Source organism: Hylobates moloch, unplaced genomic scaffold (assembly GCF_009828535.3).
Source record: "Hylobates moloch isolate HMO894 unplaced genomic scaffold, HMol_V3 SCAFFOLD_12, whole genome shotgun sequence".
NCBI lineage: Eukaryota > Metazoa > Chordata > Mammalia > Primates > Hylobatidae > Hylobates > Hylobates moloch.
In genome coordinates this window covers 98369809-98434435 of record NW_026652287.1, presented here as the reverse complement: position 1 = coordinate 98434435, position 64627 = coordinate 98369809, and the positions used below count along the sequence as shown (strand labels likewise).

Below are 64627 nucleotides of genomic sequence, written 5' to 3'. Positions count from 1 at the left end.
GTGAACTCCGGGGGGCGGAGCCTGCAGTGAGCCGAGATCGCGCCACTGCACTCCAGCCTGGGTGAAAGAGCGAGACTCCGTCTCAAAAAAAAAAAAAAAAAAAAAAAAAAAAAAAAAAAAAAAAAAAAAAAAGACACAGGTCATAAAGACCTTGCTGGTGAAACAGGTTGCAGTGGCCTGCCAAAACCCACCAAAACCAAGATGGCGATGAGAGTGACCTCTGGTTGTCCTCACTGCTACACTCCCACTAGCACCATGACAGTTCACAAATGCCATGGCAATGTCAGGAATTTACCCTATATGGTCTAAAAAGGGGAGGCATGAATAATCCACCCGTTGTTTAGCATATGCTGAAGAAATAACCACAAAAATGGGCAATCAGCAGCCCTCTGGGCTGCTCTGCCTATGGAGTAGCCATTCTTTATTCCTTTACCTAATAAACTTGCTTTCATTTTATGGACTCTCCTTGAATTCTTTCTTGTGTGAGGTTCAAGAACCCTCTCTTGTGGTCTGGATTGGGACCCTGCTAACACCGAGATTTTTCTTTCTTTCACAGGACTTAAGTAACTAAAATAATCTCAGAAAAGAAAGCTAGGCTATTAAACAGGTGAAATAAATGCTCAGAGCATTCTATAGTAGTGGATAAGTCCTCTTGGAAGAATACATGAATAGACATTTCTTAGTGAAATAGAACAAATCCACAGAGCTGTCTTTTCTAGACAGGTCCATGTTTCAGTTCAAATCTTGACACTTCATAGCTCTTGATAGCTCTGTTTCCACCTTTCCTATAAAACTCTTTCCGTATATCATCCCTATATCATGAGTATAGAAGATTAAGTTAAAAAGTGTCGGATTTGCAGTCATTTCAAAGTTATAGAAAGTCATCAGATGGAGCATTCTAAAAAACTACAGATGTCCAGCCTTGGGAAAGAATCTGGGACCTCGGAAGTGACAGTTTTAGAGCCATAACAGTATTAATAACGACATGTATAACAGCTTCAAAAACATTTTGATGTATTTTATCTTATTTGGTCCTTTTAACCTGTGGGGTAAGTAGGACCTCCAGTCTTGCCTTGCTTTATAGGCCGGAGGTCCTCAAACTTTAGCTTGCATCGAAATGGCCTGGAAGGTTTGTTGCTGTGCCCCACACCCAATTTTCTGAGACTGTAGTTCTGAGGTGAGGCCTGAAAATTTGCATTTCTAACTTATTCCCAGGATGGTGGTCCAGGAACAGTTCTTGGCCATTTTTTAGTCTTTGTGAAGCTGGTTGGATTGTCTTAATCATGAATTATAGTTCTGCATTGCCCTCAGAATAAAATCTAAATTAGTTGGAATGGCACACCGATCCTGTATGCTGACGCCTATTTACCTCTCCAGCCATTCTGCAGAACTAGTAGTTCTTGACGGAAGCTGTATTCGTTTGCTAGGGCTACCATAATAAAAGTAAACAGATATTTATTTTCTCAGAGATCTTGAGGCTAGAAGTGTAAGATCAAGAGGCCAGCAGGGTTGGCTTCTTCCTAGACCTTGGCTTGTAGATAGCTACTCTCTTGCTGTGTCCTCACGTGGCCTTTCCCCTGTGTGCACACATCCTTGGTGTCTGTTTGTCCAAATTTCCTCTTATGACACCAGTCAGACTGGATTAGGACCCACCCTAATGGCCTCATTTTTACTTAATGTCTTTTTTTTTTTTCTTTAAACGGAGTCTTGCTCTGTCACCCAGGCTAGAGTGCAGTGGCGCAATCCTGGCTCACTGCAACCTCTGCCTCCTGGGTTCAAGCAATTCTCCTGCCTCGGCCTCCGGAGTAGCTGGAATTATAGGCACCCGTCACCATGCCCGGCTAATTTTTGTATTTTTAGTAGAGACGGGGTTTCACCATGTTGGCAAGGCTGGGCTCCAACTCCTGATCTCGTGATCCACCTGCCTTGGCCTCCCAAAGTGCTGGGATTACAGGTGTGAGCCACTGCACCTAGCGTACTTAATGAGGTCTTACGATCATTCTGAGGTACTAGGAGTGAGGGCTTCAACATATGAATGTTGGCAAGATGAAATTCAGCCCATAAACTGGGTGCGGTGGCTCACACCTGTAATCCCAGCACTTTGGGAGGCCAACGCAGGTGGATCATGAGGTCAGGAGTTCGAGACCAGCCTGGCCAACATGGTGAAACCTTTATAATAAAGGTGGAAACAGTTGAAAGAATGTGTGACCACCAGGCTCAGTGGCTCACACCTGTAATCCCAGCACTTTGGAAGGCCTATTTATAAAGATACCAAAAAAAAAAAAAAAATTAGCTGGGTGCTACTTGGAGGCTGAATTGCTTGAACCGGAGGCAGAGTTCCATTGCACTCACTTGGCACAGGTGAGACAACTTCAAAAAAAAAAAAAACAGAAGCCATTTCTTCCGTCTGGCATCATTTGCATATACTACATATATCTTAGCCTGGACCAATCATGTTAACTCATTTGGACAAAACCATATTTTTGTGATGTAGATGGAGAGGTTGTATCACCTTGTTATAGCCTTATACAACCCAATGTGGAGTTAATGTCCACTGTTTTAGCACCCCCATACCACTCTGTTCATGCTACTTTCATGGTTCTTAACAAGTAAGATGAACTTACCCCAACACATTATGGCATTTGATGGCTTAACATATCTGTCTCCTGATGCTCAAAAAAACCCATTTTTACTCAGTGTGTCCTCATCCTTAGTGCTTAGCACAGTATCAGGCTCATCAGAGTTGGCAGTCCATAAATACCTGTTAAAATGGATGATCTAATTTTAATCCAAACAGGAGAGGGAAGAACAAACCACACCATGTGCAAATATAATTTCCAGGTATACTGCTACGTTAGGTTGAATCAAAAGAAATTAGTGTTTGGTATTTTCAAAATACTAAGAAGAAAACCTCAGGAATTTTACAAAACATATCATCAAAATCTAAAACTATTAATTTCTCATAGTCTTGCTATTCATTTTTTGTTCAACAAATATTTGACACTTACGTGTAGGGCACTATTTAGTACTAAGAGTCCTGGAGCTTACAAACATGAACGAGCAAGCTTTGCTCCCTGCTATTAAAGAGATTAATAGTCAAAAGTGGTGACTAGTCATCACTCACATAATCGGTGAAAACATAAAAGGTGCCCAGTCCAACAGCTTTTCCCACATTCTTCCCCCCGACCCACCTCCAGAAGGAGTCTTGCTTGGTCACCCAGGCTCACTGCAACTTCTGCCCCCCGGGTTCAATCAATTCTTCTGCCTCAGCCTCCGGAGTAGCTGGGATTACAGGTGCACCCCACCACGCCCAGCTAATTTTTGTATTTTCAGTAGAAACGGGGTTTCACCATGTTGGCCAGGCTGGTCTTGAACTCCTGACCTCGTGATCCACCCACTTTGGCCTTCCAAAGTGCTGGGATTACAGGTGTGAGCCACTGAGCCTGGCGGTCACACATTCTTTCAACTGTTTCCACCTTTATTATAAAGTATTTATAAAGAAGGATCCAGAGTCACTCACCTGGTTCAGAATCTTGGGTGACCCTTGGTAGGTCACTAACCCTGTGAGCCACAGCCACATTTGTAAAAGTGGGATAATAGTCACACATTGTGAGGTTGTTCACAGTGTTGGCACACGGTAAGGGCTAAGACACTTGATTAGCATAATATTCAAAATTAGAAATTACACACTATTGTACTCTCTTTCAAAAGGCAAACAGCCTAAAACTGTTTGGAAAAAACAGCTTGTACAGTATATTGTACACTTCCTGTGATAGACTAGTGGACTGATACACCCACTAATGCACAGCAGTAATAGTCCACCTCTTTACACATTATGCATGTTAAGTGACAACAAGACTCACTTTAAAAGGCCAAATGATAAAAACATCAGCCTTGAGGCTCTTCGATATAGAGTAAATCGTATCTTCCTGCAAACCAAGGATTAGTATCATAATACCTTAAAGAGGAAAACTTAATTCTAACATTCAAGAAAATTGGCGGCAGGAATACACCTCAGCTTCTAGGAGTCGGTAGTTTAAAATACGAGAGGAAAAAAAAAAACCTTGACCCCGACGTGATTCGAACACGCAGCCTTCTGATCTGGAGTCAGACGCGCTACCGTTGCGCCACGAGGTCCTGCTGAGCTGTGGCTCGCGCAATTTCTTAGGACACCAGTAAATGGCGTTTTTTTCCAGGGGTACCCGTCTTTCTCTTCCATTTACTCTCCCCCTCCACCCAGTATCTGTCGGACCAGGAGACCGATTCCTTCAGCTTCCTCCAAACTTTCCTGACTGCTAGTCCTCTAATCAAGGCTGGGACGTAACCAGCGGAAGCGGGAGAACGGGGCTTCCCGTTTAGTCGGGTCTCCAGGATCAAAGGAAATTGGCCCTTCCTTTTCTTTACTAAATGATTTCCGTTCTTACCCGCCCTGCCCCCGCCCCGTTAGGCGCGAGACTCGCCCTCTCTCCCCTCCCGCCACGGGTTCCGAGCGCTGAGTTCGCGACCTCGAGTTGTAATCTGGACGGGCGCCACTAAGCCGGCGCAGGCCTTCGCAAGATGGCGGCTGGAGGCAAGGGCAGAGGTCTTCAGAGCGTTTTCTTTTTCCCTTTCCTCCCTTCCTGCAAAAAAAAATGCAAGGCATTTTCTCTCAGGGGAGGCTTTCACTTCATGGTGGGCATTAAGCTTAAAAGTCACCATTTTGAAGACATGGTTGTGCACTTAAGGGAGCTGGTTTAGCACATTATGTTTAACAGGAGTGTCCTGTCATTGAATGATACAGAAAATAGTAACTGTCGCCAAAATTATAGACACACACCTCCCCGTCGGGGAATTGAACCCCGGTCTCCCGCGTGACAGGCGGGGATACTAACCACTATACTAACGAGGAGTCATTGGACTACTTTTTTTCTCAGATAGCCCTTCAAGGAGCAGTAAGATCCTTCCAGCGCTCCGTCACCTTCCGCCTGCCCCCGGGAAGTACGAAAGTCCGGTCTCTTGCAGCCGCTGCTTAGGCTTATTGTCCTCTCTGGGCGCTTTGTCCTCTCTGGGCGCCTTGTATTCTTGATGTTGGTGGGAAGAATAAAAGGTGTGGAATACGTGAAGCAAACGCGCTTCCCATGTTAGTGCTAGAGAAGTGTGTGACGCTTTCTAAATGACTTAGGTTGCCGGCTTGAGGTTTTTTTGTTTTTTTTTTAACTGACCACTGGTATGTGACCTGCGGCAGAGCCTTCCCCTTACAAATTTATACTTTCACCCTGAAGTTCAAGTTCAAGGATAGCATATGGCTGCCAGATGTCTGGGACAGTTAGGGTTGCCATGGTCTCGTGCCTCTTCAAACAATTCAGAAGTCTTTTTTTTTTTTTTTTTTTTTTTTTTTTGAGAGGGAGTCTCCCTCTGTCCCCTAGGCTGGAGTGCAGTGGTGCGATCTCGGCTCACTACAACCTCCACCTCCAAGGCTCAAGTGATTCTCCCGCCTCAGCCTCTTGAGTAGCTGGGATTACAGGCGCGCACCACCATGCCTGGCTAATTTTTGTATTTTACTAGAGACGGGGGGTGGGCGTGGGGGGGGGTTCCCCATGTTGGCCAGGCTGGTCTCGAACTCTTGACCTCTAGTGATCCACCTGCCTTGGCCTCCCAAAGTGTTGGGATTTACAGGCGTGAGCCACCGCGCCCGGCCATTCACACACTTTTGTAACACAAAAGCGCCCAATGAAATGATCAGGTGCGGGCAAATGAAATTTTATCAAAATTTTATCAGCCAACTTCTGTTTCGCTCTCTGTAGGCGGCTACAGTTTACCTGGAAGTGACAAACATAAGTATGTAAGTGGCTAAATAATAATACGTTTAAATAATTCAAAACCAGAATGTGCCACTGATTAAACATAGGGTTAGGAAAGTGCACTAATCGGATAATTTGATAATTTGTGTCATCCTAAACCTGTTCATAGGGTACAGGATCAACCCTCTTCCCAGGGATAACTAAGAGAGCCTTATATGTAAACTTTTTTTTTGAGACGGAGTTTTGCTCTTGTTGCCTAGGCTGGAGTGCAGTGGTGCGATCTTGGCTCACTGCAACCTCCGGCCCCCGGGTTCAAGCGATTCTCCTGTCTCAGCCTCCCGAGTAGCTGGGATTACAGGCGCCCGCCAACACGCTCGGCCAATTTGTATTTCTAGTAGAGATGGTAATTCACCATGTTGGTCAGGCTGGTCTCGAACTCCTGACCTAAGGTGATCCACCCACCTCGGCCTCCCAAAGTGCTGGGATTACAGGCATGAGCCACCGCGCCTGGCTGTAAACTTTTGACTTTTCTCTAAAGGAGTGTGTTTACAGGCACAGATAAACTGACATGATTGAAAGCGTTTCATTATAGAACTTACGTGTCGTCTCCGACCCAACCAATCAGGACTCCCAACTCACTGACCCCTACCCAACAAATTATCCTTAAAGATAATAAAAACAACAACAACAACAACAACAAAACCCCACATATATGTCTTAAGGAATCCCTTGTTTCTAGTGTGCTACGAATTAATGTATTATCCATCATAAATTATAAGGTATTTTTCATCTGATGGAAGGGATAATTTTTTTAATGCAGATATTAAACAAATGGCAGTTTCTAAGGCTTGTTTTGGCTTTTCTTTCTTTCTTTTTTGCTCTCATTATTATTTGAGATGGAGTCTTGCTCTGTCGCCCAGGCAGGAGTGCAGTGGCATGCTCTCGGCTCACTGCAACCTCCGCCTTCTGGGTTCGAGCGATTCCTCTGCCTCAGCCTCTTGAGTAGCTGGAACTACAGGCGCACGCCACCACTCCCTTTTGTATTTTTAGTAGAGACGGGGGCTTCACCATGTTAGGCTGGTCTCAAACTCCTGACCTCAAGTAATCCACCCGCCTCGGCCTCAAGCGGCCGTGCTCAGCCCTTTTTCACTCTCTCTCTCTTTTCTTTTTTTGAGACGCAGTTTTGCTCTTGTTGCCCAGGTTGGAGTGCAATGGCGCAATCTTGGCTCACTGCAACCTCCGCCTCCCGAGTTCAAGCGATTCTCCTGCCTCAGTCTCCCAAGTAGTTGGATTACAGGCATGCGCCACCACACCCAGCTAATTTTGTATTTCTAGTAGAGACAGGGTTTCACCATGTTGGTCAGGCTGGTCTAGAACTCCTGACCTCAGGTGATTCACCCGCCTCGGCCTCCCAAAGTGCTGGGATTACAGGCGTGAGCCACTGCGTCCAGCCCCTGTTTCACTCTTAACTACACCGAAAGCCTCAATACAAACTCTCAGTGTGCGGGAGCCTCCTTCCACTTTGACCCTCCAAAAACTTTTGCGAGGGCCAAAGGGCACTGTGATAGCTATGAGGACGTCCTTTTCCTGGTGAAATCGAAGGGACTTCCCCAAGTCTCTCAGTTCGTAGAGCTATGGGGCAGTGAACCCAGTTCTCCGGAATCAACTGTTTGCCCCGTGTTCTGCACTCTTGGGAGAAGAAGCTTCGTCTCTTCCTTTAGAAGAGACATCCTTTCCACTGAAGCTCTCGTAAAGCTATGCCAGTGCTCATACACGTGTTGTTACTGCTCCTTTTTCATCCCTGGTGAAAGTAAGAGGCAGCCTGAGTCAGCGAGATCAGGGAGCAGGGAACGCAGCACCTGCTGTCCATCTTCCGAAAATGGAAAGGAAAAGAGGGCAATTAACCTGAACAGGGTGAGGGAGCTCAGAGATTCCTCCCTGTCAGCACTGGGCAAAAATAAAGGTTAAAATCTGACTGGCAGTACAGAGGGCATGGAACTGTCTTCGGGAAAAAATGGCATGATGGCAATGAGTGTTATTCAAAGTTTCAAACCCTGCTCTTCCTAAAGACCTATGCTGCATATCTCAGCTTGCTAAATGATTCACATTCATTTTATTTTCTCAGCCTGTCAGGCCAATGGGACAAGTGTTTTTATCCCTGTTTGGGAATCTTCTACAAGATCACACAGATAGGAGGTGGTGAAAGGCCAGGAATCACCCAAGCTCCGACTGCAAAAACTGCAATTTTCACCCTGCCTGCACAGTTCCATATACATGTATATTAACAAATAAGTACATGCTATGGAGAGAAAAACTTTATAACTAGTATCAACGTATGTGTCACCCTTGTTCCTATATTAATATTTGCTAATCTTTAATTACTTGGCAGACACTGTAGTTATTCATTAACTTATTGAACCTGCAATGTGCCAGACATTGTTTCAGATGCATGGGGAGGTTCTAATAAATACATCTTGTTCTTCTAGATCTTTTATCCTACAGAAGAAATACAGATAAACAATGAATACAATAAATGGATACATACATCATACATAAGTATGTTTGAAGTATGTACATACATACATCATACAGAAGTAAGAGCAGAAATAAAAATAGCAGAATAAGGGGGTTTGGACAGTAGCAAGTTAAATAGGTCAAGGTAAGCCTCATGAGAGGGAGTTTCGCTCTGTCACCCAGGCTGGAGTGCAGTGGTGAGAACTTGGCTTACTGCAAACTTGGCCTCCTGGGTTCAAGTGATCTTGTGCCACAGCCTCCTGAGTAGCTGTGCCACCACACCCGGCTAATTTTTTGTAGAGATGGGGTTTCACCATGTTGGTCAGGATAGTGTCGAACTCCTGGCCTCAAGTAATCCACTCGCCTTGGTCTCTCAAAGTGCTGGGATAACAGGTATGAGCCACCGCGCCTGGCCAAAGGTATAATTTGAACATAGTTGAAGGAAGTAAGAGATGTAGTCATGTAGCTGTCTGGGAGGCCTGAGGGCCTTAGAGGTCATTGGAAAGACTTTGGCTTTTATAATTAGGGAAATGGGGACCCATTTCAGGGTTGTTGGATTTTTTTAACATTAACAAAAATTGATACATAATAATTATACATATTTATGGAGTGCATGTGATATTTTAATACATGCATACAATGTGTAATGATTAAATCAGGATATTCAGCATACCCATCACCTGCAACATTTATTATTTCTCTGTACTGGGAATATTTCAAATTCTCTCTTGTAGCTATTTTGAAATATACAATAAAGTATTATTAACTGTAGTCACCCTACTGTGCTATTCAACACTAGAACTTATTTTCTCTCTCTCTCTCTCTTTTTTTTTTTGAGACGGAGTCTCGCTGTTGCCCAGGCTGCAGTGCAGTGGCTTGATCTCGGCTCACTGCAACCTCCACCTCCCAGATTCAAGCAATTTTTCTGCCTCAGCCCCCGCTAGTACCTGGGATTACAGGCATGCACCACTACGCTTGGCTAATTTTTGTATTTTTAGTAGAGACGGGGTTTCACCATGTTGGCCAGACTGGTCTCGAACTCCTGACCTCAGGTGATCCACTCGCCTCCACCTCCCAAAGTATTGAGATTGTAGGCATGAGCCGCCGTGCCTGGCCTAGAATTTATTCTTTCTATCCGATTGTATGTTTATACCCATTAACTAACCTGTCTTCATCTCCTTCACCTTGCCCTTTCCCAGACTCGAGTAAGTATCATTCCACTCTAACTTCGTGAGAACTGCAGGGTTTTGAACAGAGTAGTGATACAGTCAGATTTACGTTTTAAAGGGTCTTTGGCTGGGCAACATAGCAAGACCCCATCTCTACTAAAAATTAAAAAAATGAACTGAGTGTTGTGGTTCACACCTGTAGTCACAGCTACTTGGGGAGCTGAGGTGGGAGGATCACTTGAACTCAGGAGTTCGAGGCTGCAGTGAGTTATGATCATACCTCTGCACTTAAGCCTGGGGAACAGAGTGAGACTGTCTCAAGACAAAAAAAGGATCTTTGGCTACTGGATTGAGAGTAGATTGTAGGAGGGCAGTAGCAGAAGCAAGAACTATGAAGTCTATTGCAATAATCCACATGGGAGATGTTGGTGGGTGGTTCAGGCTACAGTGAAAGTGATGGAGAAGGTGAGAGTGCTGATGTACTTTGTTTATTTTTTTGAGGCAGGATCTCACTCTGTCACCTTGGCTGGAGTGTAGTGGCGCAATCAGGGCTCACTGCAGCCTCAACCTCCTGGGCTCAAGAGATCCTCCCACCTCAGCCTCCTGAGTAGCTGAGACCACAGGCGCCTGCCACCACGCCCAGCTAATTTTTGTGTTTTTTTGTAGAGACTGTTTCGTAATGTTGCCCAGGCTGGTCTCGAACTTCTGGGCTCAAGGGGTCCTCCTACCTTGGCCTCCCAAAGTGCTAGAATTACAGGCCTGAGCCACTGTGCCTGGCCCCAAGTGCTATGTATTTTGAAGTTTGAATCAATAGAATTTCTTGGTAGAGTAAATGTGAGATATGAGTTAAAAAGAGGAGTCAAGGATGCCTCCAGAATTTTTGGCCTGAGCAACTGGAAGGATGGAGTTGCCATCACTGAGGTTGAGAAGAGTAATGCACAACTCCAGAGGGCGCCATTCATATTGGCAGTCATGTGAAGGGCATAACTGGGAAGAAGTTGTTAAAATAAAAACTTCAGCTGAATTAAATGTAAAGGAGTTTGGCCAGGCGCAGTGGCTCATGCCTGTAATTCCAGCACTTTGGGAGGCCGAGGTGGGAGGATCACTTGAGGTCAGGAGTTTGAGACCAGCCTGGCCAACATGGTGAAACCCCATTTCTACTAAAAATACAAAAATTAGTCAGGCTTGGTGGCGTGTGCCGGTAATCCCAGCTACTTGAGAGGCCGAGGCAGGAGAATCGCTTGAACCTGGGAGGTGGAGGTTGCAGTGAGCAGAGATCAAGCCACTGCACTCCAGCCTGGGCGACAGAGCAAGACTCCATCTTAATAAATAAATAAATAAATGTAAATTAGTTTATCTGAGCAATAAACTTTTCGCGAATCAGGCAGCCTCCAGAATCACAGCAAATTCAGAGAGACTCCAGGGATGCCTGGTAATCAGAACAAATTTACAGGCAAAAAAAGGGAAGTGAGATACAGAAATCGGAAGTGAAGTACAGAAACAGCTGGATTGGTTACAGGTTGGCGTTTGCCTTATTTGAACACAGTTTGAACACTCAGCAGTGTATGAGTGGTTGAAGTATGGCTACTGTGATTGGCCAAGACTCAGATATTGTTAGAGTCGCATACTCCTAAATTAGGTTTTCCATCTTGTCTACCCATTAAGTTAGGTTACGGTTGTCCACAAGGACTCAAATATGGAAGTACAGAGTCCTTCTCTGGCCATATTTAGTTCACTTTAACAGAGGCAAGATGCCATCCATAGACTGTGCTGTGGATGGCACTCCTTGGAATTGTGCACTATGGCAGCCCTGCATGTGGAGTAATGAACCTGGTGGGAGCAGGGGGATGATCAACATTTCAGTTTTCTCACGAGGTCAGGAGATCGAGACCCTGCTGGCTAACACGGCGAAACCCCGTCTCCACTAAAAATACAAAAAAATTAGCCGGGTGTGCGCCTGTAGTCCCAGCTACTCGGGAGGCTGAGGCAGGAGAATGGTGTGAACCCGGGAGGCAGAGCTTACAGTGAGCCTAGATCGCACCACTGCACTCCAGCCTGGGCGACAGAGCAACACTCCATCTCAAAAAAAAAAAAAAAAAATTCAGTTTTGGATGTGTTAAGGTTAAGACATGAAGTAGTCAGTTGAATATAATGGTTGAACACTCATTGTGTAGGTAAAACACAATACTAGGTTCTGGAGATACAGTGATGAACAAAGACCCTGGTCTCAAGGAGCTTTTATTTCAGTGGAGGAGACATATATCACTAGTAAAAGAATAACAAAAACAAAAAAGTAAAATTACAGGCCGGGCGCGGTGGCTCACACCTCTAATCCTAGCACTTTAGGAGGCTGAGGTGGGCGGATTGCCTGAGCTCAGGAGTTCGAGACCAGCCTGGGCAACACGGTGAAACCCGGTCTTTACCAAAATACAAAAAATTAGCTGGGTATGGTGGTGGACACCTGTACTCCCAGCTACTCGGGAGGCTGAGGCAGGAGAACTGCTTGAACCCGGGAGGGGGAGGTTGCAGTGAGCAGAGATCGCACCACTGCATTCCAGCCTGGGCGACAGAGCGAGACTACGTCTCCAAAACACACAAACAAACCAAAAAAAGTAAAATTACAACTGTGACAGTTACTAAGATGATGGGGAAGAACAAAGGAAAGAGCTTCTTAGGTAGATGGAACTGGATGTGCTAAGGTTGTGGGAACAGAGGAAATGTGGTGAGTTGAGGGTGTGAAAGAAGGCAGAAGTGACTAGAGAGGAGCAGAAAGGGTGAGCAGCATCATGGGGAGATGAAGCTGAAACGGCTGGTGGGAGTAGGACGACGCAGGGCCTTCCAGGCTGTGTTGAGAACTTTTGCGGGGGGCCTCTTATTTCTATCTATCTGTCTGTCTATCTGTATCTATCTATCTATCTATCTATCTATCTATCTATCTATCTATCTATCTATCTATACTTACCTATTTACTATTTTTAGGGTTTATTGAGGTATAATTTATTAGGGTAAAATTTATTCTTTTTAAGGGTACTAGTCTATGAATTTTGACCATAATTAAGATGTAGGCTGGGCACAGTGGCTCGAATCTGCAATCCCAGCACATTGGGAAGCTGAGGCGGGAGGATCATTTGAGTCTAGGAGTTCGAGACCAGCCTGGGCAATATGGTAAGACCCCCCTCATCTTTACAAAAAATACAAAAATTACCCAGGTGTGGTGGCGTGTGCCTGTGGTCTGAGCTACTGAAGAGGCTGAGGTGGGAGAATTGCTTAAGCCTGGGAGGCAGAGATTGCAGTGAGCTGAGATTGAGCCATTGCACTCTAGCCTAGGTGACAGAGCCAGACACTGTCTCCAAACAAACAAACAAACAAACAAACATACATTTATCCTAAGATCCAGCAACACTACTCATGGATATTGACCTGAGAGAAATGAAGACATACGTCAACAAAAAAACCTGCACATTTATTTTATAATGGTTATATTTATAATAGTCAAAAACTGGAAACTACCCACATTTTGGAAATTTGGGTTTAATAGATTATGGGAAATTACAAGAACTTGCTGTCCATAAACATTAAAATTGAAAGGTGAATGTTTATGATTTGGGCCTGGAGGGCAAATTAGATGGATACATGTTTAGATTATTAAAGTGAGGGGTGGGGGAGATATTGGGGATGCTCATACTTCACTATTCCCCAGTCTTATTTATTTATTTATTTATTAATTATTTTTTTGAGACGGAGTCTTACTCTGTTGCCCAGACTGGAGTGCCCTGGCACCATATTGGCCCTGCATCCTCCACCTCCTGGGTTCAAGTGATTTTCCTGCCTCAGTCTCCTGAGTAGTTGGGATTACAGATATGCACTACCACGACCGGCTAAGTTTTTTGTATTTTTAGTAGAGATGGGGTTTCACCATGTTGGTCAGGCTGGTCTCAAACTCCTGACCTCAAATCATCCACCTGCCTTGGCCTCCCAAAGTGCTGGAATTACAGGCGTGAACCACTGGGCCCAGCCTCTAATTTATTTATATAATAATTTAAAGTTAAAACTGAGAGGAGGCGGGCAGACCTCGAGGTCAGGAATTCAAGACCAGGTTGGCCAACATGGTGAAACCCCGTCTCTACTAAAAACACAAAAATCATCTGGGCATGGTGGCACGTGCCTGTAATCCCAGCTACTGGAGAATTGCTTGAACTGGGACCCTGGAGGCGTAGGTTACAGTAAGCCAAGATCACGCCACTGCACTCCAGCCTGGGTGACAGAGCGAGACTCTGTCTCAAAAAAAAAAAAAAAAAAAAATACTGAGAGGCAAAAGTCTGTCTCCCTTCAGCTCGACCAACACTTAGTCTTTTCTTTCCCTCCTTATTTAAAAAAATAAATCTCTATTGATTTATCCTTTGTGCCAAGCATGGAGATAGGCATTGGGCACAAAAAATTAGTAAGACTCACTTCTTGCCCTCAAGGAACTCAAATTTCTTGAGGAAGGTGGACTTTTTTTTTTTTTTTTTTTTGGAGACGGAGTCTAGCTCTGTCGCCCAGGCTGGAGTGCAGTGGCGCGATCTCGGCTCACTGCAAGCTCCGCCTCCCGGGTTCACGCCATTCTCCTGCCTCAGCCTCTCTGAGTAGCTGGGACTACAGGCGCCCGCCACCACGCCCGGCTAATTTTTTGTATTTTTAGTAGAGACGGGGTTTCACCGTGGTCTCGATCTCCTGACCTCGTGATCCGCCCGCCTCGGCCTCCCAAAGTGCTGGGATTACAAGCGTGAGCCACCGCGCCCGGCCAGGAAGGTGGACTTTTAACTGATAGTTACAATATGATTTGGTAAGTGCTATGGTGGAGGTATAGCTCATGCTGATGGAGAGCCTGCTATGCCTTAGGCTTCAAGTGCCTTATATAATATTAACCATTGTCCAAAGACAAAGTTATAACAGATTTAAAGATCTTAATTGGCTTCCATTTGTGATTCTAAAATCAGGCAACATCTCATTCCATAAAATAGAATGAGTATTTCAATGAGCTGAACAGAAGAGGTTGGCTTTTATTTTTTTTTTTTTTTGAGACAGAGTTCTGTTCTTGGTGCCCAGGCTGGAGTGCAGTGGCACAACCTCAGCCCACTGCAACTTCTGACTCCCAGGTTCAAGCGATTCTCCTGCCTGAGTGTCTCGAGTAGCTGGGATTACAGGTGCCCGCCACCATGCCCAACTAATTTTTTGTATTTTTAGTAGAGACGGGGTTTCACCATGTTGGCCAGGCTGGTCTCAAACTCCTGACCTCAGGTGATCCACCTGCCTTGGCCTCCCAAAATGCAGGGATTACAGACATGTGCCACCTTGCCCGGCCAAGGTTGGCTTTATAGACGAAAAAGGGTTGAGCAAAGCAGAAACAGAAAACACAAAGTGGATTGGTGCTTTAAAGTTACTTTCCGTTTAAAGGTTAAAGCAGAGGGGACCTTCTTATCATTCCAGCGAAAAGTGACCTGCTTGGGGATTTGACTATTATATCTCTTTTCTGATTTCTTTCTGTCTCTTTTTGAGACAGGGTCTTGCCCTGTCACCCAGGCTGGGGTGATCACAGCTCACTGCGATCCCTGCCTGAACCGATCTTCTCACCTCAGCCTCTGGAGTAGCTGAGACCACAGGCACGTGCCACTATGCCACTAATATTTTGTATTTTTTGTAGAGGGATGGTGGTGGTGTTGGGGGGTGGGGGCTTGCCATGTTGCCCAGGTTGGTATTGAACTCCTGATCTCAAGCTCAGCAACTGCCTTGGCCTCCCAAAGTGCTGGGATTACAGGTGTGAGCCACCATGCTCCGCCCCCTCCTGATTTCTTGGAAGGTCAGATAAGCAACTTATTTTCAGCTTGGTGGTGTGGAACTCCAGCATGAGTGACTCTATTTTGGTTTGTCTGTTGGGCCTAGTGTAGGAACTCAGTTCAAACCAATGACTTACTATACGTTTTATTTAATACCATTTAATCCTTATTTAAATCCTATGAGTTTGCTATAATAATTTTCTCCTTTTTACATGAGGAAACGGAGGCACTGGAAGATGAAGGCTACAGAGGTAGAAAGTGATGGAAGTATGTGCAGAATACTGTGGGATTACAGAGAGGGAAGGGCTGGAGTGGTCAAAGAAAGACCTATTTTTAGCTGGGCCTCCAAAGAATGATGATGAACTTAGAAAAAGAATGGGGGAAATGTTTTCCAGCACTTAGGAAACAGAGAAACATTAATACAAAGGCTCAGAGCATGGGGCAATTTGCGAAAAGTGGCAATGTGGGAAAGAGTATATGGTGGAAGGGCTGCTGCTTAGGGGACTGGAGTGGCAGGGGGCAGGAAATGTCTTCGCCTTTCATTATAATGCATGACTAGGGAGAATTAAACATCACGGTCTTTGAGGAACTGACAGGAACCTTACCGATCTTCTTGATCCTTTCGTTATACAGATAAGGAAACTGAGGCTAGACAGCTCCAGTGATTTAACTAAATTCCTGTGGCCGAGAACATCACCTTTATCTGTTGCTGTAAATTAAGGAATCTGCGGGCTTAGTGATTAGGTGTCCCTCAGAAGTTTCCAGGGCCTCAGATCTTGCCATCACTTTCCTTAGGGTTATCTGTTCCTGGGCTGGCCTAAGTTTCCTGTCCTTTAAGGAACTTGCCTGCCAACATTGGCCCCAACCCAACAGGAGATCAGTGACCTCCGTGTTCCTGACTTTTTTCCTGCCCTATTGACCACCTGCTGACCTATCTGGATTAATAGCTTTACTTATCTGTCTGGCCTTAAGGCAAGCACTAGTCCCAGTGTGAGGAACAAAGGGTCCTGGTGACCCACACCCCCTGGCCCTTTGGCGTTCAGTCCTCAGGCTACCTGGAAGGGTAAATTATTCAGCCTGTTTGGGGTGGGATGGGACAGTTTTTACTTCTTTTCTTTGGATATTTTTGTTTGAGACCCGTCTCGCTCTATCGCCCAGGCTGGAGTGCAGTGGTGTGACCTCGGCTCACTGCAACCTGCGCCTCCCAAGTTCAAGCAATTCTCATGCCTCAGCCGCCTGATTAGCTGGGACTACGGGTGCGGGCCACCACGCCTGGCTAATTTTTGTATTTTTAATAGGGACAGGGTTTCACCATGTTGACCAGGCTGGTCTCAAATTCCTGACCTTGTGATCCGCCTTGGACTTCCAAAGTGCTGGGATTACAGGTGTGAGCCACTGTGCCAGGGCTTTTCTTTAGTCTTTCCGTGTTTTCTAAACACAAAGCAACAGAAAAACTCCTGCTTCAGATGCATGACTCAGGTGTGGCATTCAAGTTGCTGCTATTTTGGGAAAAACTGCCTGTAGTGCTTTTGAAATTTCTTATTCTCCTACCTGTGATTAACTAATGTGATTAGCAAAGTTTTATGATTAGAATTTATCAATAAAATGAAGTTAGTGTTCTAGTAAATAAGAAGAGAACCAGCACAAAATAGCACGCAGAATCCCATTTTTTTTCTATGCATTTGTAAGTATTGGAAACGTCTGGGGGCCGGGTGTGGTGGCTCATGCCTGTAATCCCAGCACTTTCACATAGTGAAACCCCATCTCTACTAAAAATACAAAAATTAGCTGGGCGTGGTGGCGGGTGCCTATAATCCTAGCTACTCGGGAGGCTGAGGCAGGAGAATCACTTGAACCCGGGAGGCGGAGGTTGCAGTGAGCCTAGATCGTGCCATTATACTCCAGCATGGGGACAGAGTGAGACGCCATCTCAAAAAAAAAAAAAAAAGAAGAAGAAAACATCTGGAAAGAAGTAGCTGAAAATATTAAAAGTAGTTATGTCTGAGTAAGAGTGTGTTGATGATCGCTGTTTTGTTCTTTTTGCTATTCCACCTTTTCTAAATTTTCTATGTGCATATATTGAACTCAGAAAAGCAAACAATAAAATTTTCTTTAAAGTTACTAATATTAGGCAAAGCAAATAGCTCAAATATACGTTTGTGATAGTCCTCTTAGCCTATTTCATGTTGAGTAATGTATTCTAGTTTGGTTTTCCTTGTTAGCCAAAGATTTCATTATTTTGCAGCTTAAGTTGTTTATTTCTAGTTCCTTAAGGTGGGGAGGAGGTGAGGAGGTGAGGAGGGTGAAGAAGCAAATTCCACTTCAGTAAAACAGGGCGTGCAGCCTTTTCCCCTGAGTCCCTTTGTCTCAAGGCCCCTGTGTTCCGGCTCTTTTGTTGTTCTCTGCATGGACTTTGATTCGAGATTTAAAGAAAAACAAGTGCCGGCCCTCCTTGCGCCCTCTGGTGTCCCAGTGAGGTATAACCGGACAAACCGCACAAAGATCACAGCCATTTTCACACAGCGCTCCCCCGACACAGTGATGCCTGGAGACGGGAATGTCTGGAATCTTAGAGAAAGGAATCACACACCGACAAGCACGGCAGGCTTAGTCTTTGAAACTTAATCAGAACCTGTAAGTATGGATACTGTTTTTTAAAAAATTAAAGGCAGTATCTGGGCTGCAAGTATTTAAAAAACCTAATAGGAAGTAAGTCAACTCTCAAAGCATTTGGCACAGCTTTCTGGGTTCTAAAACTAAGAAAATCTTACTACATATGTTGTTTTATAAATACAGCGTAAACCAGTACTTTGTTATTTGTTTTAAAAATTTCTTTTAGAGACAGGGTCCTGCTCTGTCACCCAGGCGGGAGAGCAGTGGTGCAATCTTAGCTCACTGCGGCCTTGAATTCCTGGCCTCGGGTGATCCTCCATGCTTCCGCCTCCCAAAGGACTGGGTTTACAGGTGTGAGCCACTGTGCCTGGCCTATAACTTTGGATTAATTGCAAATAAATTAGGTGAAAGAGAGGTCTGGATACCTTGGCTTTAGCTTGACTGAGGATAATGATTTCTGCAACTTTAAGCTTTACCATGTAGACCAAAAATAAAATTCTAAGCTCCCCAATCAGTTGAATGGATGCCTCCTTGTCCAAGGGCATTCCGAAGTTACCTGAAACACTAGTTCATGTCATGATGGGAACAGGTGGTCAGACAAGCCTCATTATAATCTCCTCCCTTTGGGAGAGAGTCCCTTTGGGATTCAGGCACATCTGACCAGCACTAACATTAAACCTTAAGTCTGACAAAGCAGGCTTTTTGTAGAAATAAGATACCAACATGACAGACAGCCGGCCCTGAAGTAAATTGAAGTAGTTTACCCCAATATATATATATATATATTTTTTTTTTTGACACATTTTGAAATGGCCCTGCAAAGGTGTCTCTTGTGGGGAAAATCTACTTTCAGTAGAGAATCCCCTTCCCTTTCCAGATATTTTTCCTTAACCAGGAGAGAATTAACTGAAGGTCTTACATCTTAAAAAGGTAAAAAATAAAATTTTTGGCTGGGCATGGTGGCTTAACGCCTATAATCCCAGCAGTTTGGGAGGCCAAGGCGGGTGAATCACCTGAAGGTCAGGAGTTCGAGACCAGCCTGGCCAACATGGTGAAACCCCATCTCTGGCTAATACAAAAATTAGCCAGGCATGGGGTGGGGGGGTGGGCGCCTGTAATCCCAGCTACTTGGGAGGCTGAGGCAGGAGAATTGCTTGAACCTGGGAGGTGGATGTTGCAGTGAGCCAAGATCACACCATTGCACTCCAGCCTGGGCAACAAGAGCGAAACTACGTCTCAAAAAAAAAAAAAAAATAAATAAATAAATAAAAATAAATACAAAATAAAAGTTTTACAATCTGACCTGGTGCCATGGCCCACTCCTGTAATCCCAGCACTTTGGGAGGCCGAGGCAGGTGGGTTGCTTGAGCCCAGGAGTTTGAGATAAGCCTGGGCAACATGGTGAAACCCTGTCTCTACTAAAAATACAAAAATTACCAGGACGTAGTGGTGCACACCTGTAATCCCAGCTACTCCAGAGGCTGAGAGGTGCGAGGATGGCTTGAGCCTGGGAGGTTGAGGCTGCAGTGAGCTGAGATTGCACCACTGCACTCCAGCCTGGTTGATGGAGCGAGACCCAGAAATATTTACAATCTGTTCTTTCTGAAGCCTGCTACCTGGAGGCTTTATCTGCATAACAAGAACCTTGGTTTTCGCAACCCCTTATCTTAACTCAGGCACTCCCTTCTATAAATTTCAGGTCTTTAGATAAACTCTTTCAACTAACTCCCAATCAGAAAATCTTTGAATTCACCCATGATGTAGAAGTGCCCCATCCACCCTCACTGAACCAGTATACATCTTACATGTATTTTTTGATGTCTTCTGTCTCTCTAAAATGTGTAATAAAAAGCTGTAGCCCGACCACTTTGAGCACATGTTCTCAGGATTTCCTGGGGCTGTGTCACTGACCATGGTCACTCATATTTGGCTCAGAATAAGTCTCTTCAAATATTTTACAGAGTTTGACTCTCTTCTTCATTGACAATCAATATGTGAGAGTTGATACTGAAGGCCCCTTTTGTCTATAATATACTTCATTCTATCGCATTTTTCACCAAACTGTTTTGTTTGGTTTTTATAGAGATGAGATCTCACTTTGTTGCCCAGCCTGGTCTCTTGGGCTTAGGAGATCCTCCCTCCTCAGCCTTCTGAAGTGCTGGGATTACATGTGCGAGCCCCTGCCCTCAAACTGTGTTTTTTTTTTTTGAGCCCGAGTCTCGCTCTGTCACCCAGGCTGGAGTATAGTGCCACGATCTTGGCTCACTGCAACCTCCACCTCCCTGGTTCAAGCATTTCTCCCTACTTCAGCCTCCCGAGTAGCTGGGATTACAGGTGTCCACCACCATGCCTGGCTGATTTTTTTTTTTTTTTGTATTTTTAGTAGAGACAGGATTTCACCATGTTGGCCAGACTGGTTTCGAACTCCTGACCTCAGGTGATCTGCCTGCCTCAGCCGCCCAAAGTGCTGGGATTACAGGTGTGAGCCACCGCACCTGGCTAAACTGTGCTTTTATAAATTATATTTCCACTAAAAAAATGTAGATGTAAAATATTTTTGGTTTAAATATTTGATTGATAAGATCTCAGGCATGGTGGCTCATGCCTGCAATCCCAGCACTTTGGGAGGCCGAGGCAGGTGGATCACCTGAGGTCAGGAGTTCGAGACCAGCCTGGTCAACATGGTGAAACCCCATCGCTACTAAAAATACAAAGTTAGCCTGGCATGGTGGCACGCGCCTATAATCCCAGCTCGGGAGGCTGAGGCAAGAGAATTGCTTGAACCTGGAAGGTGGAGGTTGTGGTAAGCCAAGATCATGCCATTGCACTCCAGCCTGGGCAACAAGAGTGAAACTCCGTCTCAAAAACAAACAAACAAACAAAAAAACTCAGGCATTACAGTTTTATTTGAATAGGCAATTCGTGCACACAGAACAAAGTTCAAAAAGTACCAGATACCAGAAGGTACAAGGTATACAGAGGAAAGTCTCTCTCCCATTTTTTCTTTTCTTTTCTTTTCTTTTCTTTTTTTTTTTTTTGTGAGACAAGCTTCTTTCTGTCATCCAGGCTAGAGTGCAGTGGTGTGATCCCAGCTTGTAGCAACCTCTGCCTCTCGGGTTCAAGCGATTCTTCTGCCTCAGCCTCCAGAGTAGCTGGGATTATAGGCATGCCACCATGCCCGGGTAAGTTTTGTATTTTTTAGTAGAGACAGGGTTTCACTAGGTTGGCCAGACTGCTGTCGAACTCCTGGCCTCAAGTGATCTGCCTGCCTCGGCCTCCCAAAGTGCTGGGATTATAGGCATGAGCCACCATGCCCAGCTTCTCTCCCATTTCTAACTCACAAGAATTCTCTTGAGTGATGTTGGGGTTGGTCTGGCAGCTCAACAAGGCCATCATAGGCTTTGAGTACTCTCTTCTTGTTCTGGGTCTTTCTTCTCTGTTACCTTTAGCAAAAGGACATTTCTTTTTCATGATTGTCAATTCATGTCTGCAAAGTAGCTGCTGCAGCCATCACGGCCAGTTTCAAGGCTGGAACATGAGGGAAGAGGCAGCTCCAGCACCCTATCCTTTTGAATGTCCCTTTTAACTGGGAGAAAGCCTTTCCAGGGAAATCCTGACAGTTGTTTTCCTGTTTCATTAATCACTATTGGGCCTCACAGAGGCTGGGAAAGTGACTGCCAGGCAAAAGGTATGAATAATGATTCAAGTATTAGTTTTTTTGTATTCTAGTTTTCTGTGCTGGGTGTAAGAGCTGAAATTTATTAGTATAATACCATTTTTCCTCAATTCAACAATGATGTTTTCATCATTTCTATTTCAGGAGATACATCCAGAAACCTGCATTACAATTTCAAATCAAAGCTGGACAAGTTTTTTTTTTTTACACAGACATCACCATGTTAGAAAAGTTGGACAAGTTTTGAAACCATTCTGAACCTATCATTCCTGTCTTTCAAATCCTTCCAAGGCATCTTATTATTGATTTGTTTCTATATTTTCCTCATTATTAAAGAGGTTGAGTATCTTTTCTCTAGAGCTAGTTTGGGTTCTGATTTTCTTCACTTTCCTGATGGAGTCATTTTAGAATTGAAGGGCATCATAGCAACTGAGGCAGTGTTGACATCATCAATATTTTAGGATTACAGGTAACCATATTTCCCAGTTTGCCTGGGACAAGGCCAGTTTGTACCTCTTGTCCTAGCATTTTTTTTTTTTTTTTTTTTTTTTTTTTTTTGAGACGGAGTCTTGCTCTGTCGCCCAGGCTGGAGTGCAGTGGCGCGATCTCGGCTCACTGCAAGCTCTGCCTCCCGGGTTCACGCCATTCTCCTGCCTCAGCCTCTCTGAGTAGCTGGGACTACAGGCGCCCGCCACCACGCCTGGCTAATTTTTTTGTATTTTTAGTAGAGACGGGGTTTCACCGTGGTCTCGATCTCCTGACCTCGTGATCCGCCCGCCTCGGCCTCCCAAAGTGCTGGGATTACAAGCATGAGCCACCGCGCCCAGCCTTTTTTTTTTTTTTTTGAGACAGAGTCTTGCTCTGTTGCCCAGGTTGGAGTGCAGTGGCGTGATCTCAGCTCACTGTAACCTCCACCTCCCAGGTTCAAGTGATTCTCCTGCCTCAGCCTCCCGAGTAGCTGGTATTACAGGCACGCACCACTACGCCTTGCAAATTTTTGTATTTTTAGTAGAGACGGGGTTTCACCATGTTGGCAAGTCTGGTATCAAACTCCTGACCTCAAGTGATCCCCCAGCTCGGCCTCCCACAGTGATGGGATTACAGGCGTGAGTCACCGTGCCTGGCCCTAGTATATTTTATAATAGCATTGCATTCAATCTCAAAAGTGTGTGAGTTTTGATGAAAAATTATATGGTGGTCATTTATTATCTGAAATACACATCAAAATACCACTATTGCCATTTTGCTCTGGTATCTTCATCAGTGGGTGCAGGATTGTCATGAAGTCGGGGGGTTTTGTTCTGCTTCCTTCTCTGTTGTATCCCCAGAGCCCAGAACAGTGCCCAGCACCCAGTAAGTGCTTAATGAATATGAATGCATCTGCACATAAATTCATTTCTTGGGGCTTGGCACATTGCCACTTGAACAAATGGATTCTATTAACAAGGAGTATGGAGCAATGATTTTGGGGTACACAACTCATGGTGCCTGCCAAAACATGCGCTTTAGATTTTGATAGATATCGTCAAGTTGTTCTCCACAGGGGTTGAGCCAGTTTACACTCCCACCAGCAATATGTGAGAGCATCTGTTTCTCTAACCTTCACCCACATGGTGTTATCAAAATTTTTATCTGTGCCAATCTGGTAGTTTAAATTTGCATTTTCCTTATTATGGAAAGATAGAGCATACTTTCATATGTTTAAAAGCCATTTGAAATTTCTAAGAACTGTCTGTTCATATCCTCTGCCCATTTTTTTTTTTTCAGTGAATCACTGGTCTTTTTCTTATCAATCTATAGGAATACAAATAGTTGTTCCAAGGTTTTCATGCCTTTTGAGTTTGTTTCTGGTGTTGTTACTAAGCAGAATTTAAAACATGTATTTATATTTAGCTTCTTTCCTTTTATTGCATCTATATTTTGCATCATGCTTAGAAAGGCTTTCCCAGATTGTAAAATACTTCTCCCATATTTTCTTGTCTTACTTTCAAGTTTTCATTTTTTTCACATATAAGTCTTGATCTATCTGAAATTTATTTTGGTGTAAGATTTGAGATATGAATAAAATCCAATATTGTTTATTGAATAGCTCATCTTTTCCCCACTGGTAGAAACTCTAAAGGGTTCCTGATATTCAGAGACTATTTCCTATGAAACTTTTAACACTCTAGTAAATTCTAAGGAAAGAAACTCAAGGACAAAGCACTCAGGATGGAATTTTATTTTATTTTATTTTTTTGTTGTTGTTGTTGAGACAGAGTTTTGCTCTTTTTGCCCAGGCTGGAGTGCAATGGCGCGATCTCGGCTCACTGCAAACTCTGCCTCCCGGGTTCAAGCAATTCTCCTGCCTCAGCCTCCCAAGTAGCTGGGATTACAGGCACCTGCCACCCCCCCCCCCCGGCTATTTTTTTTTTTTTTTTGTATTTTTAGTAGAGATGGGGTTTCACCATGTTGGCCAGGATGGTCTCGATCTCTTGACCTCATGATCCGCATGCCTCAGCCTCCCAAAGTGCTAGGATTACAGGCGTGAGCCACCGCGCCCGGCTGGAATTTTAATTTGTGTTTCATGGCTTGCATTTCCTCAATTTATAATAACACTATCTTTTATTAAGCATTTATGTGTTAAGCATAATACCACAGAAGACTGTATAAAAATACAGAGTTTATAGAATAATGGTAAAATGAACACCTGTGTACCTGTTATCCAGATGAACATGTAAAACTTTGCCAGTGACTTGAGAATCCTCTGTGTGCTCTACTTTAATCATCTTCTTCTTCTTCCTCCTCAAGAGATAACCACTATCCTGATTTTTTGATAATTATTTCTTGCTTTGCTTTATAGTTTTACCACCCATATGTATCCTTAAATATTATATTGTTTATTTTTTGTATTTGATGAGAACAAAAAATATCTTTGTTGTTGTTATTTTGAGACAGAGTCTTGATCTGTTGCTCAGGCTGGAGTGTAGTGGCACAGTCACATCTCACTGCAGCCTTGACCTCCCAGGCTTCAGCAGTCCTCCTACCTCAGCTCCCCAATTAGCTGGGACTACAGGCCTGCACCATCATGCTCGGATAATTTTTGTATTTTCTTTTTTGGTAGAGACAGGGTTTCGCCATGTTGCCCAGGCAAGTCTTGAACTCCTGGACTCAAGTGATCTGCCTGCCTCAGGCTCCCAAAGTGCTAGGATTACAGGTGTGAGCCGTGGCTCCTGGCCTTATATTGCTTATTTTTGACAACTGAGTGGCAAGCCCAACCATTGCAGCAGGCTCTCAAAAGATAAGCTCTGGGTCAAGTTCAGTGGCAGCGTCCTGAGAGAATGCAAGAGCTCCTTTTGGGAAGTCTGTGGTCGGGGTCAAGAGTGAGTTCTGGGAAACACAGGATATATCACAGCTGGGACATCTGACAGGGCTGCAGTTTGGGTCAGGTAATGGATATCTGCAGAAACTTAGTCAAGAAACGGGAGACTCTCTATCTGCAGCTCCCAAGCTCACCATGGTTTCTTAGCTACTTTCAAGAAGAAATCAAAGAAAACCCCTTCTATGGGGTAAGGTGAATTTCCTCAGTTCATGAAGACAGCAGGTCATGGTGGGTGTGTTAGTCTTCTATTGCCACATAATAAATTATCACCAATGCAGCAGCTTAAAACAACATACATTTATTGTCTCATAGTTTCTACAGATGAGGAGCCTGGCACATTTTAGCTGGTTCCTCTCCTCAAGGTCTCATTAGGCTGAAATCAAGACATTGGTTGGCTGCCTCCTCCTCTCGAGGCTCCACTAGGGAAAGATTCATTTCCAAGGTAGCTCAAGTTGTTAGCAGAGTTCATTTCCTTGCAGGTGTAGCATTGGAGGCTCCTCCCCTCTCCTCCCCTCCCCTCTCCTTCTCTCTCTCTCTCTCTCTCTCTCTCTCTTTCTTTCTTTCTTTTTTGACAGAGTTTCTCTCTGTTGCCCAGGCTGGAGTGCAATGGCACAGTCTGGGCTCATGGCAACCTCCATCTCCTGGGCTCAAGCGATTCTCCTGCCTCAGCCTCCTAAGTAGTTGGGATTACGGGCATCTGCCACCATGCCTGGCTAATTTTTGTATTTTTAGTAGAGACGGGGTTTCAGCATGTTGGCCAGGCTGGTCTTGAACTCCTGATCTCAAGTGATCTGCCCGCTTGGCCTCCCAAAGTGTTGGGATTACAGGCGTGAGCCACTATGCCTGGCCTTCACTTTCTGGCTGTCAGTGGGGATTGCTGCCAGCTCCTAGAGGCTGCTCTCAGGTGGCCCCCTCCACTCAGCAATGGAGACTCTTCCTTATGATGAGTCTCCCTTATGTTGAGTCTCCCTTGTGCTTAGAATCTCTCTGGCTTTCTCTTCTGCTACCAGCCAGAGAAAATGTTCTTAAAATGCCTTTAAAGGGCTCATGTGATTAAGTCAGGTTTACCAGCATAATCCTTTGTCTTAAAAGTCAACTGATTAGTCGCCTTAATTACATCTGCAAAACTTTGTGTCATGCAAGGTGACATAAACCTACTCATAACTAGGGGGTGGAGATTATAGAGGTCATTTTAGAATTCTGCTTGTCATGGTGAGGAAAGCAGAAACAACACTGGTACATAGTCAAGATGTGCCAAGCACAGACAAAATCTAGGTCAGACTCACCAGGCCTCAAAAAGATGGTCCAATGGCAAAGAGTATCTTTGAGATGGCTCCTGTGATGTCTGCATCTTGTGTCACATTGCTCCCATCTGGATTGACTGTCCTCTGCATCTGACACATAGCTGTCATTCAAGGACCTCTTTTTATCATCCTCCTGAGGATCCTTTTTATTTCTCTCATGTTGGATTGCTTCTTTCTTGCATCCCATTTCTTCATCTTTACTTTTAATTCACACTCTCTCTTGCTTTGCTCTTATTCTGGTGGAGTCAATATTCTTGAAATTTCTTGAGAATGGGTACATGGAAGTTAAATTTTTTCAGACCTTTTATGTCTAAAAAACTTTTTTTTTTTTTTTTGAGACAGAGTCTCACTTTGCCACCTGGCTGGAGTGCAGTGGTGTGATCTCGGCTCACTGCAGCCTCCGCCTCCCGGGTTCAAGTGATTCTCCTGCCTCAGCCTCCCGAATGGTTAGGATTACAGTCACCCACCACTATGCCTGGCTAATTTTTTTGTATTTTTAGTGGAGACTGGGTTTCACCATGTTTGCCAGGCTGGTTTTGAACTCCTGACCTCAGGCAATCTGCCCACCTTGGCCTCCCAAAGTGCTGGGATTACAGGTGTGGGCCACTGGGCCCAGCCAAAAAAATCTTTATATTTTCATTTTTAGAGATAGGGTCTTGCTCTGTCACCCAGGATGGGATGCAGTGATGTGATCATAGTTCATGGTAACCTTGAGCTCCTAGGCTCAAGGGATCCTCCTGCCTCAGCCTCCCAAGCAGCTAGGATGCCAGGTGTGAGCCACCATGCCTGGATTCAATTTTGTGTTTATACTTGATTGATAGCTTAGCTGAGAATATAATTCTAGTTGGAAGTTATTAGCCCTCAAAATTTTGAAGGCATCTTTTCACTTTCATCGTGCTGGATTGCCTGTTGTCCAGCTATACATCTCCATTATCCCTTCTAGAGTCCGCTCTACATTAAAGAAGAGAAACCTGTAGTTACATGTGCCAGAATCCCCTCCTTCATTTGATTCCAAGTTGGAGTTTGCCAATGAGATGCACTTGTGTGAGAAGGAAAGCAGAAAAGAAAAACCACTATTCAACAGAGGCAGCTGAAGGCAGACACATGGGCTGAAGGCAAGATCTTGAGAGTTTCCTGTTTTGGTGCTTCAGCAGCTGGGATTGAAGGCAGTGTCTTGCCTTAGATTGCTAAGATTTTTCCATGGCTTGCAGGTGAAGTTATGTGAATCACTTACTTCTACTGGCTGCTCTCCTGACCATCACATCCTCAACACTTAGTTTTCTTTTTTTTTTTGAGATAGAGTCTCACTCTGTTGCACATGCCGGAGTGCAGTGGTGCCATCTTGGCTCACTGCAACCTCTGCCTCCCGTGCGATTCTTCCGCGTCAACCCCCTCAGTAGCTGGGACTCTAGGCGCAAGCCACCACACCTGGCTAATTTTTGTATTTTTAGTAGAGACGCGGTTTCACCATGTTGGCCAGGCTGGTCTCAAACTTCTGACCTCGTGATCCGCCCGCCTCGGCCTCCCAAAGTGCTGGGATTACAGGTGTGAGCCACCGTGCCCGGCCATTTTTTTTTTATTTTTTATTTTCATTTTTCAATTCTTCATGGTTACAAAATGCCTGCTGCAACTGAAAACATCACATCTGTGCATGATGTCTAAAATAGGAAAAAGAGAGTACAGATGCTCTTCTTCATGCATTTGTCTTATTTTATGAGGAGCATAAATTGTTTCAAAGTTAGACCAGAGTGATTGGGCAAATTTATATACCTACCTGATGCCCACCCCTAAATCACAGCAAAAGGAAAGGGAAACCGTCAGGATTGATTAGCTGGGGCTGGGGGAAGAGCATATTTCTGCCTATGCCTGCACAAATCGAAGCTCTTTGAACAAGAAATAAGGGGAAATGGCTGTCCAGAAGGCAGCCAACTCTGTCCGCCATGTTGCTTATGTAAGGGTACTGCACGTAACACGGCAGACGTAACATGGCAGACTGTTGATCAGTGGACAACCAGTAGGAAAAATCAGATTTTAAAAAGTGTTCTAAATGCCTCACAATTATGTAATGTCATTTAATCCATCAGTAGGAGAGATGACGAGGATGACATTTTATGAGAGTGAAAAATCTGACAGGAATTAGCAAAAGTTTCAGAGTTTTTGGCCTTAGGAATAAAGCAAAGACAAAAGAATAAGAATTTGATTAAATTCACAGTTAGAACCAGATATATATTACATTAATATTAACAGCAAAGGAAGCAAAGAAAGAAAATATATCCAAAGGGTAAAACGTATATTTGAAGTGTTTTGGTATTTCTACTTATGAAAGAAATGCTTCTCAGTTGGGGGAAAAGTCAGCAGACTTCTCTATGTAGCTGATGAGGTTAGCTAGTCCTGCTACTTTTGATGAATTATTAGGAGATTCACCCACTTAGAAAAAGCTGTGTGCATTTAAAACAAATCCTATTAATAATGAAATTGATTGTAGCTTGTGAAAAACAGAACAAACAGATATCTGTACTTCTGCTTGAAATATTAGTTCCTGAGTTTTGAAGAGATTGTGCCAGTTAGGTTATTAGTCCCATGTAACAAAACTTTAGCTAGTTAAAGCAGAGATAGGCCGAGTGTAGTGACTCATGCCTGTAATCCCAGCACTTTGAGAGGCTGAGGTGGGCGGATCAGGAGGTCAGGAGATCAAGGCCATCCTGGCTAACACGGTGAAATCCTATCTCTACTAAAAATACAAAATAGCCAGGCGTGGTGGTGCGTGCCTGTAGTCCCAGCTACTTGGGAGGCTGAGGCAGGAGAATCGCTTGAACCCAGGAGGCAGAGCTCGCAGTGAGCCGAGATTGCGCCACTGGACTCCAGCCTGGGTGACAGAGTGAGACTCCACGTCAAAAAAAAAAAAAAAAAGAGAGAAATACAATTTATTGAGGTCTAACTTAGAGCTCACAGAAACTCTGGGAGGGCCAGAATTAGGCTTGGCAGCTTGAAAGTTAGAAACAAATGACTTGGTGGATACAGCAAAGATTTCATTACAGTGTCTGTCACTGAAGACCCTGTTAGAGCACCCTCCCTTCCACTGCTATCTGCTGTGAAGACCTTCATGGGAATGGCACCTCCGCTGGAGCCCTCCCTGGAAGCATGGGTTCTGTGCACTGCCTGTTTTCTCATACTGTTCTTCTGCAAATTGAGTCTTCATATGGGTGTATCTGGCTAGTAAGGCCTGTGCCACAAGTCAGCATGCCAGCTGCAAGAAGGGCTGAGAAGTCCAGTTTCTGATTTCCACCTTTGAGGGTGAGACTTATAATGTGGAGAATTCTCCAGACATAGGAATTCTGAGCAAAAGATGCTGATACGATTTGGCTCTATGTCCTCACCCAAATCTCATGTTGAATTGTAATTCCCAATGTTGGGGGAGGGACCTGTTGGGAGGTGATTGGATCATGGGGGCAGTTTCCCCCCTTGCTGTTCTCATCATAGTGGGTGAGTTCTCACAAGATTTGATGGTTTAAAAGTGTGTAGCACTTCCCCCTTCTCTCTCTCTCTCTCCTTCTCTGCCATAGTAAGATGTGCTTGCTTCACCTTCACCTTCTGCCATGATTGTAAGTTTCCTGAGGCCTAGTCATGCTTCCGTATAGTCTGTGGAACTATGAGTCAATTAGACCTCTTTTCTTCATAAATCACCCAGTCTCAGTTCTTTCTTTTTTTTTTTTAGATAGGGTCTCACTCTGTCACCCAGGCTGGAGTGCAGTGATGAGATCCTAGCACACTACAGCCTGTACCTCCAGGGCTCATGTGATCCTCTTGCCTCAGCCTCCTGAGTAATTGGGACTACAGGCATGCACCACCATGCCCTGCTCATTTTTGTATTTTTTGTAGAGATGGGATTGCGCTATGTTGCCCAGGCTGGTCTTGAACTCCTGGGCTCAAGCGATCCTCCCACCTTGGCCTCCCAAAGTGCGTGTGGGTAGTGGGTGATCAGATGGTTCTTTATAGCAATGTGAGAACAGAACAGACTAATACAGCATCTGTGAATAGAACACATGTCAAATTGAGTAACAGACAGGCTTAAGAGCATGGAGTCAGGTATACCTTAGTTCAAGTCCAGCCCCATAGCTTCCCACTGAGTCATTCTGGGTAACTTCTCTACCTTTGTAAGCCTGTTTCATCATTTGAAAAATATGTATGATAATAGTGGCTACATCACAGAGGTGCTGTTAAGATTAAATGAGATAGGCCGGGCACGGTGGCTCACATCTGTAATCTCAGCACTTTGGGAGATCAAGGCAGGTGGATCCGTTGAGTCCAGGAGTTTAAGACCAGTCTGAGCAACATGGTGTGACCATGTATCTACAAAAAATAAAAAAATTAGCTGGGTGTGGTGGCATGCACCTGTAATCCCAGCTACTTGGGAGGCTGAGGCAAGAGGATCACTTGAGGCCATGAATTCGAAGCTTCAGTGAGGAATGGTTGTGCCACCGCACTCTAGCCTCGGTGATACAGAGAGACCCTGTGTAAAAAAAACAAACAAACAAAAAACAAGATTAAATGAGATAAAGCATAAAGCACTTAACCTAGTGCTTGGTGTATGGTGAATAAGTCACTGATTACAAGTTTATATTACTATTATTATTGATCTTGTTGGTATTGTTACTGGTGTTTATGTAGGACAATCAAAGCTGATGATATAAAATTTAACCATTATAGCCGGGCGCGGTGGCTCACGCCTGTAATCCCAGCACTTTGGGAGGCCGAGGCGGGCGGATCATGATGTCAGGGGATCGAGACCATCCTGGCTAACACGGTGAAACCCCATCTCTACTAAAAATACAAAAAATTAGCTGGGCGAGGTGGCGGGTGCCTGTAGTCCCAGCTACTTGGGAGGCTGAGGCAGGAGAATGGCGTGAACCCCGGGAGGCAGAGCCTGCAGTGAGCCGAGATCTCGCCACTGCACTCCAGCCTGGGCGACAGCGAGACATTGTCTCAAAAAAAAAAAAAAAAAAAAAATTTAACCGTTATAGTACATTAGGTAGTTTCTGTCCCAGGAATTACAGTTTGGGAATTAAATTCAGAGCTCCCTTTTCTGGTTTAAAAAAGCCAAGAAGGATTAGTACTAATATTCTGATAATTTATAAATGCCTCTCTCATACTCACCATCTTCCTACATCTTCCTCCTGCTTTATCTGTTTTCCATTACAATCACAGAATGCCAGTTTTAGGTCAACGTATGTTCTTGGCTGCATGCAGTGTCTCATGCCTGTAATCCTAGCACACTGGCATGCCAAAACAGGAGGATCTCTTGAGCTCAGGAGTTCGAGTCTGCAGTGAGCTATGATTGCACCATTGCACTCCAGCCTGGGCAACAGAGTGAGACCCTGTCTCTAAGAAAAAAAGAAAAAGAAATCACAATGTAGTCACTTTTATCACCATCTGTTGGTATAAGGGAGTCACTAAAACCAAACCAAATTTGAGGGTAGGTGAATTAGACGCCACTTCTTGAGAGGAGAGTGACAAGGTCACATTGCCGAAGAATGTATGGGATAGAAGATATTGTTGAGGCTTCTTTGGAAAATGCAATCTCCCATAACCTGATAGGGTGAGGGTGATTGAGCCTATTTCAGCCTGGCATTGAAAGCTTGGTATGTTATTACATGAGAAAGGCAGGTTATAGAACAGCACGTATGGTATGATTCCATTTTTGCTTACAAATATGCAAAATCACGTGTATGTGTGTGCATGCGTGTGTGTGTGCATGTGGGTAGTAGGTATGATGTGTCAAGGACAAAAAATGGGTGTGTTAGTCCATTTTCACACTGCTGTAAAGAACTACCTGAGCCTGGGTAATTTAAAAAGGAAAGAGGTTTAGTTGACTCACAGTTCTGCATGGCTAGGGAGGCCTCAGGAAACTTACATTCATGGTGGAAGGCAAAGGGGAAGTAAGGCACGTCTTATATAGCAGTAGGAGAGAGAGAGAGCAAGTGGGAAACTGCTAAACACTTTTAAAACCATCAGATCTCATGAGAACTCACTCACTATCATGAGAACAGCATGGGGGAAACCAATCCCATGATCTAATCACCTCCCACCAGGTCCCTCCCCTGACATGTGGGGATTACAATTCAACATGAGATTTGGGTGGGAACACAGAGCCAAACCATATCAGTGTGCTAGAAATATAACTTAATTATTTTCTAAAACTCAATTTGTGATTTCTTTTCCTTTCTTTCTTTCTTTCTTTCTTTCTTTCTTTCTTTCTTTCTTTCTTTCTTTCTTTCTTTCTTTCTTTCTTTTTCTTTCTTTCTTTCTTTTTTTTTAGACGAAGTCTTGCTCTGTCACCCAGGCTGGAGTGCAGTGGCATGATCTCAGCTCACTGCAACCTCTGCCTCCCGGTTCAAGCAGTTCTCCTGCATCAGCCTCCTGAGTAGCTGGGATTACAGGCATGCACCACCACGCTTGGCTAATTTTTGTATTTTTAGTAGAGACAGGGTTTCACCATGTTGGCCAGGCTGGCGTCAAACTCCTGACTTCAAGTGATCCACCCGCCTCAGCCTCCCAAAGTGCTGGGATTACAGGTGTGAGCCACTGCACCTGGCCTCAGTTTGTGATTTCTTTCCCCATATTTCTACCTCCAGAGTCCATCTCCTGCCTATTCATTCTTATACGGAAAATGACACTTAGTTGCTTCCAGATAATCACAATTGACTTAAGTGGTTTCTTAGTCACTTAAAGTCCTAGCACTTTAGAATAGTTTCTTCTCTGGGGTGGGGAAGTTGGGGGAGCTGGTGAGGGGTAAGGCAACACATAGTCTTAGAAACCAAAGCAGTTAATTTTTTTTTTTTTTTTGAGATGGAGTTTCGCTCTTGTCACCCAGGCTGGAGTGCAATGGTGTAATCTTGGCTCACTGCAACCTCTGCCTCCCAGGTTCAAGCGATCTCCTGCCTCAGCCTCCCAAGTAGTTGGAATTACATGCACAAACCACCATGCCTGGCTAATTTATGTATTTTTAGTAGAGACAAGGTTTCGCCATGTTGGCCAGGCTGGTCTCAAACTCCTGACCTCAGGTGATCTGCCTGCCTTGGCCTCCCAAAGTGCTGGGATTACAGGCATAAGCCACCGTACCTGGCCTAGTTAACATTTTATATATCAGCTTGCTACATATGCCTAGGAATGCTACAAATGTACATTCTGGATTATAAGAAAATATGGGACTTTCCCCCATTTCTTTTTGTCTGTATGTCTAACTTTTATACCATAAGGACATATATTATTTTTATATATGTATATACTATGTTATATACTATTTATATGCTGTTTACTTATAGGATTAATTTTTCAATCCACATAATCAGGATTGATCAATATTTTTTAATATCAAATAATCCCAGGATATAAATCTAATTACTATAATACAATAGCATTCAATTAATCATTAGTGTATTATTGCCAGTGGGAAATTTAAGAAGTATATTTATAAGAGTAGAGTTATAACCCAGTTGAACCTCTGATTAATTTTATCAGAAGAGGATTAAGTCATTGGAGGAAGAGTAAATGCTGAGATAGTTTAGGGGCAGCTCCTAGTTTAGGTTAGCTTAGATTGGTAGGTTTTAATGCACCTAGTGGGTCATTCCTAGGACAGAAGAATCCCAGGCTCTTGGCCTGGAGCTGTTGGTTTGCTCTAGGGTAAAAATTTGGATCCTAGTCAGATTACAAATTTAGTTGAGTCTCATATAGTCCCTGAGGGAGGGGAGATGGGGGTGCTGTTTTTCTTGGCAGTCTCTGCAGTTGCTTCAGCCTGGAGCGTGCTGTTGCTGCCAGGAAGACACGCCTGTCTAGTGTAATCTACGAGAGAGAATGCTTGGCATTCCTGGACAATGAAGCACAGAGAGAAAATGAAGATTCCCTAAGAGGTGCCAATCTCCTTGAAAATAAATCAGATTTCAGCCTGGGCAATGTGGTTAAACCCCGTCTCTACAAAAACTACAAAAATTAGCTGGGCTTGGTGGCATGTGCCTGGAGTCCCAGCTACTTGGGAGGCTGATGTGTGAGGATCACCTGAGCCTGGGAGGCAGAGGCTGCAGTCAGCCAAGATTGTGCCACTGCACTTCAGCCTGGGTGACAGAGCCAGACTCTGGCTCAAAAAAAGAGGAAAGAACAAGAAAAATAAATCAGAAAATCAGATTATTAGGAGAGCCCTGGGAGAGGAGGATGTGCAATTGTGTGTGTGTGTGTGTGTGTGGTTTTGATTTTGTGTTTTAAAACAAATCGAAAAACTTGATGGGAAATCATAGGAAAGCTTATACAAAGGGAGGATCAGAGGAAGCTTCCAAGCTGCTGAAATCTGTATAATATCAGGATTTAAGCCACGGAGATAACCTAGGAGTGAACTTTTTAGATAGAAAAAAAGGTGATGTGTTTTTCTTGAATAGACCTGTTGATTTGTTCATTCAGGTTTTTTGTTTGTTTGTTTTTTTCCTAAGAACTCAAGACCTGCTTGTGTAAACAAAATCTTAATAGCATTTTGATTTCTAAAGGTTTATGTTCATTGTTTCTAAAGTTTTAATAATGAGGGAGGTGAAAAAAATTTATTATTATAAATATCAATTGCAAGAAATCATATTAAAATAATGTCCTTAAAGTTTAAGATTTTTCCCACTTCAAATTCCTGGAAATGTAAAAACACAATCTTTCAGTTTTTCTTATTGAAATAATAAAGTGTTCTGAATAAATCTACTGATTTTATATAGAGTTCTATGGCTTTGATATTATAAAATGAAATGGTTTGAGATAGAAATAATTCAATTATTTTAAATATTCCTGCAATTCTTAAGTGTGTAGCCTTATTGGGAACCTAAAGTGGAATAAGACAATTGCCTAGCGTCTGTATTTATAGTGTAGGTCCCTGTTGGAAAATTTCATTGAGGTTTCTTTTTCTTTCCTTCTATTTTTTTTTTTTTTTTTGAGACAGGGTCTCAATCTGTTGCCCAGGCTGGAGTGCAGTGGCTTGATCATAGCTCACTGAAGCCTCCATCTCCCTGGCCCAAGCGATTCTCCCACCTCAGCCTCTCGGGTAGCTGGGATTATAGGCACTTACCACCATGCCTGGCTAATTTTTAAATTTTTCTGTAGAGATGTGTTTCACCATGTTGCTCAGGCTGGTCTTGAACTCCTGGCTCAAGAAATCCACCCACCTCGGCCTCCCAAAATGCTGGGATTACAGGCGTGAGGCACTGCGCCTAGCCCCAACTCACAGTTTTTAATTGCTGTGAATACTCCATGGTGTGCATCATTAGGAGGAGAGCTTTTTAAGAAGGCAAGATAATTTGACAAATGTGGCAGAGATGGTCAATAAGAAGGGTTACACATTGGGAGATTTAGTAGTATGGAGGCCAGTGGCAATGTTTGGTGGAGCAGGCTCTTGGGGTCGTGGGGGTAGAAGCCAGACTGCACCGAGCAGAGGCCTGTTTGGGAGGAGAGCAAGTAAGACATTGAGTGCACTCAGCCTGTGAGGGAAGCTGGACCACGCAGGGAAGGAGCAAGGGGATGCAGAATCAAGGAAGAGCTTGGAATTTTTAAGCTTTTGTTATCTGAATAATCCATGTTCAATGTAGAAAAATTAGGAAATTCATATGAGCAGAAAGAAAATAACAAAATGGAAAGTGTATTCATTTCGTAGGGCTACCGTAACAAATTACCACAAACTGGGTGCCTTGAAAACAACACAAATGTTGTTTTTGTTTCTGTTCACATCGTTCTGGAGGCTATCTGAAATCAGAGTGTCAGTATGGCTGTGCTCCCTCTGAAGGCCCTATGGGAGTACCCTTCCTTGCCTCTTCCTAGTTTCTGGTGGTTGCTGGCAATTGTTTGGTGTTCCTTGGCTTGTAGCCACATCCCTCCAATCTCTGCCTCCATCATCACAGAGTGTTCTTCCTGTGTGTCTCCTCTGGGTCTCTGTTTTCTCTTATGAGGACACCAGTCATTAGATGAGGACTCATCTGAATCTAATAGGATCTCATCTTTTTTTTTTTTTTTTTGAGATGGAGTCTCTGTCACTCAGGCTGGAGTGCAGTGGCATGATCTCGGCTCACTGCAATCTCCGCCTCCTGGGTTCAAGTGATTCTCCTGTCTCAGCCTCCCAAGTAGCTGGGATTACAGGCATATGCCACCACGCCTGGCTAATTTTTGTAGTTTTAGTAGAGATGGGGTTTCACCATGTTGGCCAGGCTGGCCTCAAACTCCTGACCTCTGGTGATCCGCCCACCCTGGCATCCCAAAGTGCTGGGATTACAGGTGTGAGCCACTGCGCCCCACCAAGACCTCATCTTAATTTAACTAATTATATCAGCAAAGACCCTCTTTCCAAATATGGTCACATTCTGAGGTTCCAGGTAGACATGAATTATTGGGGAACACTATTTGACCTAGTATTTCTTTTTGCTTTCTTTCTTTCTTTTTTTTTTGACACAGATCTCACTCTGTCACCCAGGCTGAGGAATGCAGTGGTGCCATCTTGGCTTACCATAATCTCACCTTTGAGGCTCAAGCTATCCTCTCACCTCATTCTTCTGAGTAGCTGGGACCACTAGTGCATGCCACCATGCTGGGCTAATTTTTTTTACATTTTTGGTAGAGACAGGGCTTTGTCGTGTTGCCCAGGCTGGTCTCGAACTCATGGGCTTAAGCAATCTGCCCACCTTGGCCTCCTAAAGTGCTGGGATTATAGGCGTGAATCACTGCACCTGGCTAGTATATTCTTTTCCCCTCTCCCCTCCTCCCTTTCTCTCTCTCCCTCTCTGTCTCTCAAAGGATGAGGGGAAGCATGAGCATGTTTATAGATTAAATTAAAGAGTTAGGAGAAAATAAGAGGTTGGAGATAAATGTTAGGTACTTGGTAGATCAGAGTCTCAGCAGAGAATGGAGAGGTGGATTGGAGAGCACTGGGGAAGGGGATGGGCCTGGGGCCTGCCTGGGTCACACAGCCTTGCCTGGTCACTGACTCCCAGCCTGATGTGGAATTACTCTCCTCAAGAGCACCCTGCCTAGGTACAGCCTTTCACGGGTCAGCCTTAGCAAAGGCTGTGATGGGAGGGAAGAGGAACATGCCCCAAACGGGATCAAATGCAGGGCTCTGGGAGAGAGTTGACTGGAGGGATGCTTGCATCCTACCTTCCACCTCCTCTCTGGGGTTTCAGGAAAACATAATGATTATAATGATGTTTTTACGTTTTCCTGTGATGTTGGTCATCTTCTCCCCCGCCACCCCTGCCTCCCTTCAAGTTTTGCCTGCATCTTATAAACTGGAAAAACCCAAGAAACTCCTAAGTTCTATATAGTTCAGTAGTAGGTAGTAGCCTCTGCCAGTTGGAGCATCCCAGAAACATGGCCAGTTTAAAACCAACACTTGGCCGGGCGTGGTGGCTCACGCCTGTAATCCCAGCACTTTGGGAGGCCGAGGTGGGAGGATCACGAGGTCAAGAGATAGAGACCATCCTGGCCAACATGGTGAAACCCCGTCTCTACTAAAACCACAAAAATTAGCTGGGCGTGGTGGTGTGTGCCTGTAGTTCCACCTACTCAGGAGGCTGAGGCAGGAGAATCCTTAGAACCTGGGAGGTGGAGGTTGCAGTGAGCCGAGATCATGCCACTGCACTCCAGCCTGGGCAACAGAGCGAGACTCTGTCTCAAAAACAAAAAGCAAACAAACAAAAAAACCAACATTGGAAATGGAAATGAACTCATCATTACGGCTCTAGTTTAGCACACACAAGGTGTATAGGGAAACCAGTATGATAGGCCTGATGACCCTGGGCAGGTAGTCAAGGGTAAAGTTTCTTAGGTGATGAGAGGCCTGGTACTTCTAGTCTCTAACATGCATTCTTGAGCAGGGATGTGATGTACCCTATAGAGGACACACTGGCCCCTGTAGCTGACAACACAGGGAGACCAAAGCCAGGGCAGATGTGCGCAGGACCTTGAAGGCAAGAGAGTTAAAAAATCTCTATCTAAGTGGGAGGAGCATCTCCCACTCAGTGCAGTGAGCCGCAGGCATTCATCAGGTGTTCAGTGAGTTCTGATTAGGGACTGTGCTGGCCTTGGAGCTATAATGAGGAACACGTTGTTCCTGCTCACACAGAAACTACAATACATTGGGGTGTTTATTAGTTCAGTTTCTTTTGGCTTTAGGAAGCAGAAATGACCTTGCAAGCTTGTTGGAAGAATATTAGAGGTTCTTAGAGAATTCGTAGAAGACAGCTTGGGGCCCCTTACTAGCCAGAGGTTAATAACATCCTCTGAAGAGTGCTATTATTTGTGTGAAAGAGTTTCAGTGTCCAATCTTTCTATGACTCAGTCCCAAATTGCTACAGGGAGACTGTGGCCCAGCTCGAGTAAATCTTCTGTGGTTCAGGGCTCAGGGTTATGAAGTACACACATGGTTGTCGCAATCCTACCTGTGTGTATTGAGTGCATCCCCACTTCCTTCCCTCTCAGTTGAGTGCCCCAGCGATGGGCAGAATGCATGAACCTGAAAGCCACTGTCTTCTGGACAGAGAGGTAGACAGGTAGACAAGCACCCAGCAATTACAGCTCAGTCATCAGTGCTGTGCTAGGGGAAGCATAGAGTTGTGTGAGAATACATCAGTCAAGACCCATTTGGAGAAAAGATTGAGAAATCCAACTTATTATTTTTTAGGGGTTGTTGCAAGTGTTTTTTTCTTCCAACTTTTAAGTTCAGGAGTACATGTGCAGGATATGCATGCTTGTTACATAGGTAAATGTCTGCCCTGGTAGTTTGCTGCACAGATCATCACATCACCTAGGTATTAAGCCTCAGCATCCATTAGCTATTCTTCCTGATGCGCTCCCTCCTCCCACCCCCACCCTCTAGAAACCCAACTTAAACCAACTTAGGCAAAAAAAAGGGGACTTACTAGAAGGCTCATACTGGGAAGGATGAGTGACAGGTGGTATCAAGGTCATTGGAACAGGCGATTTGAGTGCTGCTAGGTCTTCTTTTCTCAGTCTCTCAATTCTTTTTTTTTTGAGACAGAGTCTCGCTTTGTCACCCAGGCACCCAGGCTGGAGTGCAGTGGCGCGCTCTCGGCTCACTGCAAGCTCCGCCTCCCGGGTTCACGCCATTCTCCTGCCTCAGCCTCTCCGAGTAGCTGGGACTACAGGCGCCCGCCACCACGCCCGGCTAATTTTTTGTATTTTTAGTAGAGACGGGGTTTCACTGTGGTCTCGATCTCCTGACCTCGTGATCCGCTCGCCTCGGCCTCCCAAAGTGCTGGGATTACAAGCGTGAGCCACCGCGCCCGGCCTCAGTCTCTCAATTCTGCTTCTCTCTCTGTGTTGTTAACTTCTTTTTCTTAGAAAAGCTTTCTTTACATAGCAAGAAATGTGGCCACTAGCAATTCTTGAGTCTTACCATCTCCTGGCCTCACCAACAGAGAATAAATAAATCTTTGTTCAGCTTCAGTTACAAAAATCCTAGGGAATGACAAAGATTGATTGGCTTTAGATAGGAGTCCATCCGGCTGGGCGCGGTGGCTCATGCCTGTAATCCCAGCACTTTGGGAGGCCGAGGTGTGTGGATCACCTGAGGTCAGGAGTTCTAGACCAGCCTGGCCAACATGGTAAAACCCCGTCTCTACTAAAAATACAAAAATTAACCGGGCGTGGTGGCAGGTGCCTGTAGTCCCAGCTACTCAGGGTGCTGAGGCAGGAGAATCGCTTGAACCCAGGAGGCAGAGTTTGCAGTGAGCCGAAATCATGCCATTGCACTCCAGCCTAGGGGACAAGAGTGAGACTTCATCTCAAAAAACAAACAAACAAACAAACAAACAAAAACCACAAAAAAACAAAGATACAAGTCCATCCCTGCATCAATGAAGTGTACCTAGAGAAGTAGAATAGTGTAAAACCATATGCCACACTAAAGCTGTATAATAATTTAACGACAAACCAAAATGATTGACATCAAGCACTTTAGGTTAATAGTCCTGTACTAGTTATCTGTTGCTGCATAATTAATTACCTCCAAACTTAGTGGCTTAAAACAACAATAAATATTTGTGATTTCAGATAGTCTCTGTGGTTCAAAATTTAGGACTGACTTAGCTGGGTGGGTCTGTTTCAGGGTCTTTCATGAGATTGCAGTCAAGGTGTTGGCTGGGGCTGCAGTCATCTGAAGGCTTGACCAGGGCTGGTGGATCCAGTTCCAAGATGGCACACAAGAGTGAGCTCACTCAGTTCCTCCCTATGTGGGTCTCTCCACAGGCAGCTTGAGTGTCCTCATGACATGGTGGCTGCCTTCTCTCAGGGTGAACAAGCCAAGAGAGTGCAAGGTGAAAGCCACAACATCTTTAATGGCCTAGCCTTAAAAATCACACTGTCTCATTTCTGCAATATTCTTTTCATTACACAGGTCAGCCCTCTTAAATGTGGGAGGGCTCACACAAGGATATGAATCCTAGGCTGTGAGAATCACTGGGGGTCATCTTGGAGGCTGGCTACCACATTCCCCAAAACTCATTCCGTAGAATTGGGATGTTAAAAGTTTTTATATGAAGAAGGGCTTTGCAGTCAGTCAGTATTAGAAAGGATATATTAAAGCAAATAGATTTCTTTCTCTTAGTCATTCTATACAGTTTTTAGTACTCTGACTCTCATTTTGAATTTCTTTCTTTCTCTTTCTTTCTTCTTTCCTTCCTTTCTTTCTTTCTTTCTTTCTTTCTTTCTTTCTTTCTTTCTTTCTTTCTTTCTTTCTTTCTTTCTTTCTTTCGAGACAGAGTATCACTTGTCACCCAGGCTGGAGTGCAGTGGCATGATTTCGACTCACTGCAACCTCCTCCTCCCAGGTTTAAGGGATCCTCCTGCCTCAGCCACCCAAGTAGCTGGAATTACAGGTGCATGCCACCACACCTGGCTAATTTTTGTATTTTTAGTAGAGATGGGATTTCATGGGGTTTCACCATGTTGGCCAGGCTGGTCTCGAACTCCTGACCTCAAGCGATCTGCCTGCATCGGCCTCCCAAAGTGCTGGGATTACAGGTGTGAGCTACCACACCCGGCCTCACTTTGAATTTCTGAAAGAGGGATAGAATAAATAACTGAAGCACAGCTTCCTTCTTTTTTTCTTTTTTCTTTTTAGAGATGGAGTCTCTCTCTGTCATCCAGCTGGAGTGCAGTGGCATGATCTTGGCTCACTGCAACCTCTGCCTCCCGGGTTCAAACAATTCTCATGCCTCAGCCTCCCAAGTAGCTGGGACTACAGGTGTGCACCACCATGTCTTGCTAATTTTTGTATTTTTGGTAGAGATGGGGTTTCACCATTTTGGCCAGGTTGGTCTTAAACTCCTGGCCTCAAGCAATCCACCCGCCTCGGCCTCCCAAAGTGCTGGGATTACAGGTGTGAGCCACTGCGCCCAGCCAGCACAGCTTCTTTCTCATTCTGCAGCTTTTCCCCCAGTGGGCCTTTCTCCCCTCCACCATCTCTCTTTCCTTCCCTTTAGAAGCATATCAGACTGCTATCTGTCTCCTGTTAAAAATATAAGCTTCTGGCCTGGTGTGTTGTCTCACACCTATAATGCCAGCACTTTAGAAGGCTGAGGGGAGAGGATTACTTGAGTCCAGGAGTTTTAGACCAGCCTGGGCCACATAGTGAGACCCCTGTCTCTACAAACAAAATAAAAAAATTAGCTGGGCATGGTGGTGGATACTCGTAGTCCCAGCTTCTCAGGAGACTGAGGTGGGAGGATCACTTGTGCCCAGAAAGTTGAGGCTGTGGTGAGTCATGATCATGCCACCTCTCTCCAGCCTGAGTGATAGAATGAGACTCTGTTTTAAAAAAAAAAAAAAAAAAGGGCCAGGCGTGGTGGCTCACGCCTGTAATCCCAGCACTTTGGGAGGCCAAGGTGGATGGATCACTTAAGGTCAGGAGTTTGAGACCAGCCTGACCAACATGGAGAAACCCCGTCTCTACTAAAAATACAAAATTAGCTGGGTGTGGTGGCGCATGCCTTTAATCCCAGCTACTCAGGAGGCTGAGTCAGGAGAATTGCTTGAACCTGGGAGGCGGAGGTTGCAGTGAGCTGAGATTGCACCATTGCACTCCAGCCTGGGCAACAAGAGTGAAACTCCATCTCCAAAAAACAAAACAAAGAAAAAGAAAAATAAGCTTCTGATAAAGCAATACAGTTTCATCTGGAGTTGGTCATTCTTGACCCTCCAAAGCCTTCTTGTCCATTTGGTCAGTGCACATCATGAAAACCTAGGAGTGATTAAAAAGGAAGGGAACACATTGTCACATGAAGGTGGGTAGTCAGTCTGAGGAAGTTCTGCAAGAGAAATTTTACAAAGCTCTCTATATTAGCCATGGTGTTGGGTGATATTGAGTCATAAAGTAACGAATACTATTTGAAGGCCAATAATCATTCACACGTGAAGGTTTGGGCTGCCTCTTTAAGATATGTTTGTGTGGGGGAAACAAGGTACAGGTTAGTAACATCTTGTGCTTTGGGTTTTTGCCAACCAATACGAGACCTTCCAGTTTTAGGACTTACCCCATCTCCTCTCATCAGTGTGACTATTGTTATTTCTTTTGTGTAGGTTATTTGTCATGGCAACAACTCAATTTATTTAAAGTGTTTTATCATATTTCTGTGAGCTGGTTATACCATCTTGAATTATTTAATTCAGAGTAAACACTGAGGTGGTGTGTATGTGAAAGAGTCTACACCATATGTGTTTATGGAAATGTGCTTATTGAGATGTCGTTTCTAAGCACAGCATCTGCTCTTGTGCATCTTTTATATAATTTTGCATGGAGCCTATACAATGATTGATCTCCACCATCTGATAGTTTTCCTTTTAAGACAGTTTCTCTTCTTATGTTCTTGATAAATGATAATGTTTAATATTTGGGAAGAAAAAAAGCATCTAAATTAAAAATAAGAATGATCAATAAAAATGTCTTCTGAGGGCCGGGCGCGGTGGCTCACGCCTGTAATCCCAGCACTTTGGGAGGCCGAGGCAGGCGGATCACGAGGTCAGGAGATCGAGACCATCCTGGCTAACACGGTGAAACCCCGTCTCTACTAAAACTACAAAAAAATTAGCCGGGCGTGTTGGCGGGCGCCTGTAGTCCCAGCTACTCAGAGAGGCTGAGGCAGGAGAATGGCGTGAACCCGGGAGGCGGAGCTTGCAGTGAGCTGAGATTGCGCCACTGCACTCCAGCCTGGGGGACAGAGAAAGACTCCGTCTCAAAAAAAAAAAAAAAAAAAGTCTTCTGAGTTCTTTAATTCCCATTATGCAGTGCATGCTTTTTAGAAAGAGCTGAAGTCTGTGCATTTAGAAGAGTAAGGGTTTCTGAATATTATCTCAAATGGAAAAGCCCAAGTTTACTCAACCTGTGATTCACACAGAGGTCTAGGTCTCATAAAGACTGCTGAAAATAAAATCCTCCTCTTCATCCTTTTTCTATGGACTGAACATTTGGGCTTTGGGTTCCTATAAATATACTCTGAGTTCCTTTTTACAGTGTTCCTAGGCATCCTGCCTTGCTGCACAAGATGGAGTTTTACAATGTCCAGTGTTACCTAATGGCTTCTTTAAATTGCAAATTCACCTTACCATCCTTGGTTGTCTCTATGGAGAGAAAACTTAATAAATCCCCAAATACAACCCCACAGAGACCTGTACATGCACATGTACTGAACTCAGAAAACAATGAGTCATGCAATCAACTAGTGTTCATCTATCTTCTCAAAATAGCACTTGAAGTAATTTATTATTAATAACATTTTCTGCTGGCACAATGGCTCATACCTGTAATCCCAACACTTTGGGAGGCTGAGGCAGGAGAATCGCTTGAACCTGGGAGGTAGTGGTTGCAGTGAGCCAAGACTGCGCCACTGCACTCCAGCCTGCGTGACAGAGTGAAACTCCATCTCAAAAAACAAAACAAAACAGAACAACAACATTTCCTGAGTTTTTAAAACCAGAGAATTGAGCCTATCTAGGGGATCAACTTCTTGATTTACCAAAAATATATTGGTTCAAATGCAGTAAAGGAACTACAACCATCTTAACTGTAAAATCTGCTGCTTTTAAAACTGGAGAGGGACTCAAGCACCTTGAAATGTCATGTTCACTAACATCTCTCTAGTGTGGTTTGCAAACCACTGGCAAGATGCAAGATGATTTTAGGTGGTGCATGGATAAGCTTTCAAATGATTTAATCATCATTTACTTATACTGGGTTGAATAATCTCCCTCTGAAAATTTATGTCTAATCCAAACCTCAGAACGTGACCTTATTTGGAAATAGGGCTTTTGCAGATGTAATTAAACAAGGATCTTGATCTCTGGTATCTTTATAAAAGAAATAAGAGGGATATTTGGACACAAAGACACACAGGAGAAAAAGGTCATGTGACTATGGAGATAGAGATTGGAATGATGCTTATAAGCTGAGAACACCAAGAAGCCAGGAAAAAGGCATCAGATAATTTTTCCCTGAGAACCTCCAGAAAATCAACACCTTGATTTTGGACTTCTGGCTCCCTGAACTGTAAGAGAGTACATTTCCGTTGTTTTAAGCCACTTGGTTTGTAATGATTTGTTATGGTAGCCCTAGGAATCTAATGCATTTATTTATTTATGTATTTATTTTTGAGACATGGTCTCACTCTGTCACCCAGGCTGGAGTGCAGTGGCAAGATCACGGCTCAACCTTCCAGGCTCAAGAAATCCTCCCACCTCAGTCTCTCAAGTAGCTGGGACTACAGGCATGAACCACCATGCCCAGCTAATTAAAACAATTTTTTTTTTTTTTTTTTGTAGAGACGGGGTCTCTCTATGTTGCCCAGGCTGGTCTCAAACTCTTGGGCTCAAGCGATCCTCCTGCCTTAAGCGATCCTCCTGCCTTGGTATCCCAAATTGTTGGGATTACAGGCATGAGCTATTGTGCCTGGCCATTTAAAAATATATTACACAAAATAAACATGATGGTGTTTTAAAACCTGTGATTTCTGAGCTGTTAGTGTTTAGACTAATAGTCCCTAAATTTATTTAGGCAGCAAAAAGTGCATTGATTAAAAAAATTAAGTAATTTCTTTTTTTTTTTTTTTTTTTTTTTGGGGGGGTGCGCCTTTTTCCCCCCCCCCGCGGGCAGGGGGGGCATCACCTCTGTCCTCCCGGACCCCCCCCCGGGCTCGCCCCTCCTTGAGACGGGGTCTCGCTCTTTCGCCCAGCCCGGAGTGCAGTGGCGCAATCTCGGCTCACTGCAAGCTCCGCCTCCCAGGTTCACGCCATTCTCCTGCCTCAGCCTCCCGAGTAGCTGGGACTACAGGCGCCCACCACTGCACCCGGCTAATTTTTTGTATTTTTAGTAGAGACGGGGTTTCACCGTGTTAACCAGGATGGTCTCGATCTCCTGACCTCGTGATCCGCCCGCCTCGGCCTCCCAAAGTGCTGGGATTACAGGCGTGAGCCACCGCGCCCGACCAAATTAAGTAATTTCACAGGAGGTAGGGAGATATTGCAAAAATGCTGTGGGTGGTTCATGGATGGATAAGCAGTTTGGGAAAACGTTGCTGTTTGCAACCTGTAGTGGCATGGTGGGAGATCCAGGTCAACAGCTATCTGCATTCCTAATAACTCTGTGACTTTGGATAAAATACGAATAATGGCCTTGAGAAGCCCCATCTTCCTCAGCAGTAAAATGGGAACAGTAATAAATATTTCACAGGACTTATGTGGGGATTGAGTTCCTTTTCCTTCAGCCTTGAAATATCAAAAGCTTAGTTATCTGAACCAACTCTGCTGAGTGTGGGGGTGGGGGTGGGCTCCTGGCAGCTGGGTTGATGTACAAAAGAACATTTTGTAATCATTGGCCTCAAATGTGGGTTGCCAGTGATAAATATATAGGGCTGAGCAATATGGGAAGTGAATTGCGGTAAAGTGGTAGGAACTGATGCAAAGAACCTCTGATGAATCACAGCTGAAGTCAACTTTATATTATTTCTGGGTCTTATGCATTTAATGAGTTACAATGTCCTTCATTTCTCCCTCTTTTCAATATGATCATGTCACAGTTCATAAAAGTGAGGGAAAGAACTCTAGATGCAATCTGACTTCTATCTTAGATGTAGGAAAAACCTTTGTAAATTCAATGTTAATTTCTAGAAACACTCTAGGATGGTTTACTAAGCAGATGATATGTGAGCACTTAAAAGAGAATATTTTTTGATCATCAGGAGTTGCATGGATTTTCTGGGATTCAGAATTACTTTGACCAGTCTAAGCACTTGGCTGAAACCAGCAAGGTAAAATGGAGAGGGAATAATAGAGCTAAAATCTATTGTTTCCTAGCAAATGGGTAGGCACTGTGTTAGATGTTATTTAATCAGCGCTGAAACACCTGAATGTAGATATTGCTATTAAAATGCTTTTTTTTTTTGAGATGGAGTCTGGCTCTGTCAACCAGGCTGGAGGGCAGTGGCACAATCTTGGCTCACTGCAACCTCCGCCTCCTGGGTTCAAGCAATTCTCCTGTCTCAGCCTCCTGAGTAGCTGGGATTACAGGCACCTGCCACCACGCCTGGCTAATTTTTGTATTTTTAGTAGAGATGGGGTTTCACCATGTTGGCCAGGCTGGTCTAGAACTCTGGACCTCAGGCCACCCACCTCAGCCTCCCAAAGTGCTGGAATTACAGGCATGAGCCACTGCACCCGGCCGATATTACTATTAAAATTCTTATTTTACAGATGGGGAAACTGACTTGATGAAGTTAAGTGACTTGTCCCAGATTTTGTAAATAGAGATTAAATAGTTCATTCACGATCATCGAACAAGGCAGTCTGTCCCTAGAGCTGGCACTCTTTTCTCTCTCTCTCTCTCTCTTTTTTTGAGAAAAGGTCTTGCTCTGTCACCCAGAGTGGAGTGCAGTGGCATGATCATGGCTCACTATATCCTCGACCTCTCAGGCTCAAGCAGATCCTCCCACCTCAGCCTCCCAAGTAGCTGGGAGCTGGGACTACAGCTTCATGCCACCACCCCTGGCAAATTTTTAAATTTTTTGTAGAGGTAGAGTCTCCGTATGCTGCCCAGGCTGCCCTTAAACCCCTGGGCTCAAGTGGTGCTCCTGCCTCGGCCTCCCAAAGTTCTGGAATTACAGGTGTGAGCCACTGCACCCAGCCTGGAGCTTTTGTTCTTTTTTTTGAGATGGAGTCTCGCTCTGTCCCCCAGGCTGGAGTGCAGTAGTGCAATCTTAGCTCACTGAAACCTCCGCCTCCCGGGGTCAAGCAATTCTTCCTGCCTTGGCCTCCCTAGTAGCTGGGATTACAGGCGTGCGCCACCATGCCTGGCTAATTTTTGTATTTTTTAGTAGAGACGGGGTTTTGCCGTGTTGGTCAGGCTGGTCTTGAACTCCTGACTTCAGGTAATCCACCCACTTGGGCCTCCCAAACTGCTGGGATTACAGGCGTGAGCCACCAAGCCTGGCTGAGCTTTTGTTCTTAACCTCTGTATTGTGTTATGTGAAAGCTTAAAAAATGTAGAGACCAGGAGCAGCGGCTCATGCCTGTAATCCCAGAACTTGGAGAGGCCAAGGCAGGTGGATTGCTTGAGCCCAGGAGTTTGAGACTGGCCTGGGCAACATGGCAAAACCCTATCTCTACCAAAAAAAAACCTCCCAAAACCAGAAAACACAACAAAAATTAGGCAAGTATGGTGGCATGCTCCTGTGATCCTAGCTACTCAGAGGCTGTGGTGGGAGGATTGCTTGAGTCTGGGAGATTGAAAGACTCTATCAAAAAAAAAAAAAAAAAAAAGTAGAAACACAGGAAGAGGAAGAGGGTTCCTAAATGGTACAAGAGAAAGAACTTGGTCTTTGGTGTCAGGCAGGTCTTATTACAACTTTGGCTGGCTCTGCCATTTAGCAGTTAGTTGACTTCAGGCAAACTACTTAAACTCTACAAACCTCAGATTTCTCATCTGTAAAGTGGATGCAGTAATATATACCACATTGAATTCCTGGGAGGATTAAGTATGATGAAATATATCCATACAATGAGGATTCATGGGATATGGCCAGCATTGTACCAAGTATTTTATTTTATTTGTTTTATTTTATTTTTGAGACAGGGTCTTCCTCTGTCACCCAGGCTGGAATGCAGTGGCCTGAACATGGGTCACTGCAGCCTCGACCTCATGAACTCAAGCAATCCTCCCACCTCAGCCTCCCGAGTAGCTGAGACTACAGGCATGTGCCACCATGCCCAGCTAATTTTTTGGATTTTTTTGTAAAGATGGGGTCTTGCTATATTGCCCAAGCTGGCCTCAAACTCCTGGGCTCAAGCAATCCTCCCACCTTGGCCTCACAAAGTACCAGGATTACAGGTATGAGCCACCACACCCAGCCCTGTACAGAGTATTTTAATTGAGGCAATTTACTTAATCTTTACAAGAACGCTTTGAGGCAGGTATGCTCATCATTCCTTTTTTACAGATGAGAAAACTAAGGCTTAGAGACATTAAGTGACTTGCCCATGGTTACACAGTCAGCACATGGCAGTGCAGGAATTCAGACTCAGGAAGTATGCATCCACAGTATAAGCTCTCATCTGCTTTTACTGTGTTACCTTCCTATGTGAAAAAGACTTGGAAGTTAGAGTTATATACAAGCCTGATAGGATTCTACAAGTATAGCAGCTTGCAAAAAGCCCTAAATTCAGATTTAGGGTACATTTATACAAAAATGGCATCCAGTACATATATTCTGTGCTGTTTTGATTGCATCTGCAATATTGTGTTCAAATTTGGATGATACCTTTTATTTTTTATTTTTTTCTGAGATGGAGTTTCACTCTTGTTGCCCAGGCTGGAGTGCAGTGGCCCAATCTCGGCTCACTGCAACCTCCGCATCCTGGGTTCAAGCACTTCTACTACCTCAGCCTCCCTAGTAGTGGGATTACAGGTGCCCACCACCACACCCGGCTAATTTTTTGTATTTTTAGCAGAGACGAGGTTTCACCGTGTTGGCCAGGCTGATCTCAAACTCCTGACCTCAGGTGATCCACCTGCCTTGGCCTCCCAAAGTACTGGGATTACAGGCGTAAGCCACCGCGCCCAGCCCAGATAATACCTTTTAACAGAGATACTGAGAAATGGAAATAACTACGATGATGAGAGAGGTTGGAAATAATCTCAAGAGAGAAACAGCTGAAAATGTTTTGGTTTGATGAAGGCATGCAAGAGGTCAGAGAGGTAGATGTGTTTGGGAAAGGCTGTCCAGATAGGTTGACAGTACCTTGAATCCTCTTTGTTCTCGGTCTTGCAGGTGCAAGGATTTCACTTTATCAGTTAATTAGTATTCAGAGTTGATCTTGACAACTGACTCACTCTAACCAAACTTATAAGAGACTGTTGCATATACCAGAATGCCAATTAATTAACTTAAAATTAGAAACATAAGCACCAAACAGGTTTTATACATGTATTTGCTGATCAGAGCATCTTGTTTTTCTAGGAGTTTTATCTTCTGTCAGCAAATATACATAAAAACTATGGGCCGGGCATGGTGGCTTACACCTGTAATGCCAGCACTTTGGGAGGCCAAGTGCTTCACCAGAGGTCAGGAGTTCAAGACCAGCCTGGCCAACATGGTGAAACCCCGTCTCTACTAAAAATACAAAATTTAGCTGGGCATGGTGGCGCGTGCCTGTAATCCCAGCTACTTGGGAGGCTGAAGCAGGAGAATTACTTGAACCCAGGAGGGGGAGGTTGCAGTGAGCCGAGATGGCACCATTGCACTCCAGCCTGGGCAACAAGAGCAAAACTCCATCTCCATAACTAAAATTAAAAAAAAAAGATAAAGTGAGGTATAAAATTTTGTTATACCAGTTGCAAATACTTTATGTAATAATTCAGTTATTTCTCGACTATGTACCTTCTGTCATACGTGAATGCATTTGGCTCTCTGTTTTGTTAAGACAGCTTTCTCCCTCCAAGGTTTTAAATGTATTTTCCCACATTTTTTCTGTTATTTTCTTTTTGAGACAGAGTTTCACTCTTTTTGCCCAGGCTGGAGTGCAATGGTGCCATCTCGGCTCACCGCAACCTCCTCTTCCAGGGTTCAAGCGATTCTCCTGCTTCAGCCTCCCGAGTAGCTAGGATTACAGGCGCCCGTCACCACCCCCAGCTAATTTTTTTTTTTTTTTTGTATTTTCAGTGGAGACGGGGGTTTCCTCATGTTGGCCAGGCTGGTCTTGATATCCTGACCTCAGGTGATCCACCCGCTTCACTCTCCCAAAGTGTTAGGATTACAGGCGTGAGCCACTGCTCCCGGCCTTGGTTATTCTTCTAAAAACTACATTTAAAATACAACTGGAGGCGCTGTTCTGGGCCCAGCCCTGGCCCGGCGCGAGTAGGAGGAGGAGCTGCGGTGGCCGTGGCCACTCGGGCATGTTGGCGGTGCCGCTGGTCCGCGGGCAGAGGAGGCGTGGGCGCCTCCGGAACCAATGTAGCCTGGTGACACGGCGCGCCCGGGCCCAGGTCGGGTTGCTCAGGCGCCCCCGTGGCGGCTGCTGCTGGGTCGGGGACTTCGAGTCACGGCCTCGGCCTCGGCCTCCTCCTCTGGGGCGGCGGTCGAGAACAGCAGCGCCATGGAGGAGCTCGTCACTGAGAAGGAGGCGGAGGAGAGCCACCGGCCAGACAGTGTGAGCCTGCTCACCTTCATCCTGCTGCTCACGCTCACCATCCTCACCATATGGCTCTTCAAGCACTGCCGGGTGCACTTTCTGCATGAGACCGAGCTGGCCATGATCTGTGGGCTCATCGTTGGGGTGATCCTGAGGTATGGTACCCCTGGCACCAGGGGCCGTGACAAATCACTCAACTGCACTCAAGAAGATCGGGCCTTCAGCACTTTAGTAGTGGATGTCAGCGGGAAATTCTTCGAATACACTCAGAAAGGAGAAATCAGCCCTGGCAAGATCAACAGCGTAGAGCAGAATGACTTGCTACGGAAGGTAACATTCGACCCAGAGGTATTTTTCAACATTCTTCTGCCTCCACTTATTTTCCGTGCTGGATACAGCTTAAAGAGACACTTTTTTAGAAATCTTGGGTCACGCCTTCTTGGGGACTGCTGTTTCGTGCTTCCGTATTGGAAATCTCATGTATGGTATGGTGAAGCTCATGAAGATTATGGGACAGCTCTCAGATAAATTTTACTACACACATTGTCTCTTTTTTGGAGCAATCATCTCTGCCACTGACCCAGTGACTATGTGGCGATGTTAATGAGTTGCATGCAGACATGGATCTTTATGTACTTCTGCTTGGAGAGAGCATCCTAAATGAAGTTGTTGCGTTGTACTTTCCTCATCTATTGTTGCCAGCCAGCAGGACTGAACTTCAACTCACACCTTTGATGCTGCTGCCTTTTTAAAGTCAGTTGGCATTTTTCTAGGTATATTTAGTGGCTATTTTACCATGGGAGCTGTGACTGGTGTTGTGACTGCTTTAGTGACCAAGTTTACCAGACTGGACTGCTTCCCCCTGCTGGAGACGGCGCTCTTCTTCCTCATGTACTGGAGCGCGTTTCTCTTGGCAGAAGTCTGCGGATTTACAGGCGTTGTAGCTGTCCTTTCCTGTGGAATCACACAAGCTCATTACACCTACAATAATCTGTCGGTGGAATCAAGAAGTTGAAGCAAGCAGCTCTTTGAGGCAGAGAACTTCATCTTCTCCTGCATGGTCCTGGCGCTATTTACCTTCCAGAAGCATGTTTTCAGCCCTGTTTTCATCATTGGAGCTTTTGTTGCTGTCTTCCTGGGCAGAGCCGCCCATATCTACCCGCTCTCCTTCTTCCTCAGCTTGGGCAGAAGGCGTAAGATTGGCTGGAATTTTCAACACACGATGATGTTTTCAGGCCTCAGGGGAGCAATGGCATTTGCATTGGCCATCTGTGACACGGCATCCTGTGGTCGCCAGCTGATGTTCACCACCACGCCTTTCATCGTGTACTTCACCATCTGGATCATTGGAGGAGGCACGACACCCATGTTGTCGTGGCTTAATATCAGAGTTGGCATCAAGGAGCCCTCCAAAGAGGACCGCAACGAACACCACTGGCAGTACTTCAGAGGTGGTGTTGACCCCGATCAAGATCCACCACCCAACAACGACAGCTTTCAAGTCTTACAAGGGGACAGCCCAGATTCTGCCAGAGGAAACCGGACAAAACAGGAGAGCACATGGATATTCAGGCTGTGGTACAGCTTTGATCACAATTACCTGAAGCCCATCCTCACACACAGTGGCTGCCCGCTAACCACCACTCTCCTGCCTGGTGGAGACACAGTGTCTCCCCGCAAACCACCACTCTCCCGCCTGGTGTAGCTTGCTAGCTCGATGTCTGACCAGTCCCCAGGTGTACGATAACCAAGAGCCACTGAGAGAGGGAAACTCTGATTCTATTCTGACTGAAGGCGACCTCACATTGACCTATGGGGACAGTACAGTGACTGCAAATGGCTTCTCAGGTTCCCACACTGCCTCCACGAGTCTGGAGGGCAGCCGGAGAATGAAGAGCAGCTCAGAGGAAGTGCTGGAGCGGGACCTGGGAATGGGAAACCGGAAGGTTTCGAGCCAGGGTACCCGCCTAGTGTTTCCTCTGGAAGATAATGTTTGACTTTCCCTGCAAACCCTGGCACGATGGGGTAGGCTCCCAATGGGGTGAGGATGGCTTCAAGCCCTAGCGTTGCTTGAGGTGGGGCAGGGCTAGATTGAACTAACTCTTCTATTTTATTGGGGTCTGAAGTTATTGTAACACTTAAAATTTAACTCACGATGCAGATGGTGAGGCAAAAGTGTCTCTAAATTCAGACAAACGTAGACCTATTTCTACTTTTTTCCGTATAGTAGCGCGCTGTTTCAGAGTTAAACAAAAACATAGCATACTTTAATGGTCTCTTAATTCATTCACCTGCAGTGTCTGAACAAGGCAGGGCAGGTGCTGAGTGGGGGGCTTCCTCTTATGAGAGGCCGCATCTCAGTACACAGTGGTGCAAGTCAAGCTGACCATAGAAGTTAGGGGAGAACAGACTGGAAGAAAGATCAAGAAGGAAGGCAATTGACATTGGACCTCCAAGGATTATGGGAAACTCTTGTTAAATGGAACAGAAAACATGAAAAAATAATATGAGTGGAGGTTCTGGCAACCAAGGCTGTGTGACTGCAACCTCATATCAGGATTCCTGACTTATGCTACCTGTGTTTCTTCTAGACTGAAGATTTGAAAATACATCCATGAACATTTCAACATGGAACAAAGAATTATAGTTCCTTCTCTGGAGATGTCTATAAAGAATTGTTATGATATGTTTAAAACGAGACTGGGTGCGGTGGCTCACTCCTGTAATCCCAGCACTTTGGGAGGCCGAGGCGGGCGGATCATCTGAGGTCAGGAGTTCGAGGCCAGCCTGGCCAACATGGTGAAACCCCGTCTCTACTAAAAAATACAAATATTAGCCGGGCGTGGTGGCAGGCACCTTAATCCCAGCTACTTGGGAGGCAGAGGCAGGAGAATTGTTTGAACCCAGCAGGCTGAGGTTGCAGTGAGCCGAGATAAAGCCATTGCACTCAAACCTGGAGGACAAGAGTGAGACTTCTCTCTCAAAAAACAAAAAAACAACAAAAACAAAAAACCAAAGGCAAATAGTGTTACACTGTTATTTTTTAGTTAATCTGAAGAAAGGAGGTATTTAGAAACTGATGATGGTATCACTGCAAAAAGCATTAAACTTTTGAGGGCTGCCATATGAGCTGACAGCCTAATAATCAATAAGACTGAGGTATCTACTGTGGGTTTAGAAATAACACCAAACTTTGTAGGATGCGATTATCTGGGGAAGAGAAGGCAGCAAGAAACCTACAAGGCAACAGGCTAGAATTCAGAGGGAAAGAAATCTCTATGCAAAAAATTAACTGCAAGAAATACAAGATAGTAGTCTCAAGACCGGGCAGAATTCTGAACTTTGAGCTGACGAATGCATGAGATTTCAGTGGCCACATGAGGGGTCAGAGGGAAGTCAATGGAACGTTAAGTATTTTCAACCCACTAGAAGGTCTTGTCTTCTATAAGTTTAAGAATTCAAGTATCTTTATGCCATTGAGTGCCGTGCAGAGAAGGGTCATTTTCCCTTTATCTGGGGAGGCTGCTGCACCAGCTTACCATGTGGGTGTGATTTGAAAGTTAGGTTTTCAGTTTGGGTTCTTTCTGGATGAGCTGTTCTGTCCGCCCACACCTGTAGTGCTGAAATACTGAAAGATCTCTCTGGATAAGTTTGAGTTTCTCCCCATGTTTCTGTGCTTCAGCAATAGCATTTTTTTGGCAACCCAATTTCTAAAAAATGCTTTCAATAATGTGGGCATTTTCTTATTATGGCAGAAAAAATAGTGTCCCAGTCTAGTCTACTCATAATGAAATCAGCCATTTAATCTTCTCAATTTGCATGTTTAATGGTTAATTTTTAAATAAGTCATTGCTTCACACCTTTTTTTTTTTTTTGAGATGGAGTCTTGCTCTTTTGCCCGGGCTAGAGTGCAGTGGTGCGACCTCGGCTCGCTGCAATCTCTGCACCCCTAGGTTCACGCGATTCTCCTGCCTCAGCCTCCCTAGTAGCTGGGATTGCAGGCACCCACCACCACGCCCGGCTAATTTTGTATTTTTAATAGAGATGGGGTTTTGCCATGTTGGCCAGGCTGGTCTCGAACTCCTGACCTCAGGTGATCCACCCGCCTTGGCCTCCCGAAGTGCTACGATTACAGGCATGAGCCACCACGCCCGGCCTGTGTCATAACTTTGTGTTTGAATTGATAATTTGTGCAAATCAGGAAAATATATATTTAATTAAGTTGAGCCATATGAATTTGCTGATATTCAACCATTTTGTAAAGACAGGAGTGGCAATTTCATATGGTTCAATAAAATAAAATTGAGGCTGGGCACAGTGGCTTACACCCATAATCCCAACACTTTGGGAGGCCGAAGCAGGAGGTTCGCTTGAGCTCAGGAGTTTGAGACCAGACTGAGCAAAATGGCAGAACTCTATCTCTACAAAAATACAAAAATAAGACAGGCATGGTGGCACATACCTTTAGTTTGGTTCTAGGTAATTGGGAGGCTGAGGTGGGAGGATTGCTTGAGCCCAAGAGGCAGAGGTTGAAGTGAGCCAAGATCATGCCACTGGAAACCAGTCTGGGCAACAGAGTGAGAACCTGTCTCAAACAAACAAACAAACAAACTGGAATTTATTTTTTTGTATGGTATGAGAAAGGGATTTTTTTTTTTTTTTTTGAGATGGAGTCTTACTCTGTTGCCTAGGCTGGAGTGCAGTGGCGCCATCTTGGCTCACTGCAACCTCTGCCTCCTTTCCTTTGTTCAAGGGATTCTCTTGTCTCAGCCTCCTGAGTAGCTGGGATTACAGGCACCGGCCACCACGCCCAGCTATTTTTTTGTATTTTTAGTAGAGACAGGGTTTCACCATGTTGGCCAGGCTGGTCTCAAACTCCTGACCTCAGGCCTTCTGCCCCCCTTGGCCTCCCAAAGTGCTGGGATCACAGGCCTGAGCCACTGCGCCCAGTCTGAGAAAGGGATTTAATTTACTTTTTTTCTTCCAAATGGATAGCTCCTTGTCCCAACACTATCTATTAGTCTGTCATTTCCCGAGTGATTTTAAATGTCTCCTTTAACATATACTAAGATTACACACACACACACAAATGGACACATATATATGTGTGTGTGTGTGTGTGTGTATTTTTCTGGACTTTTTAATTCTATTCTATTGATCTGTTGGTCTATTTTTGACAGTACTATTTCAATGATTGTGACTTTACAACATCTGGTAAAGTTCTTTCTCTAATGAATCTTAACTTTTTTTGGCACAACTCATAGATGAACTTTAAAATTAACTTGCCAATTCTATAAAATATGCCGTTGGAATTTTGATAAAATTATATTACATTTATTATTTAATTTGGGGGCATAATATCTGTATACTATTGAGTCTTTTCATCTAGAAATATCTTTTATGGCCTTCATTAAAATTATATGGTTATCCTCAACAATTTTCTTTTCTTTTTTTTTGAGACAGGGTCTCACTCTGTCACCCAGGCTGGAGTGGAGTGGCACAATTTCTGCTCACTCAACTTCCTAGGCCCAGGTGATCCTCCCACTTCAGCCTCTCAAGTAGCTGGGACTACAGGCATGTGCCACCACACCTGGCTGATTTTTTGTAGAGACTGGGTTTCGCTACGTTGCCCAGGCTATTCTTGAACTCCTGGACTCAGGTGATCTGCCCACATCAGCCTCCCAAAGTGCTAGGGTTACAGGCATGAGCTACCATGCCTGGCAACAGCTTTCATATTTTTAAGTTTTTTTCCTAGGTAACCCAAGGTCTATTGAAATTGCATATAGCTTTCTTTTCTATTACATATTTAAATAGATTTTTTCTGATTTTAGGAAAGCTGTAGATTTTTATATGTTAATCTTGTTTCCTTTCCGAAAGTTTTTATTAGTCCATGTAGATTATATGTGATTCACTGGATTTTCTAGGTATAAATCTACCTTGCCAATATTCATACTTTTTTCTTTTTTTTCTGGTATTTTTACATTGCCCGGTAACTCTAGGAAAATGTCTACTATTGATGATAAAAGTAGGCATCATTATGTGTTGTTTCTGAGTTCTGTGGAGATGTGGTCTAATGTTTTGTTCTTCAGAATAATGTTTGGAGATTGGCAAAATATTGATTATTGTCGAAGATGAGTGACAGGTCCATAGCGGCCATTAATCTATTTTCTCTATGCTTGTGTATGTTTGAAAATTTCCATAATAAAAGAGTTAAATTCTACAAAGAGTCAAATTTAAAAAAAAGAACAAGACTTGTTTTAGCTTTTTGTTAGAAACCCCTTTTCAGGCCGGGTGTGGTGGCTCACACCTGTAATCCCAGCACTTTGGGAGGCTAAGGCGGGCAGGAGTTTGAGACCAGCCTGGCCAACATGGTGAAACCTTGTCTCTACTAAAAATACAAAAATTAGCTGGGCGTGGTGGTGGGCATCTGTAATCCCAGCTACTTGGGAGGCTGAGGCAGGAGAATTGCTTGCATCCGGAAGGTAGAGGTTGCAGTGAGCTGAAATCACACCATTGCACTCCAGCCTGGGTGACAGAGTGAGACTCTATCTAAAAAAAAAAAAAAAGAAAATATCTTTTCCTAGTTTATTGTAAATTATTTTATTAGAAATGGATGGAGAATTAATTGTATCATCAGAAAAATATCTTTTAAAAGAAAAGGTATCACAGGAGCCATCCATCTCAGAAAAGCAAGGAAAATAATATGAGACTTTCAATATTAAAAGTGACCAAATATTTAGATTTGCTTCTCTCTCTTTCTTTTCATTAACTGACAGCTTACAATTAGAGGAGAGGTGACTCTAGGGCCTAGCATATTGCTGAAAACACAGAAGGGAATAAATAAATTATGTATCGTCGGAGGTTTTTATTGGGGAGAGAGCTGTAGGTAATTCTTGCACCACACAGATCCTCCCTCCAGGACTGAAGGACTTACCCCTCCAGCTGCTGGGATTATAGTTGGCTGACACTCTCCAGCAGCTGGCAGTTTCTAGGAACTGCCTGTGGCTGAGGAGAACCACCTTACTCAAAGTTCTACCCTCCTCCTAGGGGCAGCTGCATCCAATGACTGGCCTATGTGGAGGTATAAATCCATCTTGCCAATATTCATACTTATTTACATAATTTACAATATTCATACTTAAAGATTCTGTGCCCTTACCCAACTCAGGATAGGCTAAAGGAACTAGCCCAGCTTGGCCGGATGCAGTGGCTCACGCCTGTAATCATAGCACTTTGGGAGGCCGAGGCGGGCGGATCACGAGGTCAGGAGATCGAGACCATCCTGGCTAACACAGTGAAAACCCACTACAAAAAAGTTAGCAGGGCATGGTGGCGGGTGCCTGTAGTCCCAGCTACTTGGGAGGCTGAGGCAGAAGAATGGCATGAACCCGGGAGGCGGAGCTTGCAGTGAGCCGAGATCACGCCACTGCACTCCAGCCTGGGTGACAGCAAGACTCCATCTCAAAAAAAAAAAAAAAAGAAAAAAAGAACTAGCTCAGCTTCAGAGCGCCCTGTGGGGTGGCTGAGGCCTTGGGGTTTCCAGATAAAATAAATACAGGATGCTCAGTTACATTTGAATTTCAGGTAAATAATTTTTTTAGTATTTATAGGTTCTAAATATTGCATGGGACATTTATTATTATTATTTTTGCTGTTTATCTAACATTCTTTTTTTTTTTTTTTTTTTTAGACGGAGTCTCGCTTTGTCTCCAGGCTGGAGTGCAGTGGCACTATTTCAGCTCACTGAAACCTCCACCTTCTGGGTTCAAGCGATTCTCATGCATCAGCCTCCCGAGTTGCTGGGATTACAGGCACGAGCCACCACACCCAGCTAATTTTTGTATTTTTAGTAGAGACAGGGTTTCACCATGTTGGCCAGGATGCTCTTGATCTCCTGACCTCATGATCCGCCCGCCTCGGCCTCCCAAAGTGCTGGGATTACAGGCGTGAGCCACTGTGCCCGGTCTTTTTTTTTTTTTTTTGAGACGGAGTCTCGCTCTGTCGCCCAGGCTGGAGTGCGGTGGCGCGATCTCCGCTCACTGCAAGCTCCGCCTCCCGGGTTCACGCCATTCTCCTGCCTCAGCCTCTCCGAGTAGCTGGGACTACAGGCGCCCGCCACCACGCCCGGCTAATTTTTTGTATTTTTAGTAGAGACGGGGTTTCACCATGGTCTCGATCTCCTGACCTCGTGATCCGCCCGCCTCGGCCTCCCAAAGTGCTGGGATTACAAGCGTGAGCCACCGCGCCCGGCCTTTTTTTTTTTTTTTTGAGACAAGTTCTCACCCTGTCACTGAGGCTGGAGTGCAGTGGCACAATCACAGCTCACTGCAGCCTTGACCTCCCAGGGCTCAAGTGATCCTCCCACCTCAGCCTCCTGTGAAGCTGGGACTACAGGTGCATGCCACCATGCCTGGCTAATTTTTTGTAGAGATGGAGTTTTATCATGTTGCCCAGGCTGGTCTCAAACTCCTGGACTCAAGTTATCTGCTCACCTTGGCCTCCCAAAGTGCTGGGATTATAGGCATGAGCCACTTTTCCCCACCTTACAGATTTAAGTGAGTGTCCTGTATATTTATTTGCTAAATCTGGCAGTCCTGTGAGGCTTTGTTGTGTTTGCATTGCAGCCTACCTTCTTCCTGTGTGCTATGGGCTGAATTGTGTCCTCCCAAATTTCACTGATGGAAGTCCTAACCCCCAGTGTGATGGTATTGGGAAGTGGGGGTCTTTGAGGAGGTAATTAGGCTTAGACGGGGTTGTGAGAGTGGGACCCTAATGATGGGATTAGTGTCTTTATAAAAAGAGAAAGAGAGTAATATTCTTTTCTTTTTTTTTTTTTGAGATAGAGTTTTACTCTGTTGCCCAGGCTGGAGTGCAATGGTGCCATCTCAGCTCACTGCAACATTTGCCTCCTGGATTCAAATGATTTTCCCACCTCAGTCTCCTGAGTAGCTGGGATTACAGGCATGAGCCACCATGCCTGCTTTATTTTTGTATTTTAGGTAAAGACAGTGTTTCACTGTGTTGGCCAGGCTGGTCTCAAACTCCTGATCTCAGGTGATCTGTCCGCCTTGGCCTTCCAAAGTGCTGGGATCACAGGTGTGAGCCACTGTGCCTGGCCTGAGAGTGATATTCTTTCTCTGCCATGTGAGGATCTAGTGAGAAGCTGGCGGCTGCAATCCAGGAAGGGGACCCTCATCAGGAACTGACTTGGTTAGAACCTTGATCATGGACTTCCCAGCCTCTAGAACTGTGGGAAATAAATGTTTGCCGTTTAAGCCACTGTGGTTCTTTGTTACGACAACTTGAGTGAGCAGACTAAGACACTGTAATCCTGCTTCCTTCCATTATCCCACAGGTGTTGATTCTGAGGGCAATTCCCAACCAACTTCCTTTATGTGAAAATATGAAACCAGGGAAAGCGGTCTCCCATTAACCACTGAGTTGTATAGGATAAAAGCAGCTCTGTTCATATGATCGATGCAAATCATCATGGATAAACCTGGTGAAAAATAGGCTGAGGCCTTCACAAAGATGGATTCTGTCTCTTTTGCCTCATTTCTCTTCCCACCCTCTAAGTGAAGAGTTTCTTCAAGATTTATGCTTGTCTTTCTTCTTCTTGTGATATATGTGATCTGCTTTGTCATATATCTGGCCCTTACTTAATGCTTTGTGGACATGACCTTCAAGTCAACATTTTGCCTTGACTGTCTCCTGAGCTCCAGTTCTGTGTTTCCAGCAGTCTTTTCTTCTATACCTTGATTTTTTGAAAGTACCTGACATACCGTATGTCCTTGCCTTACACTCTTGCTTGACTATGAACAAATTTTCATTCAAGTTGCCAAGAAATGAGGGGGTATGTTGTGAAATGAATGTGCCTGGGAACCTGGTGAGAGTGGACATCAAGCCTTTAAGAAGAGCAGGAACTGGGGAATGGAGCAGGATCCAAATGGCCTCTATTTTAAATTCTAGAATTACCTGTTTCTTGAATGCTTACTATGTGCCAGGTAAGGAGGGAATCCCAAAATACCCAGTTATAGGACCTCAGTTCCACTCTAGTGCTGTGCTGTTGGTGAGACTCACTTTCTGCATGTCTGCTTCCTCATGTCTTAGCTGCTAGCTTAGGTCTTCCCTCTGTCTCACAGCTTCTGCATCTTCATTTTACTTATGCTTATGGTTCTTAAGTTCATGATGCTTTTTTTTGGAGAATGGAGTCTCAATCTGTCACCCAGGCTGGAGTGCAGCGGTATGATCTTGGCTCACTGCAACCTTCACCTCCCAAGTTCAAGTGATTCTCTTGCCTCAGACTCCTGAGTCCTGAGTAACTGGGACTGCAGGCATGCACCGCTATGCCCAGCTAATTTTTTTTTTTTTTTTTTGTAGTAGAGACAGGGTTTTACCATGTTGGCCAGGCTGATCTTGAACTCCTGACCTCAAGTATCCTCCTGCCTTAGCCTCCCAAAGTGCTGGGAATACAGATGTGAGCCACTGCACCCAGCCCATGATCCTTCTCAATATCTTTTCTGGGTTATCTACACTTGATAGCTTCATTTCCTTGCTTTTTTTCCCCCTCAAGTTCCTGAGACAGGTAATCTGATTGGCTGTGCTATTTTTTTTTTTTTTTTTTTTTTTGAGACGGAGTCTCGCTGTTGCCCAGGCTGGAGTGCAATGGCGCGATCTCGGCTCACTGCAAGCTCCGCCTCCTGGGTTCACGCCATTCTCCTGCCTCAGCCTCCCGAGTAGCTGGGACTACAGGCGCCTGCCACCACGCCCAGCTAATTTTTTTGTATTTTTAGTAGAGACGGGGTTTCACTGTGGTCTCGATCTCCTGACCTCGTGATCCACCCGCCTCGGCCTCCCAAAGTGCTGGGATTACAGGCGTGAGCCACTGCGCCCGGCCGGCTGTGCTATGTTTTTGAACTAGGGAAATGCCGAGGTTTCTAGTCAACCTAGAGGTTGGCTGCCTTTAGGTCAGGGGTCCACACTTGCTCGCCCAGTTGTGGCTGGAGGGATTATGTGGCTCCTGAGAACTGCCCTTACTACTTCAGCAGGGCCAGCGACTGGGCAGAGCAATGGCCGGCATGCCCAATACAGTCCCAAAGTCCAATCTCTTTCCTTCCCATTTCTGTTAAAGGAACAACCATCTTGCCTTCTGTTTGGATAAAAAACCCTGGCCTCATATTTGAATCTATCTTTCCACTTAATATTCAGTTCCAACCTCTGCCAAATCATATTGACTCTTCGTAGGCTATCTTAGTAAGCTCAGGCTGCTATAAGTAAATATCATAGCCTGGGTGGCTTCAACAACAGAAATTGATTTCTTACAGTTCCATAGAACAAAGACTATAACCTATTCTCTTCTTTCGATTTTCACCTTCACTGTCCAAATCTGGAAACTCCTCATTTCTTTCTCAGACCCACGTGACAGCCTCTTACCTTGTTTTTCCTTATCCTGTTAATTTCACATCCTACTTTCAGATTGACTTTTGACTTTCTTTTTCTTTTCTTTCTTTTCCTTTTTTTTTTGAGATGGAATCTCCCTCTGTTGCCTAGGCTGGAGTGCAGTGGGGTGGTCTCGGCTCACTGCAACCTCCACCTCCTGGGCTCAAGTGATTCTCCTGCCTCAGCCTCCCGAGTAGCTGGGATTACAGGTGCCCGCCACCACACCAGGCTAATTTTTTAATTTTTAGTAGAGAAGGGGTTTCACCATGTTGGCTAGCCTGATCTCGAACTCCTGACCTCAAGTGATCCACCCTCCTTGGCCTCCCAAATTTCTGGGATTACAGGCGTAAGCCACGGTGCGGGGCCCAGGTTGATTTTCTTGAAGTTCACCTCTGCTGATGCTACCCTACTGCTCAAATAACTTCAGTAGCTTTCTGCTGTTCATGGAATAAAGTCTGAATGTCTTTGCTTGGAATTTGAGGCCCTTCATGATCCAGGCCCACTGGATACTTTCAATATATTCTCCATTAGTTTTCTTTTTGACTCTTGTGTTTCTCAAAGTGTAGTCCTCAGGACGCCGAACCTAGATTTACCTGAGTGCTTTTGAAAGTGCAGGTTCCTCCTGAACCTGCAGAACCCCCAGCTACTCGGGAGGCTGAGGCAGGAGAATCCTTTGATCCCCGGAGGCAGAGGCTTCAGTGAGCTGAGATTGTGCCACTGCACTCCAGTCTGGGCGACAGTGGGAGATTCTGTCTCAAAAAAAGAAAAGAAAAAAAAAAAAAGAAAAGAAAATCATCCCTAGAAACAGTGAATATTACCTATTACCTCTGAGGGTGGGGCCTAGGAATCTATATGGCAAACAGGAATGCCAGGTGATTCTTCTGCATATTGAACTTCAGAAGTGCCCAATATAGTCAGTGAGGAAATGGGGAGTCCTCATTCTTGTAATGCTCTGAAAGGAGAGGTTGGGAGTATTTTTTTCTGGGATCATGAAGGAGTTAGGCTTTTCTGGCTGCCTCCTTGTCATGGAAAGTGGCTAGTGGTTCTGATTCCTTAAGGCAGTGATTTTCAAGCTGTGCTCAGAGGAGCACCCAAGAGACCCCAAAGGAGGCGAGGGGGATGCTGAGTGGATGGACTCCACAACTCGCAGTTCTCCCCTTTCACTAAAAGAACTCCACTTTGATCTGTTTTATAGTTTGAGGTTCTAAGATTATATTTGAAAGAAATATTCTGCTTTAAGTTTTCCTAAAGGTCTCTGTTGTGGTTTAAATTACAGCTTTTCTCGGACTGCCAACTTTCAGATCATTTGAGAAGCAAATGCAGTGTTTATTCCATGCAGATGGAGATTGTAAATTATCGTTATTATTGATAAAGCCAAACTAGGGATTATAGCCTGGACCTATGGCAGCAATTGGGCTTCTCAATAATATCCCTCCAAGCCTAGACCTTGGTACAACTCACCCAAGTGAGTAACTAGTGCCTTTCCTTGCTATTCCCCAGCTTTTTGTTCCTTTATTCATCCTTAGGGTTTTCCATGTCCAGTGTGGCGACTTCCCTCGGTGGAGGAGACCGTCAGTTTCTCCAGATGTTCCCACTTCTGCCTTCCTAAGAACACATTCCTAATACTAACCATAGCTCCTCTGAGTGTCCTCCTATGACCACAGGTGGGAGGTTTATCTTCTGCTAATGGAAGGGTCTGAAATGGGATGGAAAAAGAACATGAATTAAATTATCAACAAGGCCGTTCTGCATTCTTGGCTGAAAATAAATCGCTATGCTGTTTCACATTTCAATTTATGCCTAGCTGTGTTAGCCAATGTAGAATATCAGAGCCCAGATGATGACATAAAAACACCTTAAGTAATATAACATCAGCAAAATAAAAACATCCCACTTTAAAACAATAAACATTTGAAGCTTTTCCATTACTAAATTCCCCAGAAGAAATCAAAGTTGAAGAATTAAATTTTCTTTTATCAATTAAAGTGCAAAAAAATTACAGCTCTTACCAGTTTGTCATTCTGCTTAATCTCAGAGGGTTTCACTCAGACCCAGGGTAGAATCAAGTTCTTTAGCATTGTCAGCTTTGGCTGTCTTCCACTGGAATGAATGTCGTTTTCTGTGAGAATTATCAGCTCTGTGCAAAGTAAATATTTCCTGCTTTGCTCTTTCATGGCACCTGGAAGGATTTCACTTCACTCCTGCCTTGCCATATGACTCTACTGGCCAATGAAATTGCACTTGCATTCTTATTGC

At 44.6% G+C, this 64627-nt stretch overlaps 1 protein-coding gene, 1 long non-coding RNA gene and 2 other non-coding genes across 4 annotated transcripts; 2 read left to right on the top strand and 2 right to left on the bottom strand.

Annotated features, from left to right (window-relative positions):
* Positions 1 to 4065: 4065 nt before the first annotated feature.
* On the bottom strand, positions 4066 to 4137 carry TRNAW-CCA (transfer RNA tryptophan (anticodon CCA)). The gene has a single exon. It is a non-coding gene; the product is annotated as a tRNA-Trp (tRNA).
* A 679-nt stretch (positions 4138 to 4816) lies between these two features.
* On the bottom strand, positions 4817 to 4888 carry TRNAD-GUC (transfer RNA aspartic acid (anticodon GUC)). The gene has a single exon. It is a non-coding gene; the product is annotated as a tRNA-Asp (tRNA).
* Positions 4889 to 17793: 12905 nt separating this feature from the next.
* LOC131380734 (uncharacterized) lies at positions 17794 to 21927 on the top strand. The gene is made up of 3 exons (XR_009208875.1): positions 17794 to 17913; positions 20959 to 21074; positions 21713 to 21927. It is a non-coding gene; the product is annotated as an uncharacterized LOC131380734 (long non-coding RNA).
* Positions 21928 to 50752: 28825 nt separating this feature from the next.
* LOC116479130 (sodium/hydrogen exchanger 7) lies at positions 50753 to 52929 on the top strand. The gene is given in 5 exon segments (XM_032762177.1): positions 50753 to 51363; positions 51365 to 51523; positions 51525 to 51604; positions 51607 to 52579; positions 52623 to 52929. Coding segments are annotated over 5 exon segments (2130 nt in total).
* The last annotated feature ends 11698 nt before the right edge of the window (positions 52930 to 64627 follow it).